General features: G+C 47.5%; 3 protein-coding genes, 1 long non-coding RNA gene and 1 other non-coding gene across 5 annotated transcripts; 1 reads left to right on the forward strand and 4 right to left on the reverse strand.

Annotated features, from left to right (window-relative positions):
* Positions 1-2,544: 2,544 nt before the first annotated feature.
* LOC120692015 lies at positions 2,545-5,481 on the reverse strand. The gene is made up of 2 exons (XR_005682448.1): positions 5,124-5,481; positions 2,545-2,833 (listed from the first exon to the last, which is right to left on the reverse strand). It is a non-coding gene; the product is annotated as an uncharacterized LOC120692015 (long non-coding RNA).
* Positions 5,482-13,642: 8,161 nt separating this feature from the next.
* LOC120692434 (probable E3 ubiquitin-protein ligase ARI1) lies at positions 13,643-17,469 on the reverse strand. Its single transcript, XM_039975730.1, has 5 exons — positions 17,210-17,469; positions 15,944-15,976; positions 15,551-15,836; positions 14,853-15,330; positions 13,643-14,560 (listed from the first exon to the last, which is right to left on the reverse strand). Exons 1-5 carry the CDS (start codon positions 17,336-17,338, stop codon positions 13,891-13,893), a joined length of 1,596 nt encoding a protein of 531 aa, XP_039831664.1. The 5' UTR covers positions 17,339-17,469; the 3' UTR covers positions 13,643-13,890.
* Positions 17,470-25,898: 8,429 nt separating this feature from the next.
* LOC120689087 (exocyst complex component SEC3A-like) lies at positions 25,899-39,159 on the forward strand. The gene is made up of 25 exons (XM_039971426.1): positions 25,899-26,262; positions 27,917-27,993; positions 28,347-28,427; positions 28,528-28,595; positions 28,707-28,809; positions 29,430-29,587; positions 30,091-30,208; positions 30,383-30,487; positions 33,277-33,378; positions 33,460-33,597; positions 33,942-34,070; positions 34,152-34,232; positions 34,311-34,385; positions 34,614-34,787; positions 34,873-35,020; positions 35,158-35,222; positions 35,402-35,572; positions 35,674-35,753; positions 36,822-36,903; positions 37,392-37,489; positions 37,615-37,723; positions 37,814-37,882; positions 38,178-38,243; positions 38,543-38,632; positions 38,760-39,159. The coding sequence occupies exons 1-25, from the start codon at positions 26,091-26,093 to the stop codon at positions 38,868-38,870; spliced, it is 2,670 nt and encodes an 889-aa protein (XP_039827360.1). The 5' UTR covers positions 25,899-26,090; the 3' UTR covers positions 38,871-39,159.
* A 1,013-nt stretch (positions 39,160-40,172) lies between these two features.
* LOC120693701 lies at positions 40,173-40,260 on the reverse strand. The gene has a single exon (XR_005683156.1). It is a non-coding gene; the product is annotated as a small nucleolar RNA SNOR75 (small nucleolar RNA).
* Positions 40,261-50,653: 10,393 nt separating this feature from the next.
* Positions 50,654-52,919, reverse strand: LOC120693182 (protein JINGUBANG-like). The gene has a single exon (XM_039976603.1). The coding sequence runs from the start codon at positions 52,637-52,639 to the stop codon at positions 51,158-51,160; it is 1,482 nt and encodes a 493-aa protein (XP_039832537.1). The 5' UTR covers positions 52,640-52,919; the 3' UTR covers positions 50,654-51,157.
* Positions 52,920-70,934: the final 18,015 nt, after the last annotated feature.

Consider the following 70,934-nt stretch of genomic DNA (forward strand, 5'->3'; position numbering starts at 1 on the left):
GTTCGACGGCAACGCCGAGGCCGTCGTGGCCACGGACGGCATCATCTTCGAGGCGTTCGGCAAGGGCGGCTTCCACGCCATCTCCTAGACGCTGCTGGAGGCCACCGGCGAGAAGTGGCGGTGGACGTACTACAAGCTGCTCGGCGTCTACCTCAGGAAGCAGCACAGGAGAAACCAAGTCTTCTGGAACTACTGAAGCTGATCAGTTCAGTAATAGGGCACTAGCAGTAGTCTGTGTTGGAATCAACATTGTAAATACGGTTATTAAAATGTGCTTGTAATCAAATTCAAAATGTGAAAAGAGTTTGGTTGGAGCATTCGGAGATTGAGATTTACTCACAAAAATATGGATTTATATTCACATCGACAGTTTTGTGCATTTACTCACAAAAACCAGGTGTTTTCCTGTTAGCAGAGATCACACTAGATATGAAGACATGACATGATGATGTTGTCCAAATGATGGATAAAAAATATATTTTTATTTGTGTTGTCCAAATATAATTTATTTGTGCAAGAATTAAAAAAATATATCGTATTGCAAAGCATATTACATTTTTGCGTGGAGTGCCATGGAGTGGCATGGAGGACAAAAAAAAAATTGGTCATGTACTCAAACGTTGGAAGCAAAATAGAATGGCATGGAGGGTAAATCATTTTTTGGGCACCCAAGGGCATTATAGACCTTTTGCAACTCTGTTAGCATCCGTTACCCTCCAATCCATCCATAATGTTACAGACGTCAAAACGAAAAAACGCGATGATATAAAGGTGTCACCAAACTTTTTAGTGGTATGGACGTCGGACCGTCTTTTGTAATGGTATACATGTAAAACCCTCCTGACACTATTAAACAGCCGCCGCCTCTTGACCGCCCCACCGCCGCTCACCACTGCGCCGCCGCTGCCCGCCGGATTTAGTTGGAGGAGGACTCCCCCTCATTGGAAGAGTTGAAGCCGTTGCTGTAGGCTCCCATGTTCAGCACCTCCGCGCTTGGGAGGTTGAGAGCCGCCGGATTCCAAGATCCCCTGCGGATGCCGGGGTGCCGATCCACGGCCACGACCCTGCGGCCTAGGAGGTGCTGGATCGACGGCGGTGTGGATGCCGAGCCCTCAGCCATGGTCGCCGCCGGGGCCAGGGGGCCGCGCGCCACGGCGTCGGGTTGGCGCAGTTCGCCATGCGTGCGGCTGCCTCCACCGGATCTCGGAGTGCGCGTGCCGCGGCCTGCAGCACGTTGAGGAAACCAACTCCGGGGGCGGCGACTATGGCTTCTTCCTTCGCGGCGACGAGCGGTGGAGCAGCCTGCGTGGCGAGGTACCACGGGTCGAGGGCGCCGCCGGGAATCGCCACTTGGGCCGGGGCGGCCGGTGCGGGCGCAGGCAGTGTGTAGGAGTACTCCAGCGTGCGGGATCGGTGTGAACTCCTTGCAGAAATCACACCAGAAGCGCGGTGGTGGCGGAGGCAGTGCCGGCGACATTGGCTCCATGGGGACGGCAACCACTTCATCAACGGGCGGCGCCGGTGCTTCGACAACTGGTGGCGCCGGGGCTTCGACCGCTTGTGGCGCAACATTGCTTGGGCCAGCACCGTCCACGCCTCGGCGAGGAGACGGGGGCTGGCTCTGCAGACGCGGTGCGAGCGGAGAAGCCTGGCGGCCGCGACGAACTGGGCTCCAGCGGCGTCCTCGACGAGCATCCTGTCGGAGATTGCGAACAGCAGAAGCAAAGATGCGGCCACATCCACTTCCATTGACGGCGCTGCGGCGAGCACGAGGCCCAAGGCGCTCGAAGACGCTGCGGCGCTGTCCATGGTGACGGATGGGGCCATGGCGCATTCCTCCGACGCGGCGAAGTGCGAAGAACAGTTGACGAACAACATGCATAGGTAGGTTGATGTTGATTCGCGTCATAGTTCTTACCGTGGGGTTCAGAGGCATGTGCCTCTGTGCGTTGTTCTTGCCTCTTGTTCAGAAGAGCAAAGTGTTGATAACATGTTAAAAGTGAATGTAAATGAACAGAGATTTGGGAGTTAAAAGTGAATGTAAATGAACAGAGATTTGGGAACAACAGTCCTTTCATTGATCTCAGAAAATGCTTATATACATGGTGAAGGGACACATCCCATACGGAAGTCCAGTTCCCCCAAAAGACATATTCTTGGGGAAGATTAACTGCTAATCTAATCTAATCTAACTGCTTCATTGGATGGATGAGATGGCCTGTGTGGAGAGGTGCCTGTTGGTGTACAGGCACCGTTTCGTAACAGTCCCGTCCCTCCCTGACCGCCGAATGCCAGCAAACGCATCACACGGAGTGCTTCCGATTTTGCACAGGCCAGCCGCCGATCGACGGGAACGCATTCGCGCGACCGGAACGGTGCCTCCGCCCGCTAAACTCCAGCCACGTTTTCCCCTCGCAAATCGCTGCCGATCCGGCGCGAAGAACAGCAACCATCCATACCTGGCTAATTAATTGCTTGGAGAAGCGAGGGCAGGCTACGCGTTCACACATAAATAAACCGTGAGCTAGCACACGAGGCGTAGGATGATGGCAACAGGTAGGGGGCACAGCACGGTGGGTCACGAGCTCCTCCGGAAACTCCCGATGAAATGTGACTACATCATCATCATACAGCCACGCAAAACAGAATACCGGTCTCAGGAAACACCAAAGCTAACAGGTAGCTACGTGTACCGTCGCCGACTTTTGAAGAATAATATAGAAAGAGTTTAAGCAAGCACTCTGTGGTCACTGGATCCATGTTTTGACTGGTACATAGGAAGCTCAACACTGGACGTAACTTTGCCGAGACGATCGGCCCATTCCAGTAGCACCTAACAACAATAAGAAACAAGTCAGTTACCCATGTACCTCAATTAAGACAGACTGTTTTTGAATGATAAAAAGGGAATCAAGCATGACAGCAGTAGTGCATCCAATTTTTCTCAAAACTAAGAATGAAGAATGAAGCTGCAATTTAGTAGTATTCCTCGATCTGTGTATTAGCAAGTAGCCGTTGATGGTCCCACAGAATTTTCTACAAGGTTATCCACAAACTCCTACCAGGGGGAAGGGGTAATGCAAAAACAACAAAACTAGAACACTTCACTACTCACTATATTGACAGTGATTGAAGCACTTAAGGGTACTGAATCAGGAGAGGTGGTTCATATCACCAATTGCGAGACCAAACTCGTGAAATGCCTAATGATTCAGTTAACCAAAGTATAACAGATATGAGCTCATGATTATTACAGAGAATATGCCTCTTTTTACATCTGAAAACAGATTTTGCCCAGGTGACAGTATATCTACGGCAATTATAAAGACAAACACAAAACATGCATTCCAGTTTGGCCTTTTTTATGTGTGTTACCATTAAAACAAATGGCCTAGTAACAGAAAAGGCACAATTGAACAGCTTGCAGCTAAGCAGAAAACTTCAACCTATGCATCATCAGGACATCCGTCTGTCATCAAGGTTCTAATCTTAAGAGCTCCCTGGCAAATATATTTACAACCATTGCAGACCACACTTGCATGGCAATATCAAAACCACATCAGATGCAGCATACCATTTCCATAAGCAGATCCGGGGAAAATAGCAATGCATATGGAGTACTAAGGTCACACACTGACAATTTGACGATTGGCCATTTGCAAAACTGAAATTCAGACTTTACAACATCCTTGAACATACAACAAATAACCAGAGGCTTATATTAGCCAACACTAATCCATCGAAACATCAATAGTTTTGAGGGTTGGACTCAGTATATATCACAGAAAATAACGCAACAAAATATCATAAGTACAACAACCATTATGCACATCAATCAACCGCCCACTCATTGACATTACATGTGCGAGACAATGACAGACTGAGAATAGAGAGTCAGCCATTAAAGTGAAAGTAAATTCAATGTATTAACATCCTGAAAATATATGTTCACTATTTCAAAAGTGTAACCCTCCTTTCGGAGCTGCATAATCGGTCCCTCAGCTTCATGCTCCCATGATGTGTGATTATGTTTCCAAAACCCTAGGCTAATCAGTATTCCCGGTCCGTCTCAATAAGTCTAAAGCAGAAATATTTACATTTCACTACTTGATTCTCTCGGTTCAATGAACAGTTATTCAGCGCGAGAACAGATCAAATTTAGCCTTTAGATATAGCACATTCTTTTGAAAAGTGGAATAGACATAAGCGGGAATCTATTCCGGATGATTGAAAACAGGAAATTGTGCAACCAATAATTCAAAACCCTGTTTGTGCTAGAAAATATTATTTACTTTCCATCCTACATTTAGAGCATCTCCAGCAGTCTCCCAATTCCCAATCCAACCACCGTATTGGGAGAGTGGATAGGAAACTAGTGCTCCAGCAGTCTCCCAAAACCTTCCCCTTTTCCCAATAGTTATTGGGACATCCCAATAATTCACCTCACCTCTCCCTAAATAAAGGGGTAGTTGTGACTCTCCCTATAAGGTAGTTGGATTGGGAGAAGGTTATTGGGAGACTACAAAATCAACTCCCCCAATAATCCTAAAACTGTTATTGGGACATCTCCCAATACTAGTTATTGGGAAGGAATTATTGGGAGACTGATGGAGATGCTCTTAGTAGCACTTGTATACGTTGTTTCCCCAATCCAACCTGGTGTTCTCAAAGTTCTAACAATTCACGCATAAGTGTACACACACACCAAAAAAAAAATATGTATGCAAATATCCTAATTAGTCAGATGTCCCATCTGGCGAACCCACAAGTATCCGGCCAGGTGACTGCTATTCACCCTAATAATCTAAACATCGATCATCCTTTGCAGGTTTCTAGAAATCTCGGTGTTTTAGCTAGGATGACAAGTGCCACGCCGGTTTATCCAATAAATCAGATGAATATAAACAAAGATATAAATCAACAAACTGAACACAAACCACCGCAATTCATTCGCGTGAACACGGAGCAAAACTGCAAAACCACGTTACTGTCTAGTCATCAACTATGCTAAATCGCTGAGACGCATATATCACAACCGTCCGCGCCCATTCAACAAAAAGGGTCAAACGCCCGCAAGGTAACCAAAACCTAGAGAGGAGAGGATCAGGGGTCCGGCGGCTCACCTTGTGGGGGCGGGGGGGCGGGGGCGGCATGGGGACGGGAGGCTCTAGAGCTCGAGCTTGAGCTCCTGGACGTCGCCTTCGCGGGTGAGGAAGTGGAGGATGTAGGGGGTGGCGCGGATGACGGCGACGCAGGCGGCCATGACGGCGAGGTGCGACCGCAGCTGCTTGTACGCCGCCTCCTTGCTCGGGCGCCGCGGGATCGAGCCGAGGAACATCTTGATTCGCTTCTCTTCTCCGAATCCGGCCGGCGGCTAGGGGTGCGAGCTCTGGAGGCGGCGAGGCGCTTAAACCCTAGCGATCTGATGCGAATGGTTCTGCGTGATGGTGCGACGAGCCGCCGGGTCCTTTTACCCGCAGGTCCCTGGAGAACTGCAAATTCTCCAAGTAGAGTGGGCCTCCAGCCCAGTTGGGTTTTTTTAGAACGGTTTTTTTTATTTTTATATTTTTTAAAATCATTTTTTACAGAAATATATTTACGGTTTCATAATTTACAGTTTTGTACCCCTACCGCCCGGCTGCGGGGCGGCAGGGTACCTGCCGCCAACTGGCGGGGCGGTAGGGATTTGAATGTAAATAAAATTTATTTTTAATCACATTTTGGCCCCTGGGGGAGCCTGCCGCCCCCCTGTCGGGCGGCAGGGTACCTGCCGCCAACTGGCGGGGCGGTAGGCCAGGCAAAAAAATATTTTCTTTTTAGTTTCCAGAACAGTAAACTTCTAAATTCAATTAAAAATTATAGAAAAATCAAAAAAATACAAACTAAATTTTGTTAGGTTTATTAAATCAAGATCTACTGAGAAAAAAATACTCATGCATGTGAAATGTCAATTTTGCCACTGCTAAAATTTTAGGTTGTGTTTAATCTAGTTTATTTTGTATCTGTTGTTCTGTTTGTCTAAAAATCCTGAAAATTTTGTGATAGCCTACTCTTTTCATGTGTATTCCACTGGAAAATTTTCAGGTGCATAGCCTAAGTGCATATTTGTGGATCTATTATTGTTGGATTTCCATCATTTAGCAGTAGAATAATAGATCCACAAACATGCACCTAGGCTATGCACCTGAAAATTTTCTAGTGAAATACACATGCAAAAATTAGGCTACCACAAAATTTTCAAGATTTTTAGACAAACAGAACAACAGATACAAAATAAACTAGATTAAACACAACCTAAAATTTTAAAGGGGCAAAATTGACATTTCACATGCAGGGGGCGGCAGGCTCCCCCAGGGGCCAAAATACGATTAAAAATAAATTTTATTTACATTCAGGCCCCTACCGCCCTGCCAGTTGGCGGCAGGTACCCTGCCGCCCCGTAGCCGGGCGGTAGGGGTACAAAATTGTAAATTATAAAATCGAAAATATATTTCTATAAAAAATAATTTTAAAAAATATAAAAATAAAAAAGACGCTTTTTTAGAGTAGTCCAGCCCAGTTGGGTTGACGACGGCCAATTCTGTTCGCCGTAAAATTGGCCCAAAGGCTTCTTCTAAACAAAATGGCCCAGGGCTTTCTAGATAGAATAACAGAGCTAAGAAAAGAAAAGCCCATCTCGTCGGGGAGACATCCGATACAAAATAAAATGAAAACGTCCTTTCTATCTCCATGTACTATGGGACAAGTTCATATTTCCTCCTTAGACTGACTCCAACAACGAAATGCAAAATTGAAAGGCAAATGAGCCTTTGCCTCGCGTGAATAGTAGTTCCCATTCCCCACCCATCCGACCGGCTCCAACAGAGGCAGAGCAATCGCATTCGCTCGCCGCGGCCCCTTCTCGCCCTCCGCCGCCGCCGCCGCCGCCCCACTCGGCGGCCATGCGGCGGAGCTTCGACGCCTCCGCTTCCCGTGCCGCGAACGGCGGCCGCTTCCCTTCGCCCGCGCTCCGCTTCCGTTCGCCCGCCGAATCATCACCTCCTCCTACCCCGACGCCCCTGACCACCTTCCTCCCGTCCCCATCCCGCCTCGTCGCCATCGGGGACCTCCCCAAGTCCCTCTCCGCGCTCCGCCTCGCCGGCCTCGTGCCCGCGTCCACCGGCTCAGACTCCCCCTCCGTCGTGATCTCCTGGGCCGCAGGGCCCACCCTCGCCGTCTAGCTCGGCGACATCCTCGACCGCGGCGGCGACGACCTTCGCCTCCTCTACCTCCTCCGCCGCCTCGCCCTCTCCGCCGAGGCCCGCGGCGGCGCGCTCCTCCCCATCCTCGGGAACCACGAGGTCATGAACGTCTCTGGCGACTTCCACTTCGCCACGCCGCAGGGCCTCCAGGAGTTCTCCGCCTGGGCAAGGTGGTACCGCGCGGGGCTCGCCATCAAGCGCCGCTGCGGCGAGCACCTCGACCCGCAGCCCAGGAACTCGCCGCGGCTCCGGCCCGCTGCCGCGCGGAGCTCGCCTGCCCCTGCTCCTCCACCTTCTCCACTGTCGCCAAGCTCCCCCGCCTCCACCGACGCTGCGCTCCCGGCCGCGCAGGGGGAGGGCGAGGAGCGGAAGCCCATCAGGACCCTCGCCGACGGCGTGCTCCAGCGCCTCCTGTGGAGCTCCTCTCCCTCCTCCACTTCGGCTTGGTGGCATTCGGCGTCGGGTCCTATGGATTCCTCCTCCTTGGACACGGCCGCGGCGTCGAGGTCCCTCCTCTCCTCGGTTTGGTGGCATCCCAAGGGCGGCTGGGCGTTGGCGTCGGTGTCCTCGACAACGGCCGCGGCTGCACAGAGCCCTCCTCCTTTCTCTTCTCTCCTCTGCTTTCTTCGCGGCCGGCCTCCTCCTCCTCTGGTCCGCCGCCGCCTCCTCCTCCGGCTGGATGCATTCGAGGAGAGAGGGGATGTATTTTTCCATCCCCTCTCTCCTCCAAACGCAAAATGCCTCGTCCGATGCCTTGTCTGTTGGAGGAGGGATCTAGTATGCACAGTGCCGAGCGCGAGGCAAAAATGCTCTTGCCTCGCGCTGTTGGGGTCAGTCTTAGATCACGAAATAATGCATTTGGACTCCTCAAACTCGCAATACCAGACATATCATCTCCTTGACTGATTTTCTCTAAGTGGTTTTCCTCATTTTATTTATATTTATTTTGGCTGAATATTTAAAAAATCATAGTAAATTATATAAAATAATAAATATAAAATTAAATTTTGTTGGACTCCACATAATTAGATCTATGCATTTAATTTATTATATAATATACTTTAGTACAAAATGTTTTTTTATAAATTTAGATATATACTTTTATGTAATGAATTCATAGCTACAGTTGCGTGGTCCAATTATGGTGAAAATTGTATGGTGGGCTAACCATTATATTCTTAACATGTAATAAAAATTTCATGCTCATTAGATCATGCTTGAGTTATAGATTTGTCTATGTAAACCTAGATAAATATATTGATAAACCTAGATAAATCTATAACTCAGGCATGCATAAACCAATGAGAATGAAATTTTTATTGTAAATTACAAATGTAATGATTAGCCCACCATAATTCTACCATGAAAATTGTGGCTATGAATTAATTACAAAAAATTATATATCTAAATCTAAAGCAAAAAAAACTTTATACTAAATTATATCATATAATATGTTCACTACATAGATCTACTCATGCAGAATCCCAAAAAAAATATTTCCCATTTTATGGTTTTTTGTTATTTACTATAATTTTTCAAATGTTTACATAGATCTACTCAGGGTTTATTGTTTATCCTATTTCAGGTATAGGAGCTAACTAGTTTTCACATCGGTGGGCTCGATGTGGCGCCTTGTCTTCACGTCTCGGTAGTTCTCGATTTGTTTAGTTTGTTTAATTATTCTCTAGTAAAAATGCTCTGTAAGTCAGATTCTCTTCTGCTGCTATCTTCTCTTTTGTAAATTATATATGTAAAGCTGTCTCGTAAAAGACTTAATATTATTTACTATTTTTGTAAGATTTTATCATGCTGGTACCTTCTGCGCTCGCCTTCGTGCGAGACTTCTGGTGTGTTTCGAGCGGCCTGTGGATTGGAAACAGGCTATCAGATTACACTTAATTAAGCTAACGCGCCTGATGCGTTCAAAAGATGGCGGTTACGCTAAATTAAGCCGTTTAACCTGGCGGTTCTGTCACAACTGGTATCAGAGCTGAAATGCACCAGAGGGTACCAGCATGATTATTTTTTATGTTTTCAAAACTAAAAATGAGTTTCATAATAATACGTTTCTTTGCGCTTAAGGGATTAGGAGAAATTAGTTCGTAAGCCCTATATAGTATAGGTTATGTCAGGTGGTTAGATATATAATAGCAACTAACTTCTAGACAATTAGCATTCTTGGATATAAATATATATACAATGTGCTTTTTCTGCAGGTACACTAACCCCGTTTATGTAGGGAAGATTAGTAGTAAACGGCTAATATATATAGGGAGAATACGTATGGTGCCACCACAAGAACCTCCGTATATTACCATAGTTTGAGTGGCAAAATTTTTCCTTTGTGAGGATGTATAGGTCATGCATACATCATATCATACATACTGTTTTACTTTGAATGTTTATTAGCATTTCCTCATATTGATCATATTGTTTTGCTTCGAGTGTTATTAGTAATTTTTGTATAAATTACTTCACACCATGCACATCTTACTTTAGTAAGTTCGAACCATACATAGTTAGGAAAACCTGAAAATCAGTGCGTAGTATTTGAACAAAACGTATCTATTTAATTAAATAGTTGAAATGCAAAGTATGAATATAATAGTAGTTAGTGTTTTCCGTTTCCGAGGATGAAACCTTCTGATCAGTCTTATTATCTTTGAGAGTCAAAGTAAGGACGTTATCCTTAAGGGAAAACTTTGATGGATTATCTCGGTATGATTTTTATTCTATAATCAACTACAATTAACCGATGAGTGTCTCAATGACCATTCCATATTTTTCTAGTGTAGAAATATTCTACTCAATGACCATTCCATATTTTCCTAGTGTAGAAAGATTTTATCATGCTTGATACCTTTTGCGCTCGCCTTCGTGCGAGACTTTTGGTGTGTTTTGATCGGCCTGTGGATTGGAAACAGACTGTCAGGTTATACTTAATTAAGCTAACACGCCTGATGCGTTCAAATGATGACGGTTACGGTAAATTAAACCGTTTAACCTGACGGTTGTGTCACACGGCCAGCCGCACCGCGCGGCCGCAGTGCGGGACGCTGGGGCACCACTTCACCGCACTGTTGTCGTCCACGTACGACCGGAGGAGCAAGTCGTGGAACCGCTCCGCCTCGGCGGGGTCCCTCCGGCCGAGGAGGCGCCGCACCACGTCCTTGTCGCTGATGGCGGGGCACTTGAACGCCATGCACCGGATCTGCTTGTCGTCGCTGTCGAGGGCGGCGACGAAGTGGCCCGTCCAGCAGTCGTTGCAGAAGGAGTGCCCGCAGTCCATGGTCCAGAAGGCGCTCGGGGAGGAGTCCTCGAAGCACACCTCGCCAGCGGCGGATCCAAAGGGGGGGCGGGGGGCTCCAGCCCCCCCTAAGAGCCCCTAATTACATGTAAATCACTGTAGCAAAAGCCTCAAATTACTATTAAATCTTCACACAAATCAACATATCTATTGTTTCAGCCCCTCTTGTCTCTCATCCTGCATCCGCCACTGCACCTCGCAGGTCACCTTCTTTCGAGAGGGAGCACACCTCCTCTTTCTGGAGGCAGCTGCTGGTGGAACCACGCTGTTGCTCTCCTGCTGCAACACGACGCCTGCCTCCATGAGCATCCGGTCTTGCCCTTTCCTCTCCAGGTGGTCGTTGAGGCGATATGTGTCCCAACGGTAGTGGATCAGGAGAGCACGCGCGTGGTGCTGCTTTATGTTGAACATGCCCATCACCATGGACAGGTCTTGTTGCTGCAGACAGATCGAGTAGACAAGGAAGACTGTAATTAGCTAGCCACTAGATTACAGACAGTTCTGGACAAAATCTTATCACGGAGTCTTGTTGAAATGCAGGATTCATGTAACACAGGAGCATATAAGGCTCAAAAGATTTTGTTGGAGGTAGAAATTCTTCAAGATTATTCATATATAAGGAACCATTCCCAGGAATTCCATAGGAATTCTAGAGGTACAAACCAAATTATTCCAAAGGACTCCACAGGAATTTTCTGATATAGTATTTTAGTCCTATAAAATTCCTTCATTTTACCTTTGTTAAGGAAGCTAATAAAAACGACCAAGTACATGTAGGAGTAAAACAAAAATAGTAATCAGTAAACTCGCAAGAATAATGGCAGTCACATTACCTGTGCCATTGAAAGGGACTCCTTTTTAATGGCCTGCGTGCAACAAGAGGACCAAAAGTGACTCAGTAATCTTCTCAAAATAGCATGTAGCAATAGTAACCGAGTAAACAACATGAATAAATCTTCTAATAGAAACCAAGATTGTGACTAATTGTTGAGGTCACAGGTTCAAGTTTGAAGCTTTTCTTCTCTTCATTGAGCCTTTCTCACAGGTTCAAGTTTGAAGCTTTTTCTCCTCTTCATTGAGCCTTTCTTTTTGTGAATTACCTTTTTGCCTTAGCATATATATATAGATCCCAGTCAAATTGTCAAACTTGTAATGCAAACTACTCAAATATATTTTAATCACTAGACTAGAAGTATAAATCCCGAAGCATATGAAAAATTGTATGTGCGCCCAATGGCATACTGCAAGTTGTTTACTTTGAACAAAATTGATAGTCTTTTATGCCTAATATCTAAGACTGCTTTTAAGGCCCCGTTTGGAAGAGCTCCGCTCCATGATTCTTTAGCTACACTCCTTGATTCTTCGATGGAGTTATTCTATGAGGTTCCTCGGAGGGAGCAGTGTAGGGAGTTGATGAAAATTGATTCTTCGCCGATCCCCACCATAATATAACAGGGAGTACAGTGAAGCAGTTTTTTTAGCTCCCAGTTATGGTGTAATAAATGGAGAAGTTGTTCTCCCATTATCCCCACCTGAATCGGTAGGCATTTTGAGCGTTTGGTTGGTTGGGAGTGATTCTCTTCAGAGAAGCTGGAGCCGGTCCCTAAAGTATTAAGTTGGCATTCAGACATACTCCCTCCGTTCCAAATTACAATTCATTTCGACTTTTTTAATTTATAATTTTTGCTATGATGCACAGCAAGATACATATATCTACAAAAATCAAAACAGATTGCAGTCGCCGCCGTCTTGGACCGCTAGGTGCCTAGGTCGGTCACCCGCGGCTACTGCAATCGATCGGATTAGGAGCACAACAGGTGGCTGCAGGTGGTATAAGGGACATCTTACACCCTAAATACATGAAAAAGAAAAAGAAAAAAAGATGGAAAATATACCAAATGGCAGCATAATCAAGTGTTTGATGTTTGGAGTTCTATTTTTACGATGATAATATTTGGAATGGCAAATACGTTCTATTTTTTGTAATTTTCTCCGGAGAGAAGACGGATTTTTTGTACTGAAATACGAACGACCTTGAAGAACGTCGTCAGATTCGATCGGGAAATCTATTTTTTTTTTTTGGGGCGGTGGATCCAGTGAAGATTTGTCCATGCAAAAATCAATCGATCGAGACCTCGACTCGTGCTCGCTCCGTGGCTCGCCATTACTCACCGAGAACTCCAGGGGACGCTCCCGCCGCACGGGGTCCTCCTCATGGCCGCAGTCGTCGTCGTCGTAGAAGCCGTCACCGGCGGCGTTGTCCTCCTCCATCGCCTCGTCCCCGTCGTCGTAGCCGCAGTCGCCGTCGTACAAGTCGTCGTCGCCGTCCATAATGGCCGCGCCGGCGTGCGGGAGCTCGACCGCAGATCGCCGGCGGCGCGGCGGCTTGCAGGCAGGCGGCGGGTTTGTTGGGTAGATCGCGAGGAACAAATCTGGGCAGGGTTTAAGGCTGCGCGTGGGAACTCTTGCCACGCGCTGGCTGCAGTGTTGCGGTGGAAATTAACGTGCATGAGGCGAACCGGCCGTGCCAGGTCGATCGGTAGAAAATAGAAATAGTTCGTTCATAAGCACAAACTGTACAATAAGTTTTAGACTATAGCTAGAGTTCAACTCACAAAGCATAGCACAATGGATCACTCCGGCACCAAGAATTCAGCTAGACTTTTTTTCTGAATTATGCCATCAATCGAGTTGATTCATTGTGCTGTGCGCAGAGCAAATTTGTGGTGGAAGATTCCATAGTTCGCAGTTTTGCAGTTTCGCTGTAGATCGAGCTGCGAGGATAGACGAGCGAGAGAACATGGTAAATTTCTGGTTTGGTGGTAAGTGGTGCTACTTCAACTGCCTGTTTTTTTTTTCTCAAATTTTAGTTGGTGTCCTAAAGTCGATGTTAAGAGATTGATATCCAACACGCACGAATCATTTTCAACCTTCAAGGAGTTTCCACATCCCCAGAACCCGTTCCGCCCCATGCCCCTATTGGCGACACACGGGCTCACAGCTTGCAGCACCGTCCACGGCTGCGAGCCCACCGTCGACCATCCCGGCACTCTCTTAAGATCAGATGAATTTGGTTCTAAGAAGGCAAGAACAATGCAGTGAACAGACACTGGAAATATACTTTATGGACGAACTCACGAGTGCTTCGCTTGTAGCTTTAGATACTCTGCTACTGTTAAGGTCAGACCCTTTTTCTTTTCACCTCAAATACTGTGAGGCCTTCTATGTTAGCCAGCAGCCTAAATCATTTTAGGCTATATAAACGCGTCAACTGACGATATCCTGCCCTGGGCCGGCCAGCCGGCGAGAGGCCAAAATGTGGCGCGCAAGCCGACCGCCAGATCACGGCGTGAGCTCCTCGGCCTTGTCGGGGCCGTCCGGCCGGTACGCCGCGATGGTCATGGGCTCGACGAGCAGCGTGAGCAGCTCGTCCTGGATGCACTTGTACATCTCCCCGCACAGCCTCTCCACGGTCTTGGCGAGCGTGACGGCCTTCTGCTTCGCCTCCACGATCTCCGGCTCGGGCATCGCCGCCACGTCCGCGCCCGCGAGCAGCTCCGACAGGCGCTCCACGTGCTGCTCCAGCTGCTCCTGCTGGTCCTCGAACAGGTTCCGCGCCATGGCCAGGCCCGCCCGCCCGCCCAGCTGCATCCGCAGCTCGCCGCTGAACATGTAGTAGGCGAAGACGTACGACCGTGACAGCACCTGCCACGACACCAGCAGGCGCCGGTGCGCCCGGATCAGCCAGTCCCCGTCACGGATCGTCAGCGGACACTTGAGGTCCGCCTCCAGCAGCCTCACCCGCTCCAGCAGGGTTGGCCCCAGCTTCTGCTTCTCCACGCCGTACGAGTCACCATGGATCTTGAACCGGTCGTAGTAGTGCTTGTACCGCTGCATCTGCTCCCTGCTCGTGTCCGCCTTCTTTCCACGGGTCTCCTCGTAACGGTTGCAGCTGTGGCCGGCGATGCTGGTCCACGTGTGGTCCAAGCCGGTCCCTCCACCGCAGAGCCAACTGCATCCATGAAAAAGTCAGTAATCCAGGGTCCGGACATGATATAAGCACCAGGTTATTGCCCAGTTCTCTCCGGTGAGAACTTGTGAATGCACATTTGAGCAACGCCAATAATATCGGAGAGAAGCTACTGGACAGAAAACTCCCCAACATACATCATCGGCATCTCTAGTTGCTGATGAGTTCACATGTTTTGGCCGAAAGATTGTAGTTCTAACAAAATATGCCCCGCCCACCAAATTACTTGCTCCAACCAAAGGCACTCTACGTGTAAGTGTACCAAAAAACTTACCACATACACTGGCCGCAGGTGCAGCGGACAAGGTTGCAGCCGCCATTCTTCTCGATGGCCTTAAAGCATTTGGGACAGCTCTTGGTGTTAGCAAGGATCCACTTGATGTTCTCTCCCTCCGTACACTTGGAGTTCCATTTCTCCCATATGGTGCACGGGCACGGTGAATGTGCATGTGCCATGCAGTTAAAGCAGAAGCTTAAGCCGCAGGGGCACTCCACCTCACAGTACCGCTCACCAGTGCCCACACGGATTGCGCGGCCACAGTTTGGTGTGCTGGGGCACCACTTGACAGAGTCGTTGTCCTCAAGGTAGGACTCGAGCAGGAATCGATTGAAGCGCTTGGCCATTTCGGGGTATTTCCGGCCAAGGAGACGCCGTACATGATCCTCATCACAGAAGGCTGGGCACTTCACCTCCATGCACCTAATCTGCTTCTTACCGCTTTCTACAGCGGCATAGAAATGCTGCGTCCAACCTGAACAAAGAGTGGAAATACTAAGGTAAGCAAATGCACTGGTGTTTTTCTGTCAATATAAGAAATGTCTATTGATCTTTTGCAAAAAGTTAGGAAACTGTCCGAGATATCTTGTTGATGAAAGATCACAAAAAAATCACAAACCAGAAATAAATTAGCCCCTATTAAGGCATCAACACAGATCAAAGGATAAACACATTGAAGTGGATCTGAAACTCACAATCATTGCAGAAGCAATGCCCACAGTCCATGGTCAAGACTACACCCATGGGGATGTCGTCAAAACACACATTGCAGTGCATAATTCTCCATGGCTTTGTTGAGCCAGATGCTGCCATAATATTATTCTCCTGCAGCACAATACCTGCATCTCTGAGCATGCGCTCTCGACCCTTATCTAAGTGATCATAGATGCCATCCATCTTCCACCGGTGGTGGATGAGGAGAGCTCGTGCTTGATGTTGTTTTATGTTGAGAAAGTTCATGACTGTAGAAAGATCTTGTTTCTGTAGGTAGAGCAGATTGAAAGGAAAATGTCATTGATCAAGAGGGTTATTAGGACAGAGAAACTGAACATGGAACACTTAAGAAATGCTTAGATCAGTTCCATTACCTGTGCAGTGGGAAGGGACTCCTGTGTAATGGCCTACAGCAACAGTTATACATGTAATTTCGTTTTTTTAAGATAAAAGATAGTACAGTAAGAACACAGCATGTATAAATCTAGTTAAATAAAGCAAGTAAAGAATCTTGGGGAAACAATGGTGCAATCCACCAATCTCAAAGCTGAAATCCCAAACAATGCAAAATGATATGTATGTATGTATATATGACTGCACAAAACAAGACCACTAATGTGAGCAAGAAAAAAGTTGTTTTTTACACCATAGATGAAACTTTTGGGTGTCAACTGATGAGACCTGAACGACAAAGATGAATGATTGGTTGCTATAAATGCCTTCTTTGGCAGCCACAAAGTTACAGCAAATGCTAACTGAAAGTTCATATGGTGCTTAGTTATAATCAGCGGTAACGGAAGCTTGCATTCCATCCAATTGGTTTTTGTAAAACAAAGGTTTTTAATACGAAAGGGTGGAAAAACATGCATCTTAATACATTCTAGTTAAGCATACTAAAGAACTAGGAATTAATAACCTCAAAGGTACAATTCTCTTGCATATGTCCGTAGCTTTGGGCAAAATCAATTACCTTTTACTCCCTCCAGACGCTTTCTACATCAATATGTCTCTAAGACGCAACTTTGATTAGAAAAATTTCTTGTCGAGTATTAATAGAACGCAACACAAGGATATGTTTGTGAAACTACAAATCTATACTCGTGTCATTTGAAACATCTAAGTTGAGCACATAAAAAGTAACATGCAACCGAAGTTTGGAATTAAGACAAAAAAAAAAAGACTAGAGGGAGTTCAGTGTGAAGACGAGGGTGCAGACGCAGTAGGAACACATTACTAACTAGTTTCCTTCTTTCACCACACCGAAATTAAAAAACCACACGCATACATCCCACCCAAAAAGACCATACCGACCCAAGCCGATCCGGTGAGGATTTTCGACATCCGAGCAGATTTCAGCCAGATTCCCCGGAATTGGCGCATGATGCGGCTCGAACCGCGCAGATTGTGAGTAACACAGGCTGCCTATGCAGAATCAACGGCGCGATGAATTGCCCCCCTTCCTTTTGCCTTTTAACTTTCCCCTTACGGTGGGCTAGGGAAAGGATTTGGCGAATCGGGGTACGCAGGTGGAGGGCCGAACCCGATCGGCGAGGTCCTCCCCGATCCCGCCGACGCGGCAACCCCGAGACGGCGGCAAAGCGCGCATTCGTCGAAGCCGGGCTCGATCGGTATCCACTCACCCAGTAGTCCGCGCGGCGCTCCGGCGGCGGCGCGGCGGCCTGCTCCAGGCCGGCGGCGGCGTCCTCCTCCGCGTCGTCGTCGTCGTAGAAGTAGCCGTACTCCTCGTCGTCGCCGCCGTCGCTCGCCATGGCGGGCGGGGCTTCGCCGCGCGCGAGCGGCGTGGGGGGGTGGGGGAGCGGCGAGGCGAGGGTTTTCCCAGCGAGTAGGGAGGAGGGCACTGATGACGATGCTTAGGGTGAAGGTGAACTCCAAGGACGGCGAGGCGGAGTGCACGACGCGGCGGGGGTTTATCGCGGGCGGGTGGGCCCGCGCCACGTGCCGCGCGGGGAGGGGCGGCGTCCGGCTCGGTTGGTGCACGGGACGGGGTCCGCGTCCGTCTCCTGTAGCTGGCGGTGCCTACTGCCTACTCACCTGGTACTCACAGGGCGGCCGGCCTCGACCGCCCGAGTGACTTTGACCATCGATCTTGGTCCAAGATCACCACGAATCTTCGTTTTTTCTTTTGCGAATGATCATCACAAATTTTTTATCGTTGTGGTTTTTCTTGTAGAAAGTGTTTCTCATTTATACCAGCTTTTTCTTTTAGCGGGGGTTAAGAAAGTAAGTTTCATCATAACTCACGAGCCGATCAGATACGTCACACGGGAACGACTTTCCGCTATCGAGTTTCAACTTCGCGTAACATGAAAAATATTTCAACCTTAGACGGTAGAGCATATTGTGCAAATAACTTTCCTACGGTTAGATACAGGTAGAGTCAGGTAGGATCTGTTTGGTAGAGCTCCATTTGATTTAGATTTTTTATATAAGTTGATTCTCCGAGAGAGAAATGATGTTGTAGCTTAAAGTGATTTTTTAATTATCTAGCATAATCTCTTAATATCAAGACGGGAATTATTTCACAGAATTAGAAGAAGCTACTTTTTTCAACTTCTAACATTTTAGTTCATTTTACAAAATTACTTCACAAAATCATCAAATAATCACATCTCTCTAAAAAAGCTGTTTGATAGAGTTCTTAGCAGATTCTACAGAGAATCAGCTCTATCAAATACACCCTTAGTACCTTGCTTCCCTCCACCCACTAATCACACGCCTACGTACTGCTATTGGATAGATGCGTCAATAGGGATGCAAATGGGTGACCCTTAGATGCACCTTCAACCCTCTTTAGTTCAAAATTTTGTACTAGTTTTCCAAATTGAGATATAGTTTTGAAGAATTAGTACAAAATTTTGAACTAGGGAGGGTTGGAGGGGCACCTAATGGTTACCAATTAGCACCCCTATGCGTCAACATTCAACGACCAACAAACCTCATAACTAGCTAGGGAATTTGGTGATCACTCAACCCTCGACTTTATTTGACGACCTCAGATGCGCGCTTGGATTCCCTTGCTAAACTTTAGTTGCTAAAACGTTTGCTAAACTTTGGATGGAGGCCAAAAAATACTTTAACCTTTAGAGCAAGTTTAATAATCACGCCCACTCCCCGGCGTCTCACGTGGTGACGTGACGTATGGTGTTGGTGGGCTCCGCCATCATTTAATGCTAAGTAGGAATCTTGGCTAATAGCAGGCGCTGCAGCGCGTTTTGATAGGTTCTCGCCGACTTGCGACGGGCGCGTCGCCAAACACACGTTCCTTTCTCTCCGTTCGTTTCTCTCTCACACACGTAGTATTTCGCCAGTTTTTTGTCCATTACTAAACTTGCTCTTAGCAAGCCAAGACATGTTAAACCTGCTAAAAGTGACGAAAATATTACCCTCGTAATTAATACCCTTGGTAGGGTTGGTGCACTAAATGCAGGGTAGCATGGTCACTTAGGAGAGTTTAACAAGGGGATTCAAACAACCTGCTAAAGTTTAGCAATCTAAGCTTTAGTTTGCTAAAAAGAATTCCATACTAAAGTTTAATGAGTTGTAACTTGTAAGGGATCCAAAGAGATCCAAGTCTTGAGTTCAATTTTGCCATATACTCCATCTATCCCATTAGAGAAAGCGTAACCACTTTTTCCTTGATTTCAAACAAGACAAGGCGTCTCTCGTCCTTATCTCTAGTGGATTTTGTTACATGCAAATATCTTTTGTGCTCTTCTCAGCTCTCGCGACTCCATTTAGAAGCACATGCAGTACCCTCCCTCTCTCCCATCATGCTTAGAGAATGGAAACAGCACACGTGCTTAGAGAAGAAACATTCTTTGGCGGTCACTGGTGTAGTGGTGTAGGTCTAGAAGAAGACACGAATTGAATGTCGGGAAACTTGTCATCGAAGAACGTGGATCTAGTGTGAAGATATAGCAGCAGTGCTCGATCGACGCTGGGGTCGTCCGTGTCGATCGTTTTCATACCTTAAACTTATGGATGATGATGGATCGTTCTATAGTTTAATTAGGTAAAGGTTGTGTTTAGCTCCGTAAAATGGTGGTAAAAAAAGTCGCATCGGATACTGTAGTATAATATAGCATTTTTTATTTATTTGTGGTAATTATTGTCCTACCATGATATAACTAGACTCAAAAGATTTGTCTCGTCGTGTACATCAAAACTATACAATTAGTTTTTTTTATTTACCTACATTTAATGCTCCATACATGAGGCAAAAGATTTGATGTGATAGATGAATAGTGAAGTTTGGAGAGAGAAATTTTAGAACTAAACACAGCCATAGAAAAGAAGCAACATCGTGCAGTTTCTTGCTTTGTCCGAGAGTTAATTTGGATATAGACACTCATCATATAAGCTAAGGATGTGCTATACGAAAGGGCTGTCAGATATAGACATAGGTATAGTATAGGCAGGCAGGTGTATGTGCAACACCACCACCACCCACATGACATGATATGGAAATGCAATATTATTAATGTAAGTTTATCTACTGGATACAAGTGCACGCGCATCTGGCGCCTAGCATTCTCCAAAACATTTAAATTATGCATTAGTACTTGGGATTAATAGGGACAAAAAAAATTGTTCGAAGAGGGCTCTTCCATTATTCATGGCTTACGAGGGATTTGAGATAGCTTATGAGGTACATCTCCTCCCTCTCTCTTCTGGTTCTTATCTAATCTTTTTTTGAGGAATGTTGAGTACTCTATCTTGCTTGTGATGAGTGAATTATCAACCGTGCGGTGTGATCGTGCGCTTGGTCTTTAGATTGCAGGTACACGGGCGTCGAGTGTCGACGGTGAGCTGCCGTGGACGAGCTCGGACCGGGCGGCAGATGTGGCGTCTACTCCTGGATCGAGGGCGCAAGCGGCGACGGAAGGCGGGTTTCTTGGTTTGCGCCACAAAACCAAGGAGGCGGACGGCAGTTGAAGACGCCAAGTCGTGGAGGCACGGGCGTCGGTCTCGGGACTGACGGAGGCGACGGGCGTCGACGGCGTCTAGGGCCTCGCTGCGGGCGAGGAGGTGACGGGCATCGGGCGGTGTCTAGGGCCGTCAGGAGGCCGAGGCGGGAACGACGTCTAGGGCCACGGCGTGGAGGCGGGAATCTTCCCGCGCGTGAGGTTTTGGCGGTTTTCTCAAAACCGGCCACCTACCCAGTTTTCGCGGACCCTTCAAAACCGCGGACCGGATCTTCGTCGACGTGGCGGCATCGCAGCAAAGACTTCGAGTCAAAGAAAGAACCTCCGCCTTCGATCGAGGCTGTACAGCGGTGTGCTGCTGACCCGACCGGTCTGACTGGTCCCCTGGACCGGTCTGACCGGTCTGGCCGCAGCAGCCGGGTATAAATACCCCCCACCAGCCCGTGGCTGGTTGAGTCTCTTGAGTCTTTTGTTTTCTCTTCGTTTTTCCTTCTCCCTGCCCCTGCTCTAGGTTAGGGCCAAGGACTCTAACGCAAAGAGAGTTTAGATTATAGCTATTCTCTTCAATCTAGTGGGTGGATGATGGGCGGATGGCTCTAGCCTTTGTATAGGTGAATTCCTCTGAGATTAATGGATGAAATTTGTTTGAGATTCACTTGTGTGTACTGAGCATCTCGTCCTCCCCTTCTCTCTTGCGTTTTGGGTTCAATTCTCCTCTTTTGGTGTGTTTCTTGTTTGGAGGAGAACAACCCTTGAATTCGTGATTTGATGGACTCTTTGTGATGATTCTAATCCTTCTAGCCAAGTGCTAAACCTACTGGAATCGAGAGTTCTCACGAATTGGAGATTTTGTGTTCTTGAGAAAACCCCAATCCTCTTTGATCTTTTCTCGATTTCTCTCGATCCGTGAATCTTTTGGGTGAGATCTTTTTGGGATATGTTCACGGGGTAGTAACGAAGCTTTTCTCCAAGTTTCATCAAATTTGGACTTCGTTTACTCAAGATTTGACATTTGGAGCTTTGTTGGCGGGCTGTCTGGGAGCGACCGGTCTGACCGGTCTGAGTAACCAGTCTGACCGGTCTGGAATTTGAATTTCCAGCCCAACCGGTCTGACCGGTCTGTGCAACCGGTCTGACCGGTCTCTGCAGTCCAGTTCTGCGTTTCGACTCGCTTTGCTTCCGCGCTGCGACCTGGGTCTTCTGCTTCGAGATAGGTTGTCCATAGCTATTCTCGCTGACCTAGGTTCGAGGGCTTGCGGTGATTTTGGGACATAGGCCGACGTTTCAAATTTCGAAGAAATTTTAATCGGCTCTCATTCACCCCCCTCTGGTAGCCAGTTTCGGTCCCTCATTCTTGATTTATTTGACATAGTTGCCTCCTTTAGATTGTTTGGAAGCTTAGACTTGGCGCCTTCTTCCCACTCCTCACTTTGAAGTTTTGGGATGGCGCTTGCTCCCGCACACAGGTGCGGTACGGTCTTGGTTACAGCACTGTCTTCGCGCTCTTCACAACCTTACTCCATAGTGTGATTACTTTATTTTCAATCTAATCTCCATCTTCCACGAAGATAACAACTTTGACAGCTTCAGCCGCATGCGGTTGGACCATTAGGCGGATTATGTGTTCCTGGTGGAGTATAAGCAATATATATATATATATATATATATATATATATATATATATATATATATATATATATATATATATAGAAAGCCGAGAGAAAGGAATGTCCCTTGGTGGGTTACAAGCAAAGCCCCGATCGAGCTCATAGTCGCAAAAATTAGAATTGCCATGATTCCCGTGGAGCCCTATAAATATCTAAACCCTTCCTACAAATTTGAGGAGGAAGAAGAGGAGACGGAAGAGGAAACATCCCTCCTTCTGGTCATTATTTCTGCCTCCACCACTGCAAGTGGGTGGTATTTAGCACCTGGTAGCCAGTATCTATTACTAATGGTTCAGAGCGATATAGCATTTTAATTTAGTAAAATATATAGCATTTTATTCCACTATACCTCATTTGGTAGGTGATTTTTTTCTCATCGGTGATAGATCGTTATAGATTCATCGGTACTCTCAACAAGCGCACGTAGGCCCTCCATAATGTTGGTCTAAAGTGAAGCTTCAAATGAGAGAGAAGAAATTAACATCACTCCCCACATTGTAACATGCGATGCCCGTGCTAGAAAAACTAGAATCGGTGAAAGTTCTTGCACTGGTGCCAACTCTTTAAAAAAATATTGTTGTGTACTGGCTTCCTAGCCTGTACATTGTAGCAGACGAGAAGTGAAGCTAACTTTTTTATGATGGGATCTGATCTTTTTTCAAGCTTCACTCCACAATGTGGAAGGTCTAATCCTTTATGCTTATCGGCCGCTTTGTCTGATGAATTTGTAAAGGTTCTCAGTCCTGCAGCTATCTTTAATTTAGAGACGCTCCTGGAAAAAGAATGTAGTTCTAGTTGTAGGTGATCACAAGGTTGCAATGACTAGTGGGTAAAATCAAAGATAGGACTCCGCATCAAGTGTTCCGGGTAGTATCGGATTTACGGGCGAGGCAACAAAGTGTTAGCTAAAAGGTGAACAAAACATCATAGTAAATAACTATAGTACAAGTCGATAGGTTGATGGTATGGATGGCAACGGGTAAAATCCGCGCGGATACAGACTTGATAGATCCGCACCCGCGAGTCAAAACCTGTGCCCGCACCCGCGCCCGCAACCCGCCACGGGTACAAAATGATACCCGTGCCCGCTACCCGCGGATACCCGCATGCTCGCGGGTACATCCGTATGCCCGCAAATTTTAGAAAATCAAGCATATAATCCAAGCTAACAAATAAATAATCTAAGTATGATACATCCCTCAAATCAAAATCAGCATAGACTAATACAAATAAAAGCATGGAGAGGGGGCTTGGGGCTGGGTGCTGGCTTTGTTGGATCCAAGATTCCAGGTGCGTCGGAGGGGGCGCTTGGGGCCAGGTGCTGGTGTCGCTAGATCCAGGTGCTTCAGGGTCCTGGGCCTGGGCGCTGGCCGCTAGCGTCGCTCGCTTGCTGCGTCGGGGGACCTGACGTCTGGTCGGAGCCGCGGCCCGTGGAGGAGCTGAGGAAGATGGCCCATTGGAGGCCAGAGGCGGAGGGGGAGCAGCAGCCGGCGTGGAGAGATGATCTGCAGGGGAGCGGCAGCCGGGGGCGAGCGGTGGCCGGTGTAGGAGCGCCGAGCGGGTGGGGTGCGGGCCGTGCGGCACTGCACCACCGGCGCCGCAGGGGCTCGAGGAGGATGGGAGATTGGGGTAGACCTGGGCATCCTCCGGGCCGAGTCGGGTTCGGGTCGGGCCCAAAAAAGCCCGGTGTTTTTTCTAGCGGCCCGTGCCCGACCCGACCCGGTGGCCGGGCCGTAAAATTGAGCCCGCACCCGACCCGACAGCCAGTCGGGTCGGGTCGGGTTCGGGTCGGGTCGGGCCGGGCCTATGTAAAATGTCGGGTTCCTTCGGGTTTTTCGGGTTTCGGGTCAAAATTTTTAGCCCGTGCCCGGCCCGTCAGTCATACCGGGTCAAAAATTTTGACCCGAGCCCGCCCATCAAACTCTTCGGGTCGGGTCGGGTCGGGCTATTTTCGGGCGGGTTGGGTCGGGTCCGTCGGGTCGGGCAGCCCATGCCCAGGTCTAGATTGGGGTCGTTGGGTGGGGGACTGGGTCCCGGTCAAGAAGGCGGCCAGGAGGGGGCATTGGGTAGGAAGGTTGGGGGTGGGGGTGGCGACTAGGAGTGGGAATTGGGAAGAGAACGAGAGAAATGACTCAAACCTTAGAAGCTCTTTTATATATAGTGCTGCTCGGGCCCACATGTCAGCGGATTTGCGGGTTTGGATATCAAAATTTCAAACCCGTTAGTAGATATCCATCCGAATCCGCGCCCATCGGGTTCGGTATCCGCGGATTTGCGGAGTTGATGGGGGTGATGCGAGAAAGGAGAAAGGAAGATTATAGTCGATCCTACAAGAGTAAGGTAATGTTGTTAGACCTCAAGTTAACTTAAACAGAGGTGCTGCCCGTCATAGTCATCTCGCCTTTTCAAAAGATATTGTAGTTATCTCTCGATATTATGCTTGGCAAAGCACCAAAACATGCGTGCCTGACATCACATATGCGAGGTGGCGCCAACACTCTTCTTTTTCCTCTCGACCTCATGATAGTGATGGCTGCCAAGTTAGGGGAGGAGGGTTGTCGAGGTCCGAGGGTGGGAGGTCGGGGAAGCAGCCACTGGGTGGTGGAGGGTGACAGCGGAGCTTTAGGGTTTTGGGTTGCTGTAGGTGGGGGCAGCTCTATGACCTCAGGCTATGGAAGAGGAGGGGGCCAGGGGCGGCGACGGTCCAGCGGCGGCGGCGACTGTTCAACCGACAGCGGAGGCAAAGCAGTCCGAAAGCGCCATCGACCGGTTAGGGTTGGACAATTGGTGGATGGTGACCGGTGGTGAGGGTGAGAAAGAAGGGAAGAGAAAGGAGAAAGGTGACGATAGGTGGTTCGTGGGCGGTACGACGAGAGCTGCCGGCCGAGGAAGAGGATAAGAGATGGGGGGACAGAGGACGGCCGCACAAAAAAGTTTTGAGGGATAGCTTCATCTAATCTCATCGCACAGTGCGATGAATAGACGCCCTGCGACATGTGTTCGCCAAAAAAATGATTCCAGAGAGAAACCACCTCTTTTCAGGTCCGGTGCAAGGACAGAAGTAGAGCCGCGACTCGCGCCGGTTCCGGTTCCACCGCGAGTCCCACCCAGGGTTTACAAATCCGACCGGTCCGGTCAAACTGCTGCCCTCCGGTAGCGGTTTACCGGACCGGTTTGACCGAAAACCGGTAGAAACCTGTTGAATTCAAATCCAAATTCAAAATCGCATGTGCAACCGGTTCCGACCGGTATACCGACCGGTTTGACCGGTTTACCGGCCGGTATGACCGATTTGAGAATTTTTTATTTTTTTGAATTCAAATTTTAATTTTGAATTGGGGCCGGTAGACCGGTTTGACTGGTTTACCGGCCGGTATTACCGGTTTGGGAATTTTTATTTTTTTAAATTTAAATTTAAATTTTGAATTGGGGCCGGTTTGAAAACCGGCCCAAACCGTAACCGGGTCGGACCGGTTTGACCGGTAACTAGTCAAACCGATTCCCACCGGTTTCGTTAACCCTGGTCACACCAAGTCAACCAGACCGAGCCCAGGTCCAGCGGCCCCCCGGCCCGCCCGCCCACGCTCCTCCCTCCCCTCTTCTCCCACCGCGCCGGTGAAAAGTGAAAGTGAAAACCCCAGTACAGTAAACCGCAGCACCCACGGTCCCTCCCACGCAATGACGCAACCACACTGTACGAAGAAAAGAAAATGATTTGACGGATTAATCTTCCTCCCCTCCGTCCCCGTCTTTCCCCCCCGAGCCTAGCCGACGCGACGCCACCGTCACGCCGCACCACCAACCTATCCCCCTCCACCGCGTCACGCGCGTGCCCTCCCTCCCTCAGATCGGCGGCGAGCCCGGGGCCCGACCAGCGGGGGAGGAGGAGCTCGACCCGGGGTGCGGCCATGGCGAAGTCGAGCGCGGACGACGCGGAGCTGCGGCGCGCGTGCGCGGCCGCCGTGGCGGCGTCGGGCGCGCGCGGCGAGGAGGTCACCTTCTCCATCCGCGTCGCCAAGGGCCGCGGCATCTTCGAGAAGCTCGGCAGGCTCGCCAAGCCCCGCGTCCTCGCGCTCACCGGTCGGTGCCCCGCCCCTTTCCTGCTTCTGTTTCTGCTTCGTTTCGGCTGCTGCGCTGCGCTGTGCCCGAGCACTGAATCGGTAGCTTGGAGCGGATTAGGTGGCTCGGAGAGGATTTTGCGGAGCTGGTGTTATGCTGCTTCATCTCCTCCTTTTGCGGCTCTTGCTTGCCCAGACGGTCGTGATCTGGAGCAGCTTGGAACCCACCAGTCGGCCAGGGGCTACTCTGGATCGTTATGCTTTGTGCACTTATCGCTGGCTTGACGAGATCCGTTTTGCTTAACTGATGCTACTAGCTCTAAATCACGAAATTCGCTAGATTTTTTTACTTGTGCCACCGACATTCCAAACATCCCACTGCACACTAGAACAAGCAATTGTCGTATAAATTGAGCTGATTGCTCCTGCTACTGGAATCGGAAGTAGCCTACATTTAGACTTTGCATCCACTCTGCATAGTTGAAGTGCACAGAACTTTCCTATTAGCTGTCGCAATTCAAAGCTCCAGACCAGGAAAATGCAAATGAGAGAACACAAACCTTGTACGTTGGCCGACTGCAACAACTAAGGGGCAGAAAAGAGGACCAATCGCTACCTGACGAAGCTGATTGGATGATGTGCTGGCGCTGCTTGATATGCCCTTGCGAACTGAGGTTAGCTGGAGCTGCCAAAGACCAAAGTTGGCTAGAGGTGATGACGTACTGTCCCCGTTACATACTGAGATTGATGGCGTTATGAGACAGCCTAGCATAACCTGCTAAAAGGGAAATGTGGTGTGAGGCAATTATGTTTTGTTCCCTGGAAGTGGATTAATGACCTGGTAGCTTCCCAATCCAAGATCGAGACATAATCTCTTTGTCTCATCACATAGTTTTTGTAATGCTGGCTGCTTCCATCTGGACTTTGTCGTATCCAAGCCAACACAGCCATTGCTGAACAGGTCATAATATAACTGCCGTAGCTTTGTTGTTGTTTCAAACATATTCTTTGTGGGTATGAGCAGAAAGTGGTCGCTTTGAGGATTGCAAGAACACTGATTTTTTTTTTCAAATAGATGGAGTCTGACAATGTAGAGCGAGTTTGCTCCGGAAGATAATCCCTTAATTTACCGCAGTCATTTCATCTGCCCAAAAAATGACCTTGTTTACTTTGGATTTATTAGCCGCGGCCTGTAGAGATTCGCTAATATTTCTGTTTGGTAGCTAATTGTTTCAGAAAGCGCTAGGCGCTAGGTAGGCAGTCAAGGTGTAGCGCCTAGGCATGCGTAGGCGATTGTATCTTCTTAATGGCTAGGGTAATGTCATGTTATGTGGAGATTTTGGCATATCAAAATAGAGAATTTAACATTATAAGCCACACATGAGTTCTATGACTGTATTTCATCATCTACCATCTTTATTTCTCCCACATTCATATACAAATCAAATGCTCTAGATGAAAAAAAATGCCTAGACAAAATGCCTAGGTGCTTCACCTAGTGCCTAGGTGGAGCTAGTTTTTTCCTTTTGAAACACAAGCTATATCTTGGGCGGCATATGATTAGTATCTAAAAATAAATATATGCCGTTATATGCTTGAAACATAATGTAGTAAATGTGTTAATATAAAAGATATATGCTTGCAGCATCTGCTGAACAATTTTAACTTTTGTGCAGTTAAACAATCTTCAAGAGGTGAGGCAAACAAAGCTTTCCTCCGAGTATTAAAGTATTCATCTGGGGCAGTGCTTGAGGTTTGTTTTCTGTATTGACAATCTTGCTAGCTAATAGCTGTCCAGTACATGACAGGAATAGGTTATCTTGTTCATCAGTGCCTTAACGTTGCATTAGGGTATATATGCTGTTGTTGAAAGATGGGACACTGTTTGGTCATTGTGTATTTTTCATTGCATGCATGATTAAATAACTGGTCTTTCTTCTGTTGTTTCCATCACTCATGATATGAACGCATGAATATTACTTTCAGCTGGGTTATGTATTGTAATACCCCTGCATCAATAAAAAGAATGTACTAGGCTTTTTTTCCCTGGTGAAGGTTACTGCTTAGTCTGCTTCTAGATACTAAACCTCTCATTTTTCATTTCAGCCAGCCAAACTTTACAAGCTGAAACATCTAACAAAGGTTGAGGTTATTTCCAGTGATCCCAGTGGTTGCACATTTGTTCTGGTATGTACTATTGTACTTTACTCTCTTTCGCACTGCTTGTGGTTTATTTGAAGAAACCATTGGTTGTAACCATTGCTAACTCTTTATGCCTGGACTGCAGGGATTTGATAATCTTAGGAGTCAAAGTGTAGCGCCGCCACAATGGACAATGCGTAATATTGATGACAGGTTGTTGCCTAGAATGTTTGCTCTGTGGTAGACTCTGCTATACTGCTATTTTTATCCATATTCTTTTGTTCTCTCTTCTTTACCTGTCATTCTTTGCTATATGTTTTGCAGAAATCGTCTGCTTTTTTGTATCCTGAACATGTGCAAGGAGATACTTAGTTATCTTCCAAAAGTTGTTGGAATTGATATTGTGGAGCTAGCTCTTTGGGCAAAGGTGCATATTAAAACCTATTTCCATCCATTGGGAGTGGTGTTTGTTTGTACCTGATCTCTCTTTCAATGCTTTCTAATATATAGGAGTAGGGTACTGATATTATCCTTTAGTGATTTGATAAAACTAATTTAACCCCAACTGTTTATCTATAACACTTTAAGATTAAGTTTAGCTTCTACAAGCTAGTTTGTACATCTTTAATTATTTTTATTGATTGGGACATCTGGTGAAAACTAAAATGTTGAAATTTTCAAGATAAATTTGGTTTATCTTCTGGAAGCTTGAGATCGTACATCTTTGAAATTGCATTTATTGTATGTTATGTAAATAAATAATAGGAATCACTGATCCAAGTTACGTTTGAAGACTGTATATATCCAAGTCCAACAGAATTTTGCAGCTGGTGGAATATAAGTTAAAGAAAATGAAGAAGATATAAAGTTAATGTTTGACCTTTGCAAATCATATAACACTCTAACATAAGATAAGGAACGAGACTATTCAGGACAACCTTCTTATTTCTGTAATGCATAACTCTACATAATGATGGTTTTCTTTCATATGTTCCATTCATGTCTTGCTGTGATGCTGTCTTGATTTTTCTAATGAACCCTTTTCAGGAAAACACATTGACCATAGATAATCAAGTGAGCACCCAAGATGGACAAGAGACATCAGCTGTTACTCAAACGGAGAGGAAAGTAACAGTAACCGTTGAAAATGATCTCGTGTCCCAAGCTAAGGAGGAAGAAGAAGACATGGAGGCACTTCTTGACACGTTAGTACATGCATCTTATATGTAGATTTACCCCAGATTATTGCAAATATTAGTCACTAAAACTACAGACATCAGCTTTTTATTGTTTATTCATTCTTTTAGCAGGAACCAGTAGCATTCTAGTAATTAAATCTACAGTTTTTGAAGTTTGCATCTACTATTTTTTTAGAATACAAATAGGTCATCCCTAGTTCCATTGAAGCGGAACTATGATTTTGTCTGTGTTTACCATGTTACACCAGTGGAAACATAAGGGTATTTAGTAGTTCATACTGGCCCATGCCCCCATCAACTCGTCCTCATGGTCTACAACCTCGATAACTTCCACTGTACCATTGTGCACACAAGAAATACCAGACTAATAGAAAATATCGCGCTTCAACAACCCGTCTGCCCTTCCAATCTTCCCATGCATGATTAGTCTGCATATCACTTGCTTTCAACCTTACTACTGCTGAAATGATTATGGTGGCACTACAATCTTACTAGTGTAAATAATGCAGGTATGTTATGGGTATAGGTGAGGCAGATGCATTCTCTGAGAGATTGAAGCAGGAGCTTGTGGCTCTGGAAGCAGCAAATGTGTATCAATTACTGGAAAGTGAGCCTTTAATAGAGGAGGTATTGCTTCTGTGTTTCTTTGTGATATATTGTTAAATTTTTCTTCACTAATAATGATATACTACAGCATCCGATTGCCATTCTGCCTCACACTTTTATGCTAGATTGATAATTGTTAATGTTTTTGGTATGGAAGTTTATTTCATTGACTGATCTAGTAGCTTGAATCTTCAGGTCTTGCAGGGTCTGGATGCTGCTAGTGCCACTGTAGATGATATGGATGAGTGGCTACGGATTTTCAACCTGAAGCTCAGGCATATGAGAGAAGATATTGCATCGGTATGCTTGGGAGTTCCGTCAATTGATGCATGTTTACTCGAATTACTTGTTAGAAGCATAGCTATGAAAAGTTGAAAACCAGAGAAACTACTCAGTTTGAACCCGAAAAGAATGGATCAGGGTTTATCGATTAGGTGCAGGAACTTAAGAAGTATACTGATAAGGGAAAATATGTGGAAAATAGATATGAAAATATTCCTCTGCGTCTCCAGGGATCAAACACATTACCTTCCCTTCAAAACTCAAGGACCTCACAGCTAAGTATATCAAGGCTCATCTATATTGTAGGCCATGAGGACTCTATATATGTCTTATCCCTAATGGACAGTATTATCACTCTAAAATAACCAAGGTTAGTAACGTGGAATGAGAGCAAGGATTAGGGTTAGGGTTAGACTAATCTACCACCCAAGATTCATTTTTTTTCCACCTTGGATTTCCTCTGCTGCTGCCTGCTTTTGCGGCTCGCGCCCGTCTTTGGGCTGTGCAGGGGCAGCCTGTCCCTTCTCCCCCCATCTCATCTCTTCAGCCTCTGCCATTGACCGCTGCTGTCATGGCTCTGTCCTTGTCGCTGCCCGTTGCGGCTTCGTCGTCCGCGTGGAGCTGCAGCCATCCTTTGCGGCTGCTGCCCATCTATCACGCCGCCGCCCGTCGCATATTTATGCTATACTGTGTTGGACTGCAGTTATCCTATGGTAGCATGCTGTTTATTTGAGTCACACATGCATTCAGAATTCCAGCCCCTCTAGTCTGACCCTTTTAACAACATCTAGCTGGATGTAACACTCACTTTGAACCTGAAGATCTTGAACTCATACTTCCTAGTTATAATCATTTTCAGAATTTTGGTAGGATTCTACCTTTGCCCTTGTCCTGGTCTCCTGGATTTGCCATTCTGAAATAAAAATCTCATTTGCTTTTGGGATCCTGGTGTGGTCAATTGTTACTGTTAGAGTATATTAGGCAACTCCAGATATGGTAGTTTAGGATTGATGTAATCCCGTGATAGCCTTCCTTATCTCTAGGTGAGGTGCCTTGTCCTCCAAGCCTTGTACTCCTATATATACCGCCCAAGGGGCTCATTGCAATACAATCGACCACATTATACGCATCCTACCTTTCCTACATGGCATCAGACACCTAGGTTTTAGATCCTGACCTAGCCGCCACCGCTTCCGCTGCCGTCGCGCCGCCCCCGGGGAGATCGATCTCCGCCGGGGGAAGCGCCCTCCTAGGATGTGCCGCGGATCCCTCTGATCCGCGCCGCCATCGTCGTCCACAAGCAGCAGGAGGGCTGACCTCTACCGTCGTCGTGGCCGTGTCGCTCGTCGTCATAGCCATGGCTCCGCCTTGGGCTGCCGCCGCCTCTGCGTCGTCGTCCCCGGCCCCGCTCATGGCTTCCCCGCCACTTCCGTGCCTCAGGCCAGCTCTCCTTCCCAGCGCCGCCGCCGCCGCACGACAGCGCTCGTGCGCGGCTGCCGAGGGGGCAGAGCCCCTCCTAGTGCCGCCGCACGGCCTACGTACCGCGCGCGTGCGCGGCTGGAGGGGAGGAGCCAAGACCGCGCCGTCGGGAGGACGGGCCGCAGCATCGCCGGTCGACGTCGCTGTCGGGCCGCCGCGTCGTGGGCTCCGCCCCACCGCCCTTCCCTCGCCGGCTACCTCCCCTGCACCATCGGCCGCCGCCCTTCCTCCCCCAGCGCCGCCTCTGCTTCTCGAGAAGACGTGGTTGCGGGGGCGGATCTTGGCCTGACGAGCGGAGAACCGCTCGGGTTTTCCAATCTCCTCTGTTTTCTCTGTCCTGTGTTGACCACGTGGGGAAGAGACAAGGAGGAGAGGAATTCGCTACGGCACCCGAGATTGTACCCGGAGGTCACCTTGCTGCTGCTGTGTGATTTTTTAGCTTTTTCCCGATTCGCTATCGGGTTTGCGTCGCCCTGCTGTTCGTCGCCGTTCATCGTCGACCCTCCCGAAGGACGAGGTTGTTGCTGCGCCTTCCAGGCTGCAGCGACGACGTTCGTGATCAAGCCACCCTACCGGTACCGTCGCCTTTTCAGGCGGTGGCGCCACTCGCCGCCGGTCTTCGTCAAGCAGGCGCTCAATCCGCCTCCGTGCCTCCAGCCGTTTTCGCACGGACATCGCCGCCGATGTTCCTGAAGGAAGACGTCGTCGCCACCCTTGATCTGAGCGCGACACTTGCTGCAACCTGCGCCGTCGCCACCCCTGTCCTGAGCGTGACCTAAGTCGCAAACCGCGCCGTCTACCTTCGTCATCCGCCACACCGTCCTGCTGCTGTCTTCGGCAAGAAGCTGCTGAGCTTGTGTACTCGAGCACCTCGACGACGCTTCGACTCGCGCCCCCTCCACGGCTTCGACCACGTCCACCTCGACTTCGGCTACTACGGCACTAAAGGGCTATCATCTGCATGAGTCTCCAGTCAAAGCTTTCGCACCGACGTTCCGACTGCAGGGGGGATACGTCTCCATTGTTCTCCAGTCTGACCGTTCGTGTTGCTACCGCTACGACTGCGGGGGGATGTTAGAGTATATTAGGCAACTCCAGATATGGTAGTTTAGGATTGATGTAATCCCGTGATAGCCTTCCTTATCTCTAGGTGAGGTGCCTTGCCCTCCAAGCCTTGTACTCCTATATATACCGCCCAAGGGGCTCATTGCAATACAATCGACCACATTATACCCATCCTACTTTCCTACAGTTACCAGAAGAAACAAATTCTTCTAGATGCTGATAAGAAAGAACTTAACAGAGTCGTATGCGATGTTATTTTGCAGATTGAATCACGTAACAATGGCTTGGAGATGCAGTCTGTAAATAACAAAGCACTTATGGAAGAGCTAGATAAATTGCTCGAACGTCTACGGATTCCACAGGAGGTATGGTGTAGAGAAGAATAATGTTCATCTCCCTAAATTTTATCTGTAATATTTGTTTTTTTTTGTTTATATCCAATGCAGTTTGCAGCATCGCTAACTGGAGGCTCATTTGAAGAGTCAAGGATGCTGAAAAATGTTGAGGCATGTGAATGGTTGACAGGGGCCATCCGCAGCCTTGAAGTTCCAAATTTGGACCCATGCTATGTCAACATGCGCGCTGTAAGCTATCTCCATCATTCTCATTTTCCACTATTAGTTTACATTGACTAGTGCCAGGTCACATGCATGGAATTGATTGTGTTAAGCTGCTAACATTAGAGAGCTATTCACATTAGAGTTGTAGCACTGTGAACATTGATAAAATCTTCGTTGTAAAGGCATTTACATGTATTGGTTAACAAACAAGTTTGCAGAGCTTCTATCGTAAAATTTTGGATTTCATAGAGCCAATAATGTGTATCACTGTTTCCTTAAGAAACCCTATTTAAGTTTTCCTTTGTGAAAGTTAATGTCGAAATCTGTGCGTCTCTGGTAAAATACTTTATTGTAAAAAATTCTTTCAGGTTAGAGAGAAAAAGGCAGAACTGGAGAAACTGAAAACAACTTTTGTTCGACGAGCATCAGAGTTTTTGCGGAACTACTTCTCCAGCTTGGTAGACTTCATGATAAGTGACAAAAGCTACTTTTCTCAGGTTTCTTCATAGCTTCCTTTTCAAAGTAATTTTTTTTATATAGTGAGATGACTTACAGAGTTCACTTTGAACTGAAAGTAGCGAGGACAATTGAAGCGGCCTGATCATGCTGACCTTAGGTACAAGTGCAGGACATACGCCCGGCTTCTGCAGCACTTAAAGGTAATAATTGCCCTGCCTCATACTACATATTTTACTCCAGTGCCATATTTACCATTTCTTGCTGCTCATTTACGGCAGGGTCTGGACAAGAGCTGCTTAGGCCCCTTAAGAAAGGCATACTGTCATTCCCTTAATTTACTACTACGTCGAGAGGTCAGATATGGATAGTGAATGCTTTTTCTTTGATAGCCGTACCACTTCACTTCATGCTCATCTATTTCAGATGTGTTCATTGTTTTCATCTCACATATAAAAACTCATAATTTCTTTTGTTTCGAGTCTTTTGTTAAAGGCTACTGTTGTTTTACAATCCATGTGTCTTCTTTATTCCATTTTAAAGGATTCACAATTTTAGAGTTTACCTTCTTTAATTTGATTCAGGCACGTGAATTTGCCAATGAACTTCGTGCAAGTACAAAAGCACCCAAGAATCCTGCTGTGTGGCTTGAAGGTTCTAATGGCTCTGGTCACAATGGAAGCAGTGCTGATACTTCAACAGTATCGGATGCATACTCAAGGATGCTCACAATATTTATCCCACTTCTTGTGGATGAGGTTACTCTCTTTTTTTTTCACTAAGTGCAGCTCCATGACTATCTGTTTCACTTGATAGACAAATTAATAGCTGTTACATTTACAGAGTTCCTTTTTTGCACATTTTATGTGCTTTGAAGTACCTGCACTTGTTCCAGCTGGTTCTCCTAATGTTAATAAGAGCAAATCTGGAGGAAATGACGCAGATGATGACCTGGGTCTTATGGATCCAGATGGCAATGATCTTAAACCTGGTACCTTTTCTTGTAATGACAAATTTGCATTTTATGGTGTAATGCTAATGCTCCGTTTCTTATGTGATAACCCTTCATGCACGTCATGTATGTAACGTTATTGCGCCGTTTCTATTGTGTGATTATCCTATCTCCAGATAGTACATCTGCTGAGCTGGGTACATTGAACGAAGCTCTTCAAGAACTACTTGATGGAATCCAGGTAAATTTCATGTTACAAAACACTGCAACCCTCACTCTTACACCCTGGTGGAAAGAAGGGGAAAAAACTTTTTTGATGAGGCAAAATGAAGTACTTTGTAGATTGGGCTTCCACAGCTAGATTGTAGTATTGCTGCTTCCTTCAAATGATGGTGAAATGTTTTATCGCTTCTATTACAGGAAGACTTCTATGCAGTTGTAGATTGGGCATACAAAATTGACCCCTTGCGCTGCATCTCCATGCATGGGATCACAGAGCGCTACCTTTCTGGGCAGAAAGCTGATGCTGCAGGATTTGTTCGCAAACTACTTGATGACTTGGAATCAAGAATATCAGTACAGTTCAGTCGGGTTAGTTCCCTCGCTGATCCAATACCGCTCTAACTGTTCAATACAGGCTGTCTTTCTGTCCACTGCTTGTTTTTGTTTATGCATTTCTTCTCTCTTTTCAGTTTATTGATGAAGCATGCCATCAAATTGAGCGTAATGAAAGAAATGTTCGTCAAACCGGCATTCTAGCCTACATTCCAAGGTAATATACTCTAACAATAACACCCCTTCCTGTCTTTTTATAAGGCATATTAGGAGTTGAAAAAGTCTTAAGAAGTGTACTTTGAGTGTTTGAACATCAATTTCTCTTACAACATACAATCAGTGCCGTAGTCTATTGATATAACTTACGTAAACTAAGCATGCATATAATTTGAGTAATTGTTGGTCAAAATTCATGAAGTTTGATATTTTCAAATCCTGATACACACTATAAACACAGAGGGAGTAGTTGTTTATATTTCGATACAGAAATGCTGATAAAACATTCCATGTGTGCGGTCTCCCCTTTTGTTTGTGTTACTAAATGCTAGTTTTGTATGATTATTTATTAAATATTAATTCAGTTGCACTTAGACTGATAGAAAATTCTAAATATTTTGGATTTAGAAAAGATACAGAATAGCACATATTCTTCATATGAACATAGTACATGTTGGAAATTGGCAAAAGCCCTGTTTAAATGTGGTAAAACATAGCCTTTAACCCTATACTATTGCATTCTCTGTGTAAACAACAGCAAATGAAATCAACATGACGCAATAGGTTCTCACATATGTTTTGCCTAAGCAGTAGCACAGCTCTTACCCAAAAATATGAAAACTGGCAATAGGTAACTGGCCTCCAGTGTTCTCATTCTTGGAAGTGGTGATTATATGATAAAATTATGCTAAAAGATAACAAGATCAAATATGCTTATTGATGGGTATATGCGACAAGTGTTCGACCATCATTGAAGATCTGCAACAGTGGTCTATGGCTGGGGCTAGAGGAGTTTCTTACCTCCTCGCCCTGGCGCTGGCGCCTAGGGCCAGTTACTGGTTGGTCTAGTCCTGGTCCTCTTATTCTTTTGGGAGAGAGAGTCTGTGTGTTTGTATCTTAGGGGGTTACAACCCCTATGTATCTGTAGCTTCCCCCCTTTTTTTTCCTTCTTAATATAGTGATGCGCAGTTCTCCTGCCCCTTCAGCTCAAAAAAATGTTTGTCTTGAGAATCCCTTCAGAAGTAGTAAACATAAACCAAGATCTTACTGTTATGTGTTTCATTTTCAGATTCGCTGTCCTTGCATCACGGATGGAACAGTATATTCAAGGGCAGTCCAGAGATTTAATTGATAAAGCATACACAAAGCTAGTGAGTTTCATTGCTTTCCAATCTTGCACTTCTTTACATTTGTGATATTACATTGCAAAATTGGGTCATGAATTTCAAATTAGTACTGCATATGGCATATACTATGCTGTGGGCTGTTGAGTAATGTTTACTTGCCGATCAACACTTGAATTCATAGTTTTAAATGTGCCCACTGAATGGTGTCTTTAGTGAAAAGATCACCCTCTGAAAATATACACACAGTTTTTACATCTTCCTTTGCACGAAGTGGTGTATAATAGTTTTTAGATCCTAAACTCATGGGAATGGTGAGGTGTAATTTAGAGATTACATGGCATAATATGTTGCTAAGTTAATTTAGAGTAAAATGTAAAGGATTTATTCCTATGATTTTGCTTTGACGCAAGATTTCTATTTTATCTTTTTATCTGTATTTGCTTACATTATTTTGTAATTTGAGTACTTCAATTTTCACGATTTGACTAAGGTGCTTTGGTATTATGGAATAGGTTAGCACAATGTTTGCAACTTTGGAGAAAATTGCACAGAGTGATCCTAAAACTGCAGATATTGTGCTGATAGAGAATTATGCTGCTTTCCAGAACAGGTTATGATTCTTCATCTTTCTCCAACCTGGGCTCATTCTTATGATTGAGCATCTAATATTTCACTTATATGCATGCTCGCCTTGGTGCGTCTACAAAACTAACAATATATTATTGTTTGATGCAGTCTTTATGACTTGGCTAATGTTGTGCCAACGCTTGCAAAATTCTACCATCAAGCCAGTGAATCATACGAACTAGCTTGCACTCGCCATATCAGCTCCCTCATTTACCTTGTATGTAAATCTACTCAAAAGTCTACTTGCTGTGGGTATAATGTATTTGCCCCTGACAAATGTAAGATTATCTTTTGGACCTTTTGGCAGCAATTTGAGAGATTGTTTCAGTTCAATCGTAAAGTTGAAGAATTGACATACACCATTGCTGCTGAGGAGGTGAGCTAACTTTATTACATGATATATGTTGCAGGGTATTACCAGTCTACCACTTTGTATCCCCCATTTACTCCCTTGTTCCCTTAGACCTAGGACCAATCCACCCCCCCCCCCTCGCGCGCACGCGTACACACAAATACAGAACTGAGGGATTGGGTGGGCATTTTGGTGGGTCAGTCCTCTGTTACACATTCTAATTGTTTGCATGTACTTAACTTTTGGGTGGTGGCAATTAATGAACTCTGAATATTCCTTTTTTTCAAGTTATATAACTTTTCTTTCTTGAAATTCTCAGATCCCGTTTCAGCTTGGGTTGTCGAAAACTGACCTAAGGAGGGTTCTGAAATCCAGTTTATCTGGGGTAAGTAATCGGGAACTGTTCCATGATGCAGCTGTATTTCAGAGTTTTCTACCAAGCAACCATATTAACAGATGCGCCCAAAGGGGTCAAATTCTCTTGTGGTTAAAAAACAATTATACATTTTTTACTTGGTTCTCAGCTGAATTCAATTTTTCTTATGTGGTTTGCACTTATTTCTTTGTAGTGTTTCAGACGTATCATCTTTTATTTTGTATCATTGATAACAGTTCGATGCCCTGTATTTTTTTTCCTTGTATTCAAGATGCCATGATAATTCACGTAATCGCAACATTGTGCAGATTGACAAGTCAATTGGCGCCATGTATAGGAGGTTACAGAAGACACTGACCTCTGATGAGTTGTTTCCTTCGCTGTGGGACAAGTGCAAGGTAAGCTAGCCTAACCAATCCTTTTAGTATGGATGTTTTGTTCAGTACTGGCACCACGTGAGATCGTCTCGAAATGAAGACCAATACCCTTGAAGCTGAATTTACGTAATCTGCTCCACATTTGCAGAAAGAATTTTTGGACAAGTACGAGAGCTTTGTTCAGATGGTATCACGGATCTATGGGAATGAGCCCATCATGTCGGTCGCCGAAATGAAAGAGATCCTCGCTAGCTTTTAGATGCAAGTACAGTGCCATGAGTTACTTGACGGCGCAATAGCTATGTATTCCATTCATTTCATTGAATTTTGCAAGCTGACTTGTGTTAGGCCTTTTTGTGTTATGCGTGTATGTGTATGTGTATGCCCTCTGTATAGAAGTGAACGCGATGTGCTTTCCTTAATTATATATACATGTTTCTTGGTCGAGTCGACGCCTCAATCCTTAAATATGTACTTAAGACTGCTTGTGTTTGTAGATCGTGCATCAATATGCCAATGCCCATTGCAATATAAAGTATTGGAGAGTATCTGAATGTTTATTGTGGCACTGTGTCACTGTCAATTATCATTCGCGTTATGCCTCAGCGGCAACGTTTCTAGTCCGGATTTCCGTTCTCGGTTGTATCAAAGTATGACATACCGCTGATGTTACTCATTTTTAGTAATTTTTAGAGGGTTGTTGGCTACTTCGGAACCGGCTGCAGTGCATGTTTTTGGCAAGTTATTCCATGTCGGATTCGAGTTGGTAAATGCCACCATCTGATCATCTGTTCTCTCTTTTTTATAAAACGAACCTGAAGAGTTTCTCGGTGCTCGGTGGCTGACCTACAGCAAATCTTGCCCAGGTGTCGATCACGAGCATGGAAACAAACAATCCTGAAGAAAGCTTGCATAAGATGAGGAAAGAGGAGCAAGATGCGGCTCAACAGTGCTTGAAAGTAATCATGGTTTGTACTCTTTTAAAGCACGAACCTCATGATCGTAGAGTCGGGGCGTTTAGTTTCCAAAAACAAAAATTTTTGGGTGTCACATCAGTGTTTGATCAGATGTCGGTAGGGCTTTTCGAACACTAATTAAAAAACTAATTTCAGAACTCACTTGGAAACCGCAAGACAAATCTTTTGAGGCCTTTGACCGCATCATTAGCACATGTGGGTTACTGTAGCTCTTATGGCTAATCATGCTCTAATTAGGCTCAAAAGATTCGTCTCGTCGTGTACATCCAAACTGTGTAATTAGTTTTGTTATTTAATTACATTTAGTGTTTCATATATGTGTTCAAAGAGGAGGTGAAAATTTTTGGGTGAAAATTTTTGGGAACTAAACGGGCTTTCATTCTTTTACTATCACTGCTGCATCAGGGCTGCTCCTCACAAGAAGAAACGAATCCACAAAACTTTAAAAGTCCCTCGAATGGAAGCAGAGTTGTACGGTGCAGTCTAAGCAGAACGAAATAGATCCTCCTCCAAAACTCATCCCCACGCCCCGCCAAAACATAAGGAAGAACGAATTGAAGCATAGCCAGGAAAAGAGGAGCCATTTCTCTCGAACAAATGCCTCGATTTGTCCTCACGGGAAACTTGAATGGATTTCGGACTCGTCATCTATAGATGCGCTCGTCATCAAGAAACAGGAAACTCCTCCAGGCACAAAACCAAAGCCAAACGAAACCAACAAGGATTCAGATCGAAATGACAAGTGGAAAACGCTGCTACCATGAACAAAACAGTCGTGAGCGGGGGAAGTGGCTGTGGCAGAAGAGAGCTGGCGGCGGAGCTGACTGCTGACTGGCATACGAGAAAGGAGAGCCCTGTTATAGCTCGAGAAATCTAGGGTTTGGAGCGATCACCCGAATTTACATTTTTGCCCATCATGCGACCACGTGTGTTGCAGCTACTGGTGCCAGGCTTTTAATTTTCCTTTAGGTGCAATTGCATTTTTCTAGCGGCAAATAAAGATTTTAGTTACTGAATCGGAGAAATCCATCGCATCGAGCAAGCTGACGATTTGTGATTGTACGAGCAAAATACATGAATCCAAGTCCACACAAAAAAACCAGTCATACAATTAGGATCGCTCGGATGGGGAGGGGATGTCACTTAAAAAACGCGGCCGAAGGGGGAGGGGGGCGGGGTGGGGTTTGAACAGACCCCATCGTTTTTCATTAAGAGGAAGCAACCCGGTTTCTCCCTACCGCGGAAAAATTCCTCGAACCTTGGCCCATGCCCGAGAGGGCCAAGTCTTGCGGCGAGCACAACGAGATGGATTTTTTTTGCCCCTAACGACCACAATGCGGCTGCGCAAACCGGAAAATCCGCCCCCGAGGGGGTTCGACCCCAGTCGTCAGGCAGAGGTGCTACTGAGAGCACCTGACCACTCGGTCAGGCCTCACTTAAAGTTAATAATGGTTAGGTCCCAGACTAATTTTGACGGTTTGATAGTTTAATCGGACAAGATTGGTTCGATGGATAATGAGGCTAGATGTACAATGATTTGGTGTAACACTTACAACATCTGGATGAGTTTACCCTTAGTTTGACTAAATCAAAAGATTTAATAATAAGAAAAATCATTATGGCTATATGTGTGGCCTAGGTCGTCGAACTCTAGAATTTTAAAGCTCTCCTTCACATATAATTTTTTTTAACCAAATTAGCTAAAGTTTGTTCAAGATAAGTCAATATGCTGCATATACACATCAGCATGACGGGATCTATACATAGATCCAACATTGAAAGCCGGACCGTAAAACTAAAACCTCACATCCACCTTAAATTTTTAACAAATCCGATTGGGATCTTTTTTATAGGAATCTCAAAATAACAGTCAGCTACTGGTCCATATCGCCCCGTTTTTGCCGATGAACAACTTGACAGATCGGCCGGTACATCAGTGTCACCGCCCAGAGCCGCTGAAAGGAATGGGTGCGGCCCGGCGCGACGCCCGATCAGGACAGGCGCGGAACAACCATTCCAGCTGCAGCTGCAGATCCTCCCCTGCCTTCGTGCCGCCGTGCCGTCGGCCGGCGCCTCCCGACTCGCGGTGCAGTGCTACAGAGGGAATCCTCGGCACCACACGGGGTTTCCCTGTTCCAGGAGGGGCCGCCGGCGCGGCCGCGACAGCGAACGACGCCTTGCCAACCTGTGGCGACTGGCGAAGAAGGTTTGGGATCATTAATGGATCGGAGTAAGTACCGTACCTGTCATTGTCTACCTACGCACAACTTGGCAGGATCCGCACACCTTGATGCGAACAGTACACCGGTACTAGTATCTTTGCCGCCATGAATGAATGAGCTAGCGAGCTAGTGTGTTGGAGCATTCTGACGGGAAAATTTGACTGTGTAGCATCGAAAAATGACGATTTTAGTAAAATATCATTAAAAATATCCGGCTCCGTAAAATACCACTGAAAATTGAAAATGTTACCTGAATCTACCATTCCGTCACGGTAAGAGAAAACGACGTCTAACTGCCGTCCAGGTCGTCCCGTCTCCATGCTTAGCTGGCCCGTGGGAGCTAGCGAGGTCGCCTTGTTGCTGCCAACCACCGCTCGCCCCTTCGCTTTGCATCGTCGCGAGCTTCCTTCGATTTTGCGCCCGCAGATGCTGCCTCCGGCCACCCTCCAGAATGACACACGGCCCTAAATCCCCAAGACCAGGAGATCCCGCGGCGCCCTGTCGCCATGGAGAACGGTGAGGACGAATCACACTAGCAACAGCTTTAATGGCTACAGCTCAAGCACTTGCACCGGCCCTCCGCTTTGCAAGCTGTCCCAAGGTGGCGGTGAGCAGGAGGAGGCGGAGGAGGGCGACCAGCTGTACGGCGCGGGCGTGCTCCAGGGCCGCCACGCGCGGCCCCACGAGGAGGATGACGACAGGTGCCGCCTCGACACCGACGGGGACCGCGCCGCTGGCTTGCCCCTGCCGCCGCCCTTGCTCCACTTCCCGACGTCCCTCGCCGGCACCGACAGGCGCTGCACAGCGGCGCGTCGGAGTGCACCGAGCGCCGGCCCGAGGAGGCGGCCGCGGCCCCGCTGGTGCAGTCCACGGATATGTGGACTAGAGATGCGCTCCGGGTGCGGCGGCGGCGGCGGCGGCGGCGGCGCGGGAGGCCTTCGGCCGTGTGCTGCTCGTAGGTGCAGGGGTTGCAGAAGCATGGGGAGGGCAGCGCTTCCGGCTAGCGGGGGGAGGAGTCGGCGCCGGCCCGGGCGAGGCTGACGAAGGCCGTGAACGCGCTGGCGTTGGCGCCGGCGTCGGCGGACGTGGTGTTGGTGGTGCAGGAGGAGCGCGTCAGGATCTGCGCGAGCCGCTGCTTTATGCGGCCCGACGCGCAGGCGCGGCGGCGGCCCGGCGGCCAGGGGCAGGCGCAGTGCGCCTGTCAGGCAGGCGTGGCCCTCCCGCAGCAGCACCCGCGACGCGGCGGCGGCCTCCTCTGCCAGCACGCAAAAATGGGGATTGGCGGCAACGGAAGCGCGCGCGAGCGAGAGCGCCGTCCGTCTCAGCCTGCTCGCGACACCGTCCGCGCCGGTGGCGGCGGGGTGTGCCGGCTCGCGATGCCGTCCACGCGCCGAGGCCTAGCACCTCGCCCTTGTCGCCGCGACGGCATCCGCGTGCTCTGGCCATGGGCCCTGCTCGCGACAGCGTCCGCGCCGGCGGCGGGGCGCGCCTGCTCGCGACGGCATTTGTGTGTTCCGCCCCAGCGCCGGCTACCCGGCTGCCTCGCCACGACATGTGCTCCACGTTCCTCGTGCGCGGAGGCCGCGTCGCTCATTCCTGCGCTAGAGGCGGCGCCATTCTTCCCCACGGGGGCCACGTTCTGCCTTCTCCAGCGCCGGCCTGTGGAAGAAGACGATGGCGTGACTGACTTAACTGATAGAGTGCTACATTCGGGTAACGTTCGAGTTTTCAGGGGTATTTTACGGGGCCGAAGGCTTTTAATGATATTTTACTAAAGTCGTCATCTTTTGATGCTACACAACCAATTTTTCTCATTGCGTCAGGTCAATGCACGCTCCCCCCACGGCTGCTTCGTTCTTACGCGGCTCGAGCTCAGTTACAAACAGCTTAAGCTTGTTTAGATTATTTTGCATTTTTGTATTTTTGGAAGAAAATCTTTAATATTTGAAGTATTAAATGTAGACTAATCATAAAATTAATTACAGATTTTGTCAATAAACTACGAGATGAATCTAATGAGCCTAATTAATCCATCATTAGAGCATGTTTACTGTAGCATCACAGTAGCAATTTAGTGTCTAATCACATCCTAATTAGGCTCATTAGATTCTTCTCGCGATTTACAATCCATTTGTGTAATGCGATTTATTTTTTTACTATATTTAGTACACCATGCAAGCGATTTACAAAAAATTTGCATTTTGCGTTTTGGGATCTAAACAGGGCCTTTCTCCAAACCATGGCAGCAAAAAGTGTGTATTGCCGTGTGTTTAGTTCACTTTGCATTTTGCATTTTTGCGTTTTTAGAAGAGAATCTTCAATATTTGTAGTATTAAATGTAGACTAATCACAAAACTAATTACAGATCTCGTCTGTAAACTACGAGACCAATCTAATGAGTCTAATTAATCAATCATTAGAGCATGTTTACTGTAAAAAATTTAGTGTCTAATCACGTCCTAATTAGACTCATTAGGTTCGTCTCGCGATTTACAGTCTATTTGTGTAATGCGATTTATTTTTTGACTACATTTAGTACATCATGCAAGCGATTTAAAAAAAATTATATTTTGCGTTTTGGAATCTAAACAAGGCCATATTCCTTTAGAACTCGTTGCCGAACGCTTGAAGATGTCCAGAGCGGCAAGTAAAGGATAATGATCCATCCAGCTCTGCGGTGATGGTCGCCGGCCGGGAAGATATAGATCGTTGTAGCCTTTTCGCCCATCTTCAGATACGCCTTCCCTACTTTTTACTAAATCACGGTTCGGCTGCTACCCTTAAACAGGATAACCTAATCTCCCGGCAACCACAAAGTTCGAATTATGGCGCACTAATCCGAGTCCGCGGTAGTTTAGCTGCAAGCGAGTGGGATCAACTGCAGCGCGTGGAGATGGTAACGGATTATGGTTCATACTCTCTTCACTATCCAACTTAATCTCTATATATTTTTAACTTAAAGTTGCGTAAGATTATTGATGGGGATGGTTGCTCCACGGAGCGAACCATACTCGCTCCATCGATCCACTTGAGGAAGCGTGGTGGAGCACCGACTGATTCCATTCGTAATATATAATACAATTACTTTTTTGAGAGCAATAGGTAGCTTTCATTGATCAACGGCGATCATTACAGAGTTTTGACAAAATAAGTTCAGGAGGAGAATGAAACCATTCTGACACACACAACTGATCAGCTGACTTGGCCAAAGCATGAGCTACCTCATTACAATTTCTACTTACATGGATAAAAGAAAAGACAACAGAGGAAACTCTCATCAGTTGTTTAATATCTTCAACGATAATCCCTGTATGTGAGCGATCCACCTTTCTTGATCGTAACTTGTTGATCAGTGTCAGGCAGTCAGAGGCCACCACAACTTTATCATATGGCAGTTGCATGGCAAAGAAAAGTGCACGCCTGAAAGCAATCGTCTCAGCCAACTCTGGGTTTGTGATTTTGTCGATCCCTTGCCTGAACGCGGCCAAGAATTCTCCTCTATGATCACGGACCACTAAGCCCAGACCCATACGATTTGCATCCGCAAAAATAGCTGCATCTACATTAATCATAATCCATCCCTCCGGCGGTGGACTCCATTGATTTGGCATTGTGGATTCACACCTTTTGGGGGAGATAGATTGATAGCAATGCAGGAAGACCATATCCACATATGCAAGAATTTTTTCCACCAAGCACCATGGGTGCAGTTCAGTTTCTCCATTTCTCATTGCATTTCTAGCCTCCCAAATATGCCAAAATGCAATAGCTAGAATTGTAGTCTCTCTACTGGTGCACCTGGACAAGATGTCAAATAGCCAATTCCTTGCAGAACCACACCATTTTTGGTTAATTTTGAGACCTGTTTGTTTCTTTAATTCCTTCCATACCTCAGCCACATACTGGCAGCCTATAAATGTGTGATGCAGATTCTCCTCTCCAGCACAATGGCAGCAAACCTCTGATGCTGTAATGTTCCTATTCTTCAATTGTTGACCTGTGGGGAGACAATCATGAACAAATCTCCACAACATAATTAGCATCTTGGGTGGTACTTTAATTTTCCACAGCCTCTTCCAATCATTGGCAGCTAGATCTTGGTTTGATGTTGCACCTTTACCTTGAGCACTGGTTTTCAAGTGCACTTGCTGACACCTCGCCATAATATACGCCGATTTGACAGTGAATGTCCCCGTCTTTGTCCATGGCCAAGAGACACAATCTGGAACCCTGTTACAGGTCAACGGGATTTGGAGGATTCTGCTTGCGTCTGCAGATGAGAAGCAAGCAGCAATTAATTCTTCATTCCATCGACCTGTTGTTGTGTCAATTAAAGCACTCACTCTTAGCTCATCAGGAATAAAGACAGTGGGTTTAACTGTGTGGCACGGTGCATCTAAGACCCATCTATCTCTAGTAATTCTTATATTTTCCCCATTCCCAACTCTCCAGACAATGCCTCTTTGTAACAAGTCCTTACCAAACATGAGACTTCGCCAAGTAAAAGAACATGATCTGGTTACAGCGGAGTCCAAGAAAGAACCCTCTGGGTAGTATCTTCCTTTCAGTACCTTTGCACATAAAGAATGTGGTTCCAACATTAGTCTCCAACACTGTCTAGCTAGCATTGCTTGATTAAATAATTTCATGTCTCGAAAGCCCATCCCCCCCATGAACTTTGGAGTTGTTAACCAATCCCAAGATTTCCAGTGCAATTTCTTCTTCCCCCCTTCAAAACCCCACCAATGATTGGAAACAATAACTCTCATTCTATCACAAATAAAATCCGGAAGCTGAAAGCAACTCATTACATATGTGGGAATGGCCTGAGCTACAGATTTTAACATTGTCTCCCTTCCTGCCCTTGACAGGGGTCTATCACTCCAACCTTGTACCCTTTTCCACATGCGCTCAGTTATAAAATTAAAAACAGAAATTACTTGCTCCGATGGTTCACGTGGCTCGAGCCACATGCTAATTAGCTGCGCCAGCCGGCCGCACCTGAGTGTGCATGTAGCCAGCAGCCGGCAGCACCGTGCGCATGTTGCAGCAACATCATGATTTCAGTCATTTGAAAACTGCTATTTCAGATCAGCAATAAATATATTTTGCTAATATTTTTACCTTGGAACAAAAGAGCTTTCTTACAAGATGTTAATTATGATATAACTTGTACAGAAGAAACTGTATAATCTCATACCATCCAAGGATTGGAATTGCATTTAACATTCAGAAAAGAACACACGAGTGCTAATTCATCATCGTCCAACAATCAGAACCCTCTCAGTGAGACATGCTACTGGCTTCACCACATTTGGAGTCTTGAGCTTCTGCTTTGGACGCTCATTATAAGAACTACCAGATCTGCTACAGAAATCCAAGCCAAAAGTCTGAAAGATTATAGCATGATTGAGTTAAAATGAACAGAAAACAACTGATTAAACCTTGGATCAAAAATGACTGGAAATGAAATTTGCAACCATGTCAATTTCCAGTATCTTTTAAACTTCCTCTGCATATACTGGATTGTCTCAAGGAGGTCATCATTCACTTGGGGATTATCCATGGCAACCTTAACTTCCCAAATCTCATGAAAATATAGATTTGCTGTTGGATAATGTGATCCCGAGATGACCATGGTTGCATCATAGAAAGTTTTCAGGAATACGCAAACCATTCGTGCATTTTCCCACTCTTCAACCGATGGTGCATGGGTATACTCCTGATCTTGTTGAGCAAGTGACTCGAAAGCTCTCTTCAATTGCAAGCAACAGTTAAGCATAAGATATGTAGCATTCCACCGGGTAGGTGTATCAAGGTTAGGACGCTTATCATATTCTATACCTAGCAGCTGAATGATCTCTTCAAATTTTTGCTTCCGTGATGTAGATCCTTCTATGAACTTAACACTTTCGCGAATCTTGTGCACAATTGGATTGATAATCTCAAACCCTGCTTTGCATATCAAGTTGAGAACGTGGGCAGCGCATCGGTGATGAAATAACTTTCCTTTCCCACATAGCTTTTGTTTCTCTAGCAGGTTACTTCTCAACAGCTTGACCATTGCATTATTATTGCTTGCATTGTCTAAGGTTATTGCAAACAACTTATCTTCAATGTTCCATTCTTGAATGAACTCGAGGACTTCATTGAACATTGCAACACCTGTGTGTGGTGTTTTCATAAAAGCGAACTTGACGATCCTCTTGTGAATCTTCCAATCATCATCCAAAAAGTGACATGTGATGCAAATATATCCAATTGTCTGGTTGGACGTCCACATGTCCATTGTCAAAGAAACTCGACTTTTGTTACTTTTAAGAACATCTTGAAGTACTGTTTTTTGCTCTTGTTACTTTTAAGAACATCTTGAAGTACTGTTTTTTGCTCTTCAAAAACTTTCAAACAATCAACCGAAATGGTCCTCCTTGAAATCATTCTGAAGACAGGGTTGAGGCTGGAGACAAACCTTCGAAAGCCTTCATAGTCAACAATGGATAGTGGTAGCCCGTGAAGTGAGATCATCCGGGTTAACTCTTTCCTAGACACTTCTTGACTGAACCTCCAGTTGTCCAAAGAAACTCCTTCAGGAGACATGACAGCTGACCTAAGCTGACGGGCCATATTTGTCACACTTTTTCTAACCTTGCATCTCTTCAAATAAGTGCTCATAGCGCTGGTTTCTGCACCTCGCTTGGCGCTGATTTCAGAATTACAGTGTTTACATTGACCTTTTGTAACAATACCACCCACACGGATTTTGCAAAACTCATTCCAAACTTTGGATCTGAATTGCCAATTTTCCTCACCAAGTAAGAAACTACTAACCATTGTTAGTTCAATTCGACCATCAACACATCCAGCCCTATCTTCATCCATCTCATCCTCCCAACCATCTCCAAAGTCCTCATTCTCCCAACCATCACCGAAGTCCCGATCCTCCGAACCGTCGCCCATGTTCTGATCCTCGCCATCACCAATGCCCTGGTTGTTCTCTCCATCACCAAGAAGCTCATTATCATCATTTGGCTGTACTGCATTGCTTGACTGAATTTGTTCAACTTCCGGAGCATTGTTATTGAGGTCTACTCCTTCAACTACTTCAACTAGTGGAGCATTGGTTGCCTGAGGCGTTCTCTTTCACTTTCTACCACTTGAGTGTCCTTCTCCAACTCCTTGAAGGTGTGGCACATCCATCATCCTATCCACTTCCACCTTCTTGCAGCAAGTTAAAAAGATTAATCAATTATCATGGCTAATAGTAGGAATTGATGTCTGCTGGTACAAATAGGGAAAAAATCAAAGCTGTAATACATTTGACCTATATCAACTCAGCTAAGGTACAAATAGGAAAAAATCAAAGCTGTAATGCATCTCTACAAGTAGAAAAAAATAAAAGCTGTAATGCATCTATGTAATATGTTCAGATGAGGTTTGCTATTGGGCTGATGGTTATATTCTGAGGGCAGGTGAAAGATGGCATCAGAGAATCAGTACACTTTTGTAACTCCAAATAATATTTATTCTCAAGTATCTCTCTCTAGAACTGCTGCAGGCAGGGAAGTCAAATTCGCCCAAACAAAAATCAGGCGACAGACAAATAGACCACAACGAGTTCAGTACCAATAGAGCTTCACAATCGGTCAATTGCAACCATTAACTGCAAGCTGCCGGTTCTATCAGGCGAGCATGTCCAAGAAGCAAGCAATGATAGTATTTGAGCTCACTGAAAATAATTGTTCAATGACAGCCATCAGGTTGGCGCATTGAGAACAGATAAAATCAAAGCATTGATAGTTCAGATAAGTGCAACAAAAAAAAACTTTACAGCACAATAATGGTAAATAGAGATACAAGTTTGTCCCCTCTAGTAACCAAGAATGCTAGCTACACGCCTATACCATTATACCTTATAGAGTTCTCTCAAAAAATGAGGCAGACAACTAGGTTTTGTTGTCTAACTCCATGAGAAAACTAGCAAGTCGAGAATTCCATTGAAACAAAGAAATGAAGGATCTGACCTTGTGCTTCTTGGCATCCAACACCTTGACGGCCACACCGGCGTCTCCGGCAGGCTGCTGCTCCCGGAGCAGCCTCTGCTCGAGCTGCAGCTGTGGTAGCAGGTGGATGATAGCTCGCTCGACTAAGGCCTTGAAGGCCGGTCGCCAGATCTGCTTGGTAGTGTGCTTTGGAGGCGCACGTAGAGATCTGACACAAGAAGATTGGCTCATTACGGCATTATCTAGATGCGGAAGGGAGGTGGAGTGAGAGAGAGAGAGCCCGAAGACGACGGCATTACCTGTGGAAGGGAGGGAGAGACCGAGAGAGCCTGAGGACGAGATGAGCGGCGGCAGATCTTGGAGACGAGCGCCACGCCGGCCCGTCGTAGTGGCGGCGGTCCTGAACAGAGGCTCCTGGCGGCGGCGGCGGCCCACCTGGCGCCGCAGGTGGGGAGCGGCGGTGTTGCGGCTAGCAGGCGGCAAGCGGCTTTCGCCGGGGTCGTGCGAGGCAAGCTGCCGTCACCAGCGTCGCGACTCGCGCGATGGCGCGCTGTGCCCCCTGCGGTGGTGGCGGCGGCAGGGTGGGTCGAACCGGTTGACCCTATGGTGCGAGATAATCCGATCCAGCGACCCATACCAGTTTGATGGTTTCCAAATGGAGCCCATTAGGATTAGTTTGGTGGACCGGTTCGGCGACCCGACGGTTCGACCCGCCCCACCCCATCAATACGTAAGATAAGAGTTCGTCTCTTTAAGATCTGGCTCTTAAAATATAAGGTCCTTTTACCACCCCTACATCTATAAGCACACATGGAGTGAAGCTCAGGCAATTCCTTGAGCCGGTATTGAAAAGCAGACAACTTCACAAGAATTTAAGTACCAGTACTACATCACCATCTCTCCATTAATTTCATCACAAGATCTTATCTAAGCAGTAACCACAGCCATCTGTGCTTGCGCACCATCCCCTTCACGCCAAATCAACATGACTGGCTGACCCAAGAGGAAGAGGCCAGGAGAACAGGGAGAACATCGATCACGCATGGGAACCAGTAATCTTCCTTCTCCATTAAGCCGGACCTCGACGTGGGCAGACACCTGTCCCTGTCAGACCAACCGCCCCTTGCCACTCCAACCACCTACCCGCCATATCGGATCTCCAACCAGGTCGTCACCACTCACCGGTCACCACACGCTGCACACACACTTTGATCTCATCCCTACGTATCTGTACACACGCCTCTACTGTACTCTACTGTGCTGTACGTACGTGTCCCAGTACACGTGTGCGCGGCACATTGTCGCACGCGCGCGGGTGACGTCATCCTCGGCTTCGTGCGTGCTCGATCACGCCGCGGCGACGCGCTTCATCAGCTCCGGCGGCGCCTGCTGGTACGGCGCCCACGCCTGCGCCGGCGGCGGCGCCAGCGCGACTGCCCGCCGGGGAGTAGTCCACGCCTTCGACTCCAGCAGCGCTGGCATCGGCGGGGCGGCTGGCTCTGTCTCTGTTACCGGCTCGACCAGCGGGCGGTCCTCGGAGAGGCGCCACACCTTGACCGACCCGTCGAGGCTGCCGCTGTACACCACGAACCGCCGCTCGCCGCCGTAGCAGCCCTCGTCGTCCTTCGCGGCGGCCACCGCGACGCACTTCACGGGGCCCGTGTGCCCGGCGAGCACGGCGAGGCGGGCGTGCCGGGACCGGCCGTCGTCGTCGTCGCGACGCCACACGCAGACCGTCCGGTCGGCGGACCCGCTCGCGACGACGCGCCCGGACACGGCGAGGCACATCACGGCCATCCGGTGGCCCACCAGGACGCCGTCGAGCCTCGGCTCGCCGTCGAGGCCCCACCGCCAGCACGCGACCAGCCCGTCTGAGGTCCCCACGTACACGGCGCGGGCCTCGGGGCACACGGCGACCGCGGTCACCGCGCCCTCGCCCTCCCAGAGCACCCTCTCCAGGACGTGCCTCGTCCGGTCACCGCCGGCGACCATCTCCCGGCGCCAGACCTTGACGGTGCCGTCGGCGGAGCCGGTGAAGACGAGGCCGTCGAACCCCGCCGCGGCGACCGTGTTGACGGCGTCGTCGTGCGCGGGCACGGACTCGAGGCAGCGCGAGTCCGCGAGGCGCCACACCTTGAAGGTCCGGTCCCAGGAGCCGGAGTAGAGCAGCCCCGCGGGCTCGTCGAGGCTGAGGCACGACACGGCGTCCGCGTGCCGGAGCCAGACCGCGCGGCGGCGGCGGCGGCGCGGCGCCTGGAGGGCGACGTAGCTGGACGGGTTGACGGAGCTGACCAGGTAGTCCCCGAGCGGCGGGAGCGAGCCGACCCGGCGGTGCACGGCGGGGTCGGCGGCGTCGGAGCGCCACACCCGGACCTTGCCGTCCTGGTGGCCCGTGAAGATGCGGCCGTCGGCGGCCACGACGATGGCCTTGACGAGGCCGCTCCCGGTGCGGAACCCGGCCAGCTCGCGGCGGCCCCGCCACACCCGCATGTTCTCCGAGTCCGTGCCGGTGTAGAGCACGTCCCCGGCCGCCGCCAGCGAGTATACCTTGCCGTCCTCCTTGACCAGCGATGCGATGAGGCCGGTGGCGGCGGGGGCGCCGCAGAGGCCCGGGGGGTGCGTCGTCGCCGCCCAGGGCGACTTGGGCGGGCTGCAGCGCGACGGCGAGGACGCGGCGGAGGCCGGGAAGGAGGAGGGGGAGCTGTTGTAGCCGTCGTCGTCGGAGACGGAGGAGTCGTTGGAGGAGAAGGACCTCGGGGAGGAGAGCGCGGAGCCCGGCGCCGGGTCGGCGTGGAGGAAGTGGATGAGCTTCTTGCTATGGCCGCCCATGGCGCGACGATTGGAATGGAAAGGAAGCTCGTTCGACGGGCGCGGTCCGGCGGTACTCCGATCCGCGGCCGAGCGATCGAGGAGGCTCTTCAATTTATGGGATGCTCACGGCGGTGGTGGCCGGTGGAGCAGCGCGGGTGGAGCGGGAGCGAATCGGGGGCGACGTGCGCGGGAAGGAATCCGAAGCCGAAAGGGAGAGGAGTGGAGGTGGCAGCAGCAGGACGGCGACGAGCGTAGGCATCAGCAGCTGAGGCGAAGCTAGCTTGCGAGGTTGGAGAAGGGCGCGCGGGAGCAGTGCCCCGTATATATATCGCGAGGCGGCGGGCGGCAGGGCGGCCACGGCGGCGGGACAGGTGGCGGGGCCGCGTGCAGTTATGGAGGGCTCCCGTTTCTTTGCTCGATTATTTCCGCGGAATCCTTAACGATTGCCGGCTATTGTTCCATTTTCTTTTGCGCTTGCTTCCTCTACGCTGGGAAACCGGGGGGCGTTGGATTACCGAACCGGGGGGCACGTGGCTGGTGGCGGTAGGCTACTACGTGTCTTTATGGTCAGGCCGTCAGGCTATCCGCACCTGCTACTGGGAGCCTCACGGTATAGCTCCCTCCAGTAAAAGATTTGCTGCAGCGGGGGACGGTAAAGTTTCCGCCACCGTCCCGCGTCCGCTAGATGTGGCGGGATCCTGGACGCGCGCTATCGGCCACCTGGCGCGGGCCCCGCCTGCCACCGTCGCGCCCCACTGCTGCGCGCCACCACGGGACAGCATCCCGCCTCCGCCGCTCCACCCCGCCGCGGCCGCTGACGAGGACGACGCCGGCCCCGTGTTGCTGCTGCCGTCGCTGCCCGCCGCCGTCGTCTCGCGGGCCGCCGCACGCCGCACGCCGGCGCTCTCGGGGACGCCGGCCGCCGCTGCAGGGAGGATGTGCTCCCCCGTCGCCCGGATGTGCTTGGAGCCGGGCCGCGGCCACCAGCGAGGGAGCAGGGAGGCGCTCGCCTCGCTCGCGGGCCGGGCTCGCGTGCGCCGCGGCCGGCCTCCGCGCGCCAGGTGCCGCCGCCCGCGGGCCTCCCCATTGCCATCGCGCAGGTGCACGAGGGCCAGGACGGGTGCGGGCAGGTCCTCAATGGCCGTCGCGCTCTCCCTGGTGCCGCGCGCACGCCGCCGCCGTGGTCGCCCGCCGCCGCTCGACGCCGCCGTGGTCGCGCGCCGCCGCGGGCCGCTCGCCGCCGCGCCTCCGCGTGCCCACCGCGGCCTCCGCCCGGTCGCGCGTCGCGACCTCCCTCCGCGGCCCGGAGCAGGGGAGGAGCGGCGCGGAGGGGGCAGGTGAGGCTGGCCCCTCCCCACGCCCGCGCCGGCAACCGCAGCTCCTTGGCCCGGGACGCAAGTAGGGGAGGTGGACGCCGAGGAGAGAGGGGGGACGGGCCGAGGACGGAGCCGCCCCGAGCTCCACCGGCCGGAGGAGCAGAGGGCGACCGGCGCGCAGCAGGGAGGCGCGGCGAGGGGGCACCTCCGCTCGGCCGGCGAGCTCCGCGGCCATGGCCCCGTGCGGACAGCCGCCATGGCCGCCGGCCAGGTAGGGGGAGAGAGGAGGGGGAAGGACGAGGGCCCGCACCACCGCCATGGCTCGTAGCTCGGCACCTCCATCCAAGCCTCGCCGCGGGAGCTCGAGGCCGGCGTGCTCGAGGCGGTGGTGGAGCTCGAGGCCACCATGGGAGAGGGAGGCGCAGGAGGCTGCTCGCGCAGGAATGCCGCCGCGGCAAGCACCCGCCGTGGGAGAGGGGCGGAGGCCGCGAGGAGGCGGGAGGAAGGCGTTGCGGCGAGGCGCGCCGCCTGGGAGGAGGCACGGAGGCGGAGGAGAGGCTCGCCGCCGCCCGGCCACCCCGCCGCGCGCCGATCCAGCCGGCGGGGCAGAGCAATCGCCGGCGGAGGGAGGGGGCTGGGAGAGAGAGAGAGGCGCCGGGGAGTAAAGAAAAGAAAAAAAACTGACGTGTGAGTCCCATCCGCTGTTAGTTGGTATAGAGTATGAATATAGAAAATGGACGAGTGCAGCGAAACTGGATGTAAAGAAGAGAATATCGATGACTAAAATATAATATTCTGTTTAGAGTATGGATTTGGAGTACCACGAGTACACAGATAGCCTCAGGGGCGAGAGGGAGTTCAATTACCTGTACCACGAGCACACATCTCTTAACAACCATTGATTGTAGTCACCCCTCGTACGAATAGGTATTAGCACAACGTCCCCAGCATATCGATGCTCACCAAGGTTGTATGCGAACCTCGCTGTTCTGACATGCATTGCTCAATGAAACCATCGCTTTTCATTACCCATCCTAAGTACAAGCACCCCTTCCGTTTTTATTCACATATTGTATCTGCTTTGTTCGGCGGCTTAAGTCAAACTCGACTAACTTTAACTAAGTCTATTGAAAAATGTAGTAACAACTATACTAAGGGATTAATTAGATTGGTAATATTGCAATTTGTTAAAATTGGAGATATACCACTACAATTCTTCATATTAGAGATATGCTACTAGAATACATCTTTCTCCACTTTGGACCCACACGCGGTGTATACAAGCTTTGTATTTTCACGTATGAACCTATGTGCCCCTCTCCCCTGTCGATCAATCTCCCTCTCTCCCGTACGTCGCTCGCCCCGCTCCCGTACGTCGCCATCTTAGTCTGGCGAGTGGTTCCAGGAATGCAAAGTGTTCTTTGGTTCCATTCTATGCGCCATTAGCACCAGAGGACCACTGCAAAGAGACTCCTCTTTGGTTACATTACATTCGCATGGGAGGACCTGTGTAGCATCCTGTTCTGCATGCTGCTGTTCACATCTGCGTCCTGGCGACGGCCGCGCGGCAGGGCCCTAGCGACGGCCGAGCGCCGGTGCTGCGGCGGCGCCCTGGCGCAAGGGCAGCACGGCGGTGTGACGACAATCTGCGCCCTGACGCCGGCCGCGCGGCAGCCTCCTAGCGAGGCCCGCGCGTCGGTGCTACGGCGGCGCCCTGGCGCGACGGCCGCGTGGCGGCGGCGCCCTGGCGCAAGGGCAGCGCGGCGGTGGGACGGCGGCGCCCTGGAGACGTACGAGAGCAGGGCGAGCGACGTACCGGAGAGAGTGAGAGATTGAGCGATTGAGCGACAGGGGAGAGGGGTACATAGGTCCATACGTGAAAATACAAAACTCGTATACACTATGTGTGGGCTTAAAGTAGAGAAAGATATATATTAGTAGTATATCTCCAATATGAAGAATTGTAGTGGTATATCTCCAACTTTGACAAATTATAATGGTACCAATTCAATTAACCCCTATACTAATGACTAGCATATACAGTGGCGGAGCTTGATCTGTGATTTCAGAAAAATGAGGGGCCCATCCTTTAGCTACAGTAATGAACAGTGTCAAAATCACTGTTCATCCAGTGCAAAAATTGCACAGCCGGGGGGGGGGGGGGGGGCATGGCCCCTTTGGCCCTTGAGAAGCTCCGCCAGTGAGCATATATGCACTATCAACATATATTTTACGATGGATTTAATATAATAAATTTGGTATTTTACATGTTATTACTTTTTTTATAAATTTAATCAAAGTTGGTTAAATGTGATTTAGAACAAACTTAATGCGACAGCATGCAAACAAAAACAGGATGAGTATTCAGAAAGGGAAGTTTCGGAATCCGTGAACTTTGAGTATTTCTATAGTGAACGTAAAAGACGCAAACAAATAGATATCGAGAAAACCTTATATGGATTACAGAAATACACATGATTTTGATGAGATAATGCATGGGAAAACCTTTGTGTTGGCGGCGGCACACCCGTTTGGGTATCAGTTTGAGTGCTTTGACCCGCGGCCAGGACAGAGGATATACTCTGCGTTCGACTTGTCTCCAGCCTTGACCCGATTCGGGCAGAGCCATGGTCCACGGCGGCACAAGTAGCGTGTGCTCCGCCTCTCGTCTCGGAAAAAAGGTGTGCGCGCGCGACGCCGCCTTCCTGTTCTCCGGCACGATCGAGCTGTACAGTTTTGCTAAGCTACTCCAATGTCAAATTTGCACGCGTGCCCGTGATGGTGCCCAAACGGGCAACGTCCACGGAGAGACGGCAGCCACGGCGCCGCGTACACGTACCCACGCCGAAAAGGCGCGCGATGGCCTGGTCCCCGCCGGTCCGCCGCCGGATGCCTAGTCGTACAGCCGGGGCGCGCGCCTGCTGCGTCGTGCGCCGGCCACATGTGGCGACGTCGCTACGGTACGCCCTTTCTATATGCCGCTCGGCTACAAACTCGTGACCTATTTACCTACGCGCGGTACGGCAGATTTCTTATACGGCGCGCATGCGCCGCGCGCAGGTAGCAGCGCACCTCGCCGTCGCCGCCGCCGAGCGAGCTATAGGGTTTGGGGGAGGGGGGAAGGGGCGGTCAGGAAGGGTGGGAGGTGGGCGGAGCGGCCGCCGGCGAGGTCGCCGGCGACCGGGGCGGTGGCGGGAGGCGGTGGCCTTTATATTTCGGGTTGCCTGGGGTGGGGGCGGCTCCCATGGCCGCCGGCCATAGAGGAAGGGGCCGGGGGTGGCGGTAGCCCGGCGGTGGAGGTGGGTCGTCCGGCGGAGGGCACGACGGTGTGGGAGCGCCGCCAGCCGGGCCGGGCTGGGTCGGACAACCGGTGGGCTGTGGCGGGCGGCGGGGGTGACGGGAGGAGACGGCGCGACTGTGGCGTGCTCGATTAAGGAGGGCGGCGGCGGAGGCCGCCGGAGCCAGAGGAGGCGGTCGGCGGCAGGGCGACAGGAAGGAAGAAGGAAGGAGAAATGAGACAGGACGAGGAAGAAGAGTACCTGTTCGCTGGCGACGCACGCGCATCCACTAGTGTCCCCTGCGGTAGGTGCTGCCTCAATCTCCATCTCGCGGTCCACGATTTTAAAAAATAACCTACAACAAGTTATTTGGCGCGCATGGGACGAAAAGTTAAAATGGATACATATGTGTGTTGTGCACTTATATATATTATAAATACATATATGGCAGTATATATTTATATATATACTCCTGCCGACCCACTAATGCATAAAATTCTGAATGTACTCTCTCTATCGTGAAATATAAGACATTTTGGTTTATGTTAATATCATTTAAATTTGACCAAATTTTAAGAGAGAATTATAAATATCTAACTTATCCTATAGTAAATTATAAAAATATATCTTATAATTGATCGAATTATTCTTATTTGACATTTAAAATATCATTACTCTTTTTTATATAAATTTGATCAAATTTGAAATAATTAAGCAATAAATTCAAAACTCAGGATAAAATATCTTATAAACCAAATTGACCATAAATGGTAGTAAATGGTTTGGGAGATGCCGGCAGGGCTGGGCGGCGGGATCGTGCCGGCAATCACGCTTTCCACGTAGCCCACGCGGGCCACAGGATCCCAGCGGCCCGCTCGCAAGTGTCGCCCTACGCTGCTGATCTGGCTGCCGACTCAGCCACCGGGACGCAGGACACGCGACCTGCCGCCTACGTACGCGCGCGCCTTCGATTGCCTTGGCGACATGGCAATGGCATGCAGTGGGCGTGAAAGTGCCTCCCACTTCTTCTTCACCCAGGACAGGACAGGACAGGTGTGGCCCAGCCGATCGATTACCTTGTCTACTACGGTAATTAACCTTGTTTTGTTGCACCGAGTCGTCGAAGAGCACATAATTAACCCGCGCATATTAATCCAACATAGAGAGAGCACATAGTGAACACATCAATCAAGCGCTCATATCTCTGAAACCACTTTGAAATTTACAAACTAACAAAGAACATGAGGCTCAGCTGTATATCTAACGATAAAAAACAACAGCAAGAGATCAAGGACTTCGCGGACTGGATACTGAATATAGGTGATGGAATCACAACATCAGATGAAGGAGACGAGTGGATCCAAATCCCAAGTGACCTGATGCTAGACAAAGGAGATGAACCCAAAGAAACAATCGTAAAAAGCACCTATCCAGACCTGTTCACCAACTACCTAGACCCAAAATACCTCGAGGAAAGAGCTATACTATGCCCAAGGAATGAAACCATAGAGGAGATAAATGAGTACATAAGGAGCCAAATAGAAGGTGAAGAAGTGACGTACCATAGCTCAGACAACGTGTGCAAAGCATCTAAAAGCAGCAGCATGGAGCATATGTACCCAATAGAATTTCTCAACAGCTTGAAGTTCCCTGGAATACCAAACCATGAGCTTAGGCTGAAAGTAGGCCTGCCGGTAATGCTCCTTCGAAACATCAACCAGTCGGCAGGTTTATGCAATGGGACAAGAATGACAATAACTCAACTTGGAAACAAATGTATCGAGGCAAAAATAATTACCGGAATACATGAGGGCCAAAAAGTATACATACCTTGAATCTATGGATCTTTAGTTTTTAGTTGTTTCATAGTTGTCTATTTCATATACCGCTTTCTATAGTTTCACGAAAAGCCTTTACTTCTAAAATTATTTTGCTGACATGTACCAATGCCTCATGCATCCTCCCGTAGCTAGGAAGCCTTTGTACCCTCAGCCAGCTGATTCACCTATTGTATTCCGTTACTCACATAATCAAATTTGGACCACTAATCTTTCTCTAGACTGGTGCTAGAAATTTAGGATACACCAGATATCCTCAACTCCCCCTCATTGCACCTTGATGAGTCTACAAACACTAATTCACTTTGGCACTTACTCCCTCTATTTTTTTATTTACATGTCGCATTAGCTGGTTTGTCCCAAGTCAAACTTGACTAACATTGACCAAGTCTGTAGAAAGATATAGTAACAACTATACTATCAACATATATTTTATGGTGGATTCAATGAAACAAATTTGGCATTGTAAATATTATTATTTCTTTCCATAAATTTGGTTAAGTTTACCAAGTTTGACTTGGGACAGACCTAATACGACATGAAAATGAAACAGAGGGAGTATATACTACACACTTAAGGTAATTGTTATAGGTGTGTCATCCTAAGATGCTTTTAGTTTACCCTTGTATCATAGAAAATCTATCTGTTATGACATGAGTCCACTAAGATCAATGATGGAGATATTTATATATTTTGACATATTATTGTGGTAATTTATAAAACCATAAGAGACTCTATTCGATTCATTTGACACTTAAGCATTTAGAGGGTGTATGGATTTCAGAGTTAAACTTTAATTTTGTTTATATAGATGCCAAATAAAAGGGCTAAATATGGGCTAATTGGTAATCTAATTGCATAGACAATGTTTATTTGGTTTTAAGAGCCTGTTAGTCCTTATTTAGCCCATTAGGGCACCGAGGGATAAATTAGCGCTCCTATTTTAGTCAATACCCACAAATTATTTGTTTTTTCATTCCAAGGCTACACCGGATATTGCTTTAGTAGAACTTTAGTTAAACCTACTAACAACTCTATATAATATAACAATATTGATTGGTGTCGTTGTCTTGAGCATTCTTTGTGCATTCTTTGTGCATTCTTTGTGCTTCGTCATCAAATATACTACATGTAGTACTTGTTGTGTGGTCACTAATTTGGAGCCGAATCCAATATCTGTCATAGCAAAATTCTCAATGTAAAGTCATGATAATGAATAATAAATGTAAAAGTATATTTAGCACAATATTATTACCTAGGAGTTGTAACTTCTGGACATGTATTGCACTTACTGCAATGATATTTGTTGGCTATCTTAGTGCACATTTTATTGCAAGCACTGCATGACATGTACCACCACAAATCATTGTCTAGTCGATCAATTGTGGCCCTTGATGTAAAAACGAAATCCTGCAATGTAAATGTCATGTAAGAGTTTTAAACAACATAAGCTTATTTGACAATCAAGAAATAAAAAATATGAAATTCATGAAGTACCTGATTTGTTGGGTTCCCGTGCAAATAGCGCGGGTAGCTAGCAATTTTTCATGTTAAAATTAGGATCTTTTTAACTTAAAATTAAATGTATTCAAGTGACTTTATCTAATTGTTTCATTGCCATTACTTTGTCCAAACAGTCCAGTTTAAGATATCACCTTTTTATCATCTTATTTCATTATGCAAAATATGTACATGACAAAAGGGAATATCTATGTGTAAACATAATTTAAATGCAGATGCCCTATTTTGATAGTGCTTCTACATACTCTTGGCTGATCAGTCCTTATCAGCTTACCTCAATTTAGATAAATTATGAAATTAAGAGCAAAACACTAAGAGTAGGACATAATAATTCCTTCGATCCTCCTTTGCTAGCTAGTGCCCCTTTTCCTAATACTGCCCCTTTTCCTAATACTGTATTTGATTTTTAGCCAGAGGTACGGTCGACCAACAGAGCATACCTCCAAAACTCATGTAGTAAAATTGCTCTGAAACTACTTTTTTAACGACACTCGGACTCTACTGTATCATCTGTTGTAGACAACTTACGAGGAAATAACGTACCTCCGTTCTTAAATATAAGGCACGATTAACGTACAATATTTATAACATAAATTATTAGTTAAATAAATTAAAGTTAGTACCACTGCGTATTAGCAAAAGTAATTTTGATTTCAATTATATATTTATCTATCTGCTTAAGTATTTATAGAAAAGATGAATAGTCAAACTAATGAAAAAATATTTTAAAAAAAACTAATGAAAAAAGTTAATGTTGCAATATATTTAAAAAGGAGATAATATACATGAAGCTTGGGGTTTGTATAAGTATGGAATCGTCACACAAAGTGCACCCAAATATGGTGTCCTGTAATCCTCCTCCTTTATCTCATCACACCTTCTTCTAGGTGGGTAACCCCATTCCAGCTTCGTCGTCCATCAATCACCCGTCTCCCGTGACTCCGTGAGTCAGTGACCAGTTCCCGCTTTGCCCCGGAACGAGAGGCCACCTGGCCGGCCGGCCCTTGCACACGCACAGTTGCTCACTGCCGCCGCCGCCGCCGTCGCCGTCGCTGCTACTGCTAGTATAGTTTCTTCGACACATGCACGCACCTGCTCACCTGCATCTGCATGCCACACATCGGATCGCCCAAACCTACTAGCTAGCTAGATGCCTAGATCTACGCCTTCTCCGCTCTCGTCCTGCTTGTTTCCATCGCTCCGTCCGAGCCAGGGATCGCTCGCTTCGGCCCAGGCAGGGCCAGTCGATCAGTCACCACGCACACGTCACCGCGCACCGCCAGGCTGATCACAACCACACTGGCTACGCAATAACTCTCGCTTGCTCCTCTTCGTTCGAGCCCTTGTTAACTGGTGAAGTCTGTCCATGCCTTCGCTTATACATCACATCATCGATCAAAACCTAGCTAGGGATCATTAAAAGTGAACATAGGCAGCTCTTTTGCAGGAACAATATAATTAATATAATTAGGAAGATGGGCACACTCAACGGTAATGGTAATCTGAATCATAAACACATCTTCATCCCCAGCAATTAGTGATTGCACGATAACATATTTAAATCCCTCAGTGTACATCATCAAAGGATCTTGGAGGACAGCTAGCCGCTTCATGGTTAATTACTTAATTAGCCACATACTAGATCTAGGTAGTTAATTATTAGGATCTTGTGTGTAGCTTTTGAGACCTAGATTGCTACTAGCATTACTCCCTCCTTCCCCGTTTATAAGGCATGGTGGAACATGACACGGTCTTCTAAACAACACTTTGACCATTTATTTATCATATATTATATCACTTTTGATTATAAACTTATAATCATTGTAAAATATATTTGATTATGAATCCAATCATATGAAATTTGCATTATAAAAATAAAAATTTAATAGTCAAATTATTGGTCAAAGATGACAAGGTTTGAATCTTGATATACGTGTATGCCTTATAAACAGGGAAGGAGGGAGTATTTGTCAATTAACGGGAGCCAAGAACATCATTGATCGGTGCTTGCAATTTTGTGCAAGCGAATCGAGATCGGGCTAGCGCTGTTTGACTTGGGATCGATTTCTTAGCCGAATTTTGCAACAGTTCCTGTCGTTTGCTTGGGAGAGGAGCAACAGCTGGAAACCTTGTCCAGATTTCGAATAAAGTGCACGTGACTCGCCATTTTACTATCCAAATTCAGGTCCTCTAATTTGTACTGGATCATCATCCGTATCTAAGCGTTACACGATAATATATTTAAATTGCTAAAGATATCATCTGAAGATCCTTAGAAGCCAGGTGCCACATGGTTAATTGTCTAATTACTCTCCATTGATCTCATGACGTATAAATCCTGAATGACATGTACATAATGCTACTTAATTTGGATTTCGAGTAGCTTTTATTTGCAACGTGGATTACTAATCTAGATTTCACAATTAACGGAAGATATGGCTGTGGTGGCTCAATTGAATATACTATTGAGAAAATTTAGTTTAGCAGCAATAATCTAGCTTACATTGTTCCAATTGTTCTTAGTTTAATTATCTACATAGTTATTAGAGGTAAGGCGGTAATCCTTTCATGAGTTTCTATACTCTATATATAGATCTCATAGTACACATGGACCCTATTTTAATCATGAGTTGAAACCACAGCTTTGGGAACGTGGAACACTAATTAACATTTGTCAATTAATAGGAGACAAGAACATACATGAGTGATCGATATATTATATGTAAGAATAATGGAAGGATAAGTTAGGATCGAGCTAACATTGATTGATCGTTTGACTTCGACCAATCCTAGTTTAAGTTGAAGTGCAACGCGTGTCATTTGCTTGGAAGAGAAACAGCTGGAAAGCGTTTTAGAAATCATATTAATAAGCACTCCTGCCACCATGTAGCTAGGCTGACATATGAGTAAAGAGAGGGACAAATTAAGAAAGATCATCTGCATGACTAATTCATACACCTGCTTATTATGCATTCATGCCTAGATATGTTGGCGTTGGATCGGAAAGGGGGAAGACGATCCTTTGCCGCCAGAACAGGAAACTGGGGTAGTGAAGTATACATCGATTATCTTAAAAAAAAGTATATATACATCGATTAATTTGTATCAACAACAATAAAAAAAGTTGATCGACACGTGGTTTGTCTTCTCATATGTATTAGATGCTTCTCATATGTATTAGATGTCATCAAATCACCACACTGCAGCCTTTTACAGTAAGTAAAGAAATACATTTTATTTCTTATTGAAAAAAAATGCCCCATTTGGTTAGGCCGAAAAGAAGACTTGGACGTGCACCATGTGCCCATGTACGTAGGTCGATGAGCTGTTGAGTCATCACGAGAACAAGATAATAACAAGAGGCTTTGTTTCAGGCAAGGAGGGCTCTACAACTTTTTACCATGCTCCTGCCCAGACGGGCAAACGGTGTGGTTCAAAAGGAAGGCCGGGCGGCAACATGTCGCGACCCTGCTCGTTTGCTTGTTGCAATCGTGTGTGCGTGCCCTGCGTATGTGTCGCCTCCAGCGCGCGTACGTGTCGACAGGAGAGATAGCTAGGAGAGTACGTGCACGTTCTGCTGCTTGGCCAAACTGAGGAGCATATATATATATATATATATATATATATATATATATATATATATATATATATATAAAGTAGCAGAAAATAATCCAATCATGGTGTCCCAAATGAGGACGACACATGCACTTGTGCAAGAAAGAGTCACAGGATCGATGTGCACTGTTCATCAGCCGGCCCTGATCTGCCGCCCGTCTCGTGACCATTTCCGGCTTTGGCGAGAGCCGGGCGGCGACGGAAGGCCACCTGGCTGGCCAGTCGCCGCGCGCACTAGTACTCTCGGTCTCTCGCGCGGCACGTCGCCGTCGCGGGCCGTTGGTACCTTGTTGACCGGGCCTTAGGCCGTAGATGTACGCGCGCCTGCCACGTAGCATTGGCATAGCATCGTGCCCGTACGTGATCGAAAAGTTTGTGCCTTTTTTTTTTCTGTTTCGTTCATTCAATTCGACCTAGGGGCAGCCGAGCAGATAATAAATGGGTCGCACGCATTTCGTTAGAAAAAAAAAAGGATCGCATCATGGAGACACGCATCGTGATCGCTCGCCGGTCACCACGATGTGAGCTTACGCAAGGGCAGGGTCGTGCGTGCATGTATGTATGTAGGAGGTTTGCTTGTCCGAGTAGGTACGTGCAGGCCGTGTCAACGTTTCACGCGCGAGGGGGTACACCTGTGTGTGGCAACGCTGCACTGTACGGGTGGGTTACACATGCATGCACCGGCGAGAAGCGGCGATCAACAGGCCGGGGTGAAATCAGTGTCAAACTAGCTAACACTCGATCAGCCGTGCCTTTCGATTAATTTCTTTTACCGCACGTAGTGTTATCTTTTCTTTTTGGCGGAAACTGCATGTAGAGTGTTATTATTCTTAAAATATATAGAGTACTACTCCCTCCTTCCTCGATTGTAAGGCGTATGAAGGAGTATCACAGATACCAAGGTGTGGAGTTAACGCTGCGGAGGTTAATGCAGTGGAGGATAAATGCTGCGGAGATTTTTTTGTGGTCAGCGTTAATGCTGAGGTTTGCATGGTGCATGGCCGCATGCAACGCTTCAATCAGAGACTGCATGGCCCCATGCGCCTGTTTTCAACTGCACTTGAAATTCTTTTCTCTCGCTTCGAGGTGGCGCGCCCTACATACGTAGAAAAGTAGAAAATCATCGCACGCCTTAGAAATGGGGAAGGAGGGAGTACCTAGCTAGGTGCTACTACTAGCTTATTAGGATTTCAGAAAAAAAAATTATTTTGACGATTCACTTTCGTTTATTTTTATTTTTGTATAATTTGGGTATACGTGGTCCCACGCTGCTGTACGCCTCGATCTTTTTCTGAGATCGTACCTGAGTACGAGTTTTTATTATAGGAAAATAACTTTTACACGCCCCCACACTACCATGTCTAAAGTCTTGTTTGGTTGAAGTTGTGACCAATTTATACGTACGGTTGGCTTTTGGTACGTACGGCCAACAATCCAAAAGCCAAACTTGTTTTCAAAAGTAAAAAATTAGAAACACCCCGCCGTGTGCTTCTTTTCAATTTCTGATCGATTTCTGAGAGCACCTCATTTTAGATATCTAAAAAGCAACTGTCTGAAAATACAGGGAGGTTTAAACAAACATTATTATTATGACGAGCTCGAGCAAGCTTTCCAAACGTACGCGCGCGCGCACCACACAAATTTTTGAATAATGGGAGACAAAGGCGTGGAACAAAGCTGAGGAGCTGCGAGTGCCTGGTTGACTGGTTGTTGATCACTGACGCGTGCCCACTGTTAAAATCAGCTTAGTATTATCATATCATAAGGTAGAAAAACAAAAGACGGAAAAGCCGTGGTCGTGTTCAAGTAAATGACCATGTACAATAATCCGAGGTAAGCGCAAACTTACGATTAAAAATTTACCCAGGTTTAATTAGGAAGCTACCTAGTTAGCTAGCTAGATCTCAGTCAAATAAATCATCATCAGGTTGGGCTAATCATAGTAACCCTCATGTTTAAGAATCACCAACGATAACATAGTATATCGCTGGAGATCTGCTCGGAAGTCGGAAGATCTTTGGAGGGCCAGCTAAACTGCTACTTACATACACATGACGCTGCTAGTTTAATCCCCGATCAAAGATCTCACGACGTACATAAATCGCATGGATTATTCAATCAGGATTCACGCGCGGGAGCTAGCTTTATTTGCAACGTGGAAGGCGACTTTGCAATTGTCAATGAACAGGGGACAGGGGTGCGATCAATCGGAATATCTAGCAAATTAAAACGAATTGGGTTGCGATCAGGCTAACGTCTTCAGTTGGATACCGTATCGTACGCGAACTTTTGTTTAAATTTTCGCGCGCGATTCGTGTCGCTCGCTCGGGAGAGGCGCAGAGCTGTAAAGGCACTATATTTGGTGGCCTCGCTGCCACCTTGTAGGCAGGCACAGTAGCAGCAAATCGGAGGTAATTAAAGGGGAGGTTAAAAAGTGTGTTAGAGATAAGGAAGGAGACCAGCATGAACCATGGCGCCTAATTAAGTACTACCAGGCGCCTGATGAAGTGGATTGTATTGTATAAGTGCATGTCGTTGTTGCAGGCAGATTTTGTATGCATCACAAAGATAGGTCGAGGACTGTCTTGTCGCCAGGTTTTTTTTTCGCGACCGTGACGTAGCATGTTTTTCAGTAAAAGAGAGAAGAAAGAGGTTCCGAACAAAGAGTTAGTCCTGTTACATGCTTATCATTTGAAATCCGTGAAAACTACAAACATATTAAGGTGCCTAAAGCGAGCTAGAAGCCATGAGATCGCTTCCTCCTCCAGAATTGTCAAGAGCTCCGGGACAGTCTTGGACTTGGAATCAAACGTTCTTCTATTGCGCTCGTTCCAGAGCATCCAAGAGGTGAGGATAACCAAGGAGTCAAAACACATCCGCTCAGCTTTAGCTATACTCTTGCGAGCCGTCGTCCACCAGTCGGCGAGATCAAGACATTGACCATTTGGAGCAAGTTCGTGCCAGTTCAGCATAAATAGCGTCCTATACCAGATTTCTCTAGCGAAACAGCAATTAAGTAGCAAATGTGTGATTGTTTCTGACTCCTGGGCACAAAGTGCACACGAGTCATCATCCTGTAGATTGTGCCTCTTCCGTCTCTCGGCCGTCCAGCAACGATTATGCAAAACGAGCCAAATGAAGAATTTGCATTTCCCTTGCGCACGTGTTTTCCTCAGACACCAGGCTCCATAGATTTCCGTTTGCCCAATGAAGAAAGCCCAGTATGCAGAAGCAGTAGAAAAACAGTGATCAGCCGTCCATTTCCAAATGAACTTGTCAGGCGTATCTGACTGTAGGTGCACATTTCTAGTTGCCTCCCATATCATGAGGAAATCCAAAATAACCTGCACAGTTAGGGCCCCGAAGATATCCTGTACCCAGGTGTCATTAGCGAGCCCTTGAGCGACCGTTCTCCCTTTCCTGATTCTAGGTCCAATCGAACTGAACAAACAAGGAGCTAGATCTTAAATACCTTTGCCCTGCAACCACTTGTCCAGCCAGAATAGCGCCTTCTGCCCATTGCCAATTTCCACAGACACTGAAGCATTGAACATGTCGATGACCACGCTCTCAGTGACATCTGGTAATCTTGCCCAGGGCCTGGCAGCATCAGTCTTCTTGAACCAGAGCCAACGCATCCTCAAGGCGTAACCAAATAATTTAAAGTCCATTATACCGAGGCCTCCAAGTTCAGCCGGCCTGCACACTCCTGGCCAAGCAAGCAAACATTTGCCTCCAGCAACTTCCTCAGTACCTGACCAAAGAAATGCTCTGCGCCGTTTGTCAATGCATTTTAATGCCCAAGGGGAAAGCGCCACAGCCATTGCAGTATGCACAGGAATTGCAGAAAGCTTGCTCTTGACTAAAACTGCACGACCGGCTTTGGTTAGCATTCTAGCCTTCCACAGAGGCAAAGCATCGGCAAATATCGACCAAAGGTTGCAGGTCAGATTTTCTTAGCTGTCCAACAGATAATGGTATGCCCAGATGATTGGGAGTGGGGATAGTTTGGCAGGAAAGTATTTTAGTGGTGTGATAGTTGCATCAAGGTTGCATTGGATTGGAGCAATCAGACATTTGTCCAGATTAGTATGAAGGCCAGCATCAGCAGCAAATAGTTCCAGGATCCCTCTTGTCAGCACTAAATCTTTTTGGTCAGCAGCAGCAAAAAGTACCACATCTTCAGCGTATAGGAACAGCCGGTCAACAATCAATTAATGGGTCCAGCTTCAACAGCAAGTCGTGAGAGTCAGCCCGTTTGAAAAGAGCATTGAGAACTTCCATGGCCAAAACAAACAGCAGTGGCGACAGCGGGTCTCCCTGTCGCAGGCCCCTGGCGTGACAAATGCGATGACCAGGACTGCCATTGCAAATAATTTTGGTGCTAGAGGATGATAGGATCATGGATATCCAGTTTACCCATCTCCTAGAGAAACCCATGTGCGAGAGCAGTTCCAACAGGTAGCACCAGTTGATAGAGTCAAAAGCTTTGGAGATGTCAATTTTCAGTAAAGCACATTCCTTCTTTTTTCGATGCAGAAGTTTTGCTGTGAGTTGAGCGGCCTTAAAATTGTCATGCAAGATGCGACCTGGTATAAAAGCACTTTGGTTTAGACTTACCAGGCTTCTTTCTTAGAAGGAAAATGTACGCTTGATTCACCAAGTAAAGACTGCGTCCATTCAGGGACCACAACGCCTGAAACGCTCGCAAAATGTCGTGCTTAATGACCTGCCATGCAGAACGGTAAAAAGCCCCCGTGAAACCATCCGGGCCCGGAGCTTTATCCGTGGGTATGGACTGGATAACCTGCCAGACCTCTTCTTCAGTGAAACAAAAATCAAGCTGACAATTCTCAAGTCTTGGAAGGTTTAGTGCTGATAAATTTAGGTTGGCCTCTCTATGTCCAGGCTCCCCAAGAATGGCGTTGAAATGCTGAAAGAAAGCATCAGCCTTTTCCTCATCCTGAGTAAGCTCAAGGTCATGCACCCGAATTTTAGCAATGTGATTTTTTGTCTTGTCGCCAGGTTAGGAGACTAACTAAGGTGGTTGTGCATCATGTGCTCTCATCACAACTCCCGGCCCTAGTGATGTGGTGGATCAAGTGCAAGTAGTCAAGTATTCAGCAAAACAGCAGTGTGTATCAACAAGGATGCGTACAAAAGTTGATGAACACGTTGGTCGATGTTAGACGTCAGCAAAGCGCCAAAGTGTAAGAGATGGAATAGAGTAATCGCAAGGGTAGATTTTAGTTTGCACTCGCTGGTTCGCAAAAAATCAACTGGCCGGTTTCTTATCGATATTTGCTCTTTCAACGTGGGCCAATTCATGTGTGGGCTGTCATGGTCCGGCCCACGTTGAATCATTACTCGGGCAGGTGCTCATTGGGCTGATTGGGCCAAGAACAGCCCGGGCGTAAGGCAAGAACTACGGCCCAACTAACTGACTAACTAACTAGAAAAGATAATTACTCTCGTCTCCAAGAGTCTCGTCTCTTCTCTAGCTACTGTTGAGAACATGCGACTGGGAGGCGAATCGCAGCCGGCGCCGATTTCTTCAGTTCCCCTTCCACTTCGGTGGCCGGATCGGCGCCGGAGAGGATGGGGAACAGGGTCTGAGGCTGCCGTTGTATATATTCCTATTTAGTATAGGTAGCTGGAGTTCTCGCAGTGCTCGCAAGATGGAGGCGGGGCTGCAGTGGTCGAATAAGATCCGTCGGCATCCTCTTCGTCTCGCTGGTGAGTCGTACAAGGCCAGTGACGGGCCGGTGTGGTGTGTGCCCCTTGGATCTGGAGCTTCAGATTCTGGTGGGTATTTTGGTGCCTCCTTTGTCTTTGTCAGTGTCGGTCTTTTCCGGCGATGACCTTTGGAGGTTAGCTTCTCCCTTCCTTGTCTCCGTTGCCGCTGCACGGAGATCTGGAAGGTACGTGTACCAACCCGATGAGCTACCGGGTTGGGTTTTCGATCCCACTTCTTTTGGTGGTTCTGCTCCCCTTCTGGGTTCATCACCGTCTGGTGACTTGGGGAATCTGATCCTTGAGGCGTCTGATTCCTTGATGTCCGACGATGAGATGGCCGATGGCCATCGCTTCCAGCCGGGTCGTTCAGCGTACATAGAGCACGTCGAAGTCAGCGTGCAGCACAAGACGGCAACAAAAACTTGTTCTTCGCCGGAGAGGTGGTCGGCTTCAAGCAGTGTGCTCCGGCTGCCGGTGGTGAGGAAGACCGGGAGGAGTTTACAAGGATCGAGTTGTAATCTCTTTTTCTTTGAAGGGTGTTCTTGTAAAATTTGGGCTGTAACCACAAACAGTTTTATATGAAATATAAACCCGGTTTCTAAAAAAACTAGAAAAGATAATTCGTTTCGTAGCCACCATTACCAAGGACGAAGGGGAAACCAGAAAATCAGACCCAGCCGCTCCCCCACCGGGCCGCCAGCCCGCCACGGGCGCATTCGCCAGATGGTTTTGAAGGGACCGATCCCGGGAACGGTATTTCTTTGTTTAAATCTGCAGCCTCTCAAGCGTGGAGCATAAAAAGAGTGCGATGCGCCCGTCGTCTACGGAGTCATCCAGTAATTTTGAAAAGGACACGGTCTTCGATTTTGAGTGTAGTTGTAGGACTGTTTGTACGTGTATAATAGTGTGAGTGAGGTGTGTGTAGGGTGGGTGTGCGTGTACATGTATATGTATGAACAGATACTCAAACGAGAGGCGTCAAAAAAAACTACCGCTTAATGTGATAATT

Source organism: Panicum virgatum, chromosome 9N (assembly GCF_016808335.1).
Source record: "Panicum virgatum strain AP13 chromosome 9N, P.virgatum_v5, whole genome shotgun sequence".
Taxonomy (NCBI): domain Eukaryota; kingdom Viridiplantae; phylum Streptophyta; class Magnoliopsida; order Poales; family Poaceae; genus Panicum; species Panicum virgatum.

What these genes read in the sequence shown, in the direction of transcription:
- LOC120689087 (XM_039971426.1), top strand. Translation starts at nt 26,091, where the DNA reads ATGGCGAAGTCGAGCGCGGACGACGCGGAGCTGCGGCGCGCGTGCGCG. An exon ending in CATCTGGGGCAGTGCTTGAG is followed by an intron (nt 27,994 to 28,346) that starts GTTTGTTTTCTG and finishes TTTTCATTTCAG; the next exon opens with CCAGCCAAACTTTACAAGCT. An exon ending in ATTTACTACTACGTCGAGAG is followed by an intron (nt 34,386 to 34,613) that starts GTCAGATATGGA and finishes AATTTGATTCAG; the next exon opens with GCACGTGAATTTGCCAATGA.
- LOC120692434 (XM_039975730.1), bottom strand. Translation starts at nt 17,338, where the DNA reads ATGGCGAGCGACGGCGGCGACGACGAGGAGTACGGCTACTTCTACGAC. An exon ending in AGCGCCGCGCGGACTACTGG is followed by an intron (nt 15,977 to 17,209) that starts GTGAGTGGATAC and finishes CTGTTGCTGTAG; the next exon opens with GCCATTACACAGGAGTCCCT. An exon ending in AGTCCCTTCCCACTGCACAG is followed by an intron (nt 15,837 to 15,943) that starts GTAATGGAACTG and finishes CTCTACCTACAG; the next exon opens with AAACAAGATCTTTCTACAGT.
- LOC120693182 (XM_039976603.1), bottom strand. Translation starts at nt 52,639, where the DNA reads ATGGGCGGCCATAGCAAGAAGCTCATCCACTTCCTCCACGCCGACCCG.